At 34.1% G+C, this 72,089-nt stretch overlaps 1 pseudogene; it reads right to left on the bottom strand.

Moving 5' to 3' along the window:
• Nucleotides 1–2,265: 2,265 nt before the first annotated feature.
• LOC127546902 (ATP-binding cassette sub-family E member 1-like) lies at nucleotides 2,266–40,181 on the bottom strand (annotated as a pseudogene).
• Between the last annotated feature and the right edge of the window lie 31,908 nt (nucleotides 40,182–72,089).

Consider the following 72,089-nt stretch of genomic DNA (forward strand, 5'->3'; position numbering starts at 1 on the left):
AGTTGTTATATGCTTTTCCCATTTCATCATATCTATTTTATAGGGATTTATATGCTTTTTTCCTTCTTGCAAAGATCTCATTTCTTTCCCCCATTTTTTTTCTAACTCTCTTTTAAGATCCTTTGAAATCTTCCAAGAAAGCCTTGTGAAGTGGGGACCAGCTCATATCTCCTTTTGGGGCTTTATCTGGAGTTGATTTGCCTGTAAGAACCTAAGGATTTGAGGTCTGTTCTTTTCTCTCTTCATAAAAGCTGTCTGTGATGAGAGTTATTTTGTTTTTGTTTTTGTTCTTTGCTCATTTTTAAAGACTTGAGGTCTGCTCTTAATGAAAAGGAGCCTCAAGCTGCTTTAGTTTGCCCCGGAGCAGTTCTGCTGATTGACTTTTGGTGCTCAGTATTTGCGGCTAGGTCCCACATTTTTCCAGGGTTCAGCAGTTCACAATTTGCCTTTTGTAGGAAATCTGCTAGATCACCCATTTATAACAAGGACAAAGTCACCTAAGAGGCTCACAACATATTCTCAGGTATGTGGAAGCTGCCTTGTTCTGATTCCCCACCCCAGGTCCTTGCCCCAGTCTCACTGTGCTGTGGTCTGGGCTTCGCAGACTCTGTTTGAAACACACCTGTTCTGAAGTTCTTCCAAGATATCTTCTTCTGGAAATGTGATGTACTTCAAATTTTTGTTGGTTCTGTGACTCCACAACCAGTTTAGAGGCTTAATCTACTGTTTATTTGAGAGAATGTTAGAGGAGGTCACAGAAAGTTGTGATTACTCTCCACCCTCTTGGCTCTTCCCCCTCCCAATGATTATCATTAAGGGCAGATATTATATGCTGTCAAGTTTATCCTTAAGAAATTTGGTTCTATCAAGTTGTATCAAACTGAGAACCATCAATCTCAATTGTGTAGGCAGTCACATGCCTGGTGACAATGATATAGACCTGATGACTTCTCAAGTAGGGCCAGTCTTAAGAATCCTTAAAGTTGCTGGAAAGATATGTTGTACAATGAAAAGAACATTGAGAAAAGATTATTTCCTTTTCTTGTGAATGTACACTTCCCTTACCTGCTTCAGCCAAAGCCCCTAATTTCTATTGCTAGGATTTTCTTCCTTGATGTAATTTGTATTTTCTTTTTTAAAAAATGTAGCTCTCGTGAGAAATAATTTTTTGGTTATTAACAGTCCTTTAGACTTTAGTGTGTTTTATTAGATTAGATTGGTACAAGTTAAGTGAGAAAGGGAAGTAATATATAAATTTATTTTTAAAATTTAAATGTATTATTTGTATTATATTGCATATAATACATTCTATATAATATATACATATTATGTATACATTATGTGTATACATACATATATGTTATATACATACATACATGTATATAATACAATTCATTGTATTAAATATATTATTATAATCTGAAACCACTTGAGTAAGAAATACAAAATCACAGAATCTCAAATTGCAAGGGAATTTAGGAATCAAATATCCCAAAAATATGGGACCATAAAGATGGAATGAAATAAATCCAAACTTTGACATTAATTGTGAAACTGAAAGATGGTTTTTATTACTCATATTTCTACTTCACAATTTTTGTAAAAGCTTAGGATTTCACTGGTGTATCACAATAATGGAGAAATAAACAGTATTTCTTGAGTTAGTAATGGTTTATGATACAAGCCATCCTTTTTACTTAAATGGATTTCTCAGCATGTTACTATTCTAGAAGTACAGCTGATTACTTAAGAAACTGCAGATTATAATAATAAATATTATTTCTATACTTCTGATGGATGTTTATTTATCAAATCCTTACCTTAAAAGTTTTTTGACTGGCTTTTTAAAATAAGATCAGTTTCTATATCTTGACATATGTGGGTCAACCATATTGTATAGAAAACAGTTCTTAAAGATTTTTAAATTTAGAAACACTGACCAGCATTTATTACATAATTAAGTGACAATTATATTTAAAATTCCCCTACAAGTTTGGAAAATATGGAGATAATGCATATAACTTGAAATGTCTTCATCTTAGAACATTACATAAAGAATGGCTTTATGTGCGAGTACAGAAAAGTGGCAGTCTAATGTTTACAGTATAATATTATACCATGCTACATTTTCTTTCTGACATTAAAGTAAATCATATTTCAAACTACAGATTATATGGAGAATCTAAAAACTGATTAAAGTTTTATGCATCAAAAATTCTGATTATCTTTACTTATATAAATGTATTATCAATATTCTCAGCCTAATCATTCAGGAGAAAAAAAATTACCACTCTTCTTTTTTGCAACATTTTTTATTGAATTATTTATTTTTGGCCTGTAGTTGTTTGTATAAATTTTGGATGATTTCTAAAAGTAAATTCAAGCTGTGACAAAAATTTGTTTATGTCAGTCATAATCATATGAATACTGTTTGCAAGTGGGTTCTAAGATGATGTTCTAAATGTTGACCCCATCTGCTAGAGAGCCAGTCATTATAAAGTCATGTTCTAAGCACAAAGGCTGTCTTTTTTATACAGACAATGAAATGTTTGAAAATTCTGGCTGCCATTGCATGTTATTCATAATCCAAATATGCAAATGGTTCATCAATTAAATAGAAGACACAGGTTCAGCCAGACAAAACTAATTGTAACTCACCACCAGAAAATGTCTATTCCTCTTGATCTATGATGTTTTAAATCTGCAAAGATTTCATTACATCAGTGATAAATACTAGATGTATATAAGCATCTCATATCTTCTTATGTAGATATTGGCATACACTTTCTATTGATTTTGGAATGATTTTATATGGCTTTAAAATGACATTTACCTTTGCTACTTCCTCTCTTTCAGGTTTAAGCATCTTGATGAATGTGGTTTTGCCAGTACTATTTTCTCCTAGCATCATCCTAATTTTAGAGCCTGGGAATTCTCTGGCAATGATTAAATTCAAATTCTCCCATCTTTTCTTCATTTCAGGATATTTAAACATGCACATCTTTTTCACTTTTCTTCATTTACTGTCTCAGCCACTTTAAAAGCCACTGATGCATTTCTGAATCATAAGTTTCTATAGGCATGTAACCATCTAAGAAAACATGCTAAAAAGCTTAGTGACAACACCATAAGAATTTTGCACTCCATATAAAGTCAGAGCAAAAATCTAAAACATTTATGTCAAGCTCCAAAATAATGATATGTCTACCAAGATTTATTAGTGGTCATATAGTAATGATAGCCTTTAGCTGGCTGCTTAATATCTAGGTAAGTAGGCGGTTCACAAAAGATAGTAACACACTAGCTTGTGTCTATGTTTCATCCTTCTATCTAAAATAGAACCCACAGTGCCCTTGCAAATATGGGAATCTGAGGTATATATTGAAGTTTGATAGTCATTTTTAGCTAATTCTTTAGAATATTGGTGAAATAGCATTGCAACTTAGATCCTCAAAAATAAATCAAGAATTCTTGTCATCTGGTATGCTTTCATACTTTCCACCATTTAGTTCTTGCTTTCTTCTTGAAATTGTCAAGGCAGGTGATTCCCAAATGTTATTGGTTCCAATTAATTCTAAAACTTCACCTGGACAAGTGATAGGCAACCTGTGAAATTGGCACAATATTGATATTTTGTTTCATAAAAAATGAAACAAAACATGATTATTGTGCCAATTTCACAGGTTATGAGATAAGTTGACAATTCTCAAAGTGCCAAAAGCGCGTTTCTTAATACAAAGCCAACAACCAATGCAAAGTGTTTCAGAAATCCATAATCTGTAGTGTAACTTCGATGCATAGCCTTCCCATTTGTACTAGTAATTTTAACTGTAAATGTGAATGGGATGAACTTTCCCATAAAGTGGAAACAGATAGCAGACTGGATCAAAAATTAGAACCCTACAATATGTTGTTTACAGGAAACATATTTAAAGCAAGACATTACATACAGAGTAAACGTAAAAGGCTAGAGCAGAATCTATTATGCTTCAGGTGAAGTAAAAAAGCAGGGATAGCCATCCTTATCTCAGATCAAGCAAAAGCAAAACTTGATCTAATTAAAAGAGATAAGAATAGAAATTATATCTTGCTAAAGGGTAGCATAGACAATGAAGCAATGCCAATACTAAACAAATGGGCATGGAGTGGTATAGCATATAATTTCCTAAAGGAGAAGTTAATTGAGTTGCAAGAAGAAATAAACAGCAAAACTGTAATAGTAGGAGATCTCAACTTTGCACTCTCAGAATTAGATAAATCAAAGCACAAAACAAATAAGAAAGAAATTAATTAGGTATGCTAGATCTTTGGAGAAAACTGAAAGGGGACAGAAAGGAGTATACTTTCTTCTCAGCAGTGCATGGAACCTATACAAAAACTGGCCATATATTAGGACAAAAAAACCTCAAAATTAAATGCAGGGAGACAGAAATAGTAAATGCTTTATTTTCAGATCATGATGCAATAAAAACTATATTCAACAAAAAGTTAGGGGCAAATAGACCAAAAAGTAATTGGAAACTAAATAATCTCATCTTAAAGAATGATTGGGTGAAACAGCAAATTATAGACACAATTAATAATTTCACTGAAGATAATGACAATAATGAGACATCATACCAAAATTTGTGGGATGCAGCCAAAGTGGTAATAAGGGGAAATTTTATATCCTTAGAGGCTTACTTGAATAAAATAGAGAAAGAGAAGACCAATGAATTGGGCTTGTAACTTAAAAAGCTAGAAAAAGACCAAATTAAAAATCCCCAATCAATTACTAAATTTGAAATTCTAAAATTAAAAAGAGAAATTAATAATATTGAAAGTTAAAAAAAAAACTATTAAACTAATAAATAAAACTAAGAGTTGGTTTTATGAAAAAACCAATAAAATTGATAAACCTTTGGTAAATCTGATTAGAAAAAGGAAAGAGGAAAATCAAATTGTTAGTCTTAAAAATAAAAAGGGAGAACTTTCCACCAATGAAGAGGAAACTAGAGCAATAATAAGGAGTTACTTTGCCCAACTTTATGCCAACAAATTGATAATCTAAGTGAAATGGATGACTACCTCCAAAAATATAGGCTTCCCAGATTAACACAGTAAATAAATAGCTTAAATAATCCCATTTCTGAGAAAGAAATAGAACAAGCTATTAATCAAATCCCTAAGAAAGAAATCCCTAGGACCACATGGATTTACATGTGAATTCTACCAAACATTTAAAGAACAATTAGTCCCAATGCTATATAAACTATTTGAAAAAAAAAATAGGGAATGAAGGAGTTCTACCAAATTCCTTTTATGACACAGACATGGTACTGATACCACAATAGGTATCATCTATCATGATAGATAGGTTGGTTGAAAACAGAGAAAGAAAATTATAGACCAATCTCCCTAATGAATATTGATGCTAAAATCCTATATAAGATATTAGCAAAAAGACTACAGAACATCATCCCCAGGATAATACACCATGATCAAGTAAAATTTATACCAGGAATGCAGGGCTGATTCAATATTAGGAAAACTATGGTATAATTGACCATATTAATGCCAAATTAACAAAAACCACATGATCATCTCAATAGATACAGAAAAAGCATTTGATAAAATCCAACATCCATTCCTATTAAAAACACTTGAGAGTATGGGAATAAATGGAATTTTTCTTAAAATAATCAGTAGCATCTATTTAAAACCAACAGTAAGCATCATATGTAATGGGGACATATGATATGGTAATGGGGACAAACTGCGACCATTCCCAATAAGATCAGGAGGGAAACAAATTTGCCCACTATCACCATTACTATTCAATATTGTATTAGAAATGCTAGCTTTGGCAATAAGAGTTGAGAAAGAAATTAGAGTAGGCAATGAGGAAACCAAATTATCATTCTTTGCTGATGACATGATGGTATACTTAAAGAACCCCAGAGACTCTACTAAAAAGTTATTAGAAATAATCCACACCTTTAGTAAAGTTGCATGATACAAAATAAATCCACATAAGTTATCAGCATTCTTATATATCACTAACAAAACCCAACAGTTAGAGTTACAAAGAGAAATTCCATTTAAAGTAACTACTGATAATATTAAATATTTAGGAATCTATCTGCCAAGGGAAAATCAGAAACTTTATGAGCAAAACTACAAAACACTTTCCACACAAATTAAGTCTGATCTAATCAACTGGAAAAAATATTAAATGCTCTTGGATAGGGTGAGCAAATATAATAAAGATGACAAAACTACCTAAATTAATCTATTTATTTAATACTATACCAATCAGACTCCCAAAAACTATTTTAATGACCTAGAAAAAAATGACAACAAAGTTCATATGGAAAAACAAAAGATCAAGAATTTAAAGGAATTGATGAAGAAAAAATCAAATGAAAGTGGTTTAGCTATACCAGATCTAAAATTCTATTATAAAGCAGCAATTACCAAAACCATTTGGTATTGGTTAAGAAATAGACTAGTTTATCAGTGGAGTAGGTTAGGTTCAAAGGACAAAACAGTCAATAACTTTAACAAAATTTTGACAAACCCAAAGACCCCAGTTTCGGTGATAAGAACTTACTATTTGACAAAAATTGCTGGGAAAATTGGAAATTAGTATGGCAGAAACTAGCCATTGACCCACACTTAACACTATACACCAAGATAAAGTCAAAATGGGTTCATGACTTAGGCATAAAGAATGAGAGTATAAGTAAATTAGAGGAATACAGAATAGTTTACCTCTCAGATCTGTGAAAGAGGAAGGAATTTGTGACCAAAGAAGAACTAGAGATCATTATTGATCACAAAATAGAAAACTTTGATTATATCAAATTGAAAAAAATTTTTACAAACAAAAGTAATGCAGACAAGATTAGAAGGGAAGCAATAAACTGGGAAAACATTTTTACAGTCAAAGGTTCTGATAAAGGCCTCATTTCCAAAATATATTGAGAATTGACTCTAATTTATAAGAAATCAAGCCATTCTCCAGTTGATAAGTGGTCAAAAGATATGAACAGACAATTCTCAGATGAAGAAATTGAAACTATTTCTAGCCATATGAAAAGATTCTCCAAGTCATTATTAATCAGAGAAATGTAAATTAAGACAACTCTGAGAAAGCACTACACACCTCTCAGATTGGCTAGAATGACAGGGAAAGATAATGCGGAATGTTGGAGGCGATGTGGGAAAACTGGGACACTGATACATTGTTGGTGGAATTGTGAATACATCCAGCCATTCTGGAGAGCAATTTGGAACTATGCTCAAAAAGTTATCAAACTGTGCATACCCTTTGATCTAGCAGTGTTACTATTGGGCTTATATTCGTAAGAGATTTTAAAGAAGAGAAAAGGACCTGTATGTGCAAGAATGTTTGTGGCAGCGCTCTTTGTAGTGGCTAGAAACTGGAAACAGATTGGATGCCCATCAATAGGAGAATGGCTGAATAAATTATGGTACATGAATATTACGGAACATTATTGTTCTGTAAGAAATGACCAGCAGAATGATTTCATAAAGGCTTGGAGAGACTTATATGAACTGATACTGATTGAAATGAGCAGCATCAGGAGATCATTATATACTTCAACAACAATACTATATGATGATCTATTCTGATGGATACGGCCATCTCCAGCAATGAGATGAACCAAATCAGTTCCAATAGAGCAGTAATGAATTGAACCAGCTATATCCAGCAAAAGAACTCTGGGAGATGACTATCAACTATTACATAGAATTCCCAATCCTTATATTTTTGCCTGCATTTTTGATTTTCTTCACAGACTAATAGTACATGATTTAAAAATCCAGTTCTTTTTATACAACAAAATAATTGTTTGGACATATATACTTATATTGTATTTAATTTATACTTTAACATATTTAACATGTATTGGTCAACCTGCCATCTGGGGGAGGGGATGGGGGAAGGAGGGGAAAAATTGGAAGAAAAGGTTTGGCAATTGTCAATGTTGTAAAATTACCCATGCATATAACTTGTAAATAAAAAACTATTTTAAAAAATCTATTTGGTACTGGTTAAGAAATATACTAGTCATTCAGTCAAATACTTTATGTTCACAGGACAAAATATTCAATAACTATAGCAATCTAGTGTTTGACAAACCCAAAGAGCTCAGCTTTTGGGGTAAGAACTCACAATTTGACTAAAACCGCTGGGAAAATTGGAAACTAGTTTGCATAAACTAGGCATTGATCCACATCTAACACCATATAGCAAGATAAAGTTGATATGGATTGATGATTTAGACATAAAGAGTGATATTATAAGAAAAAATAGAAGATAGGATATTTTATGTCTCAGACCTGTGGAGAAGGAAAGAATTTGTGACCAAATTTAAACTGGAACTCATAATTGAACTCCAAATAGATAACCTTGATTATATTAAGCTAAATAGTTTTTTTTTTTTTTAAACAAACAAAAGTAATGCAGCCACGATCGAAATGGAATGAATAAATTGGGAAAACACTTTTACATTTAAGCATTCTGATAAAGGCCACATTTCTAGAGAATTGATTCAAATTTATGAGAATTCAAGTCATTTTCCAATTGATAAATGCTCAAAGGATATGATCAGACAATTTTCAGATGAAGAAATTAAAACCATTTGTGGTCATGTGAAAAGTGCTCTAAATCACTATTGATCAGAGAATTGTTAAATAAAACAATTCAGATTCTACTCTCAGATTGGCCAAGATAACAGGAAAAGATAATGATGAATGTTGGATGTAATAAGGGAAAACTGGGACACATACATTGTTGGTGGAACTCTGAATCAATTCAACCATTCTGGAGAGCCATTTGGAACTATATTAAAAAAACTATTAAACTGTGCATACCCTTTGATCCAGCAGTATTTCTATTGGACCTATATCTCAAAGAAATTACTGAGAATTGCTGAACTGAAATTATTTTAGTTCTTCCATCAAGTTTAACATCACATAAAACAAACATCTGAGGATTAGAAAAGGATATCTTTTCTAAGAAAATTCAAGTTTTACACTTTTGCCCTTCCCTTGGTAGAGAAAAAAAGGTCAATATCCCCATAAATTCAAGTTCTAGCCAGAAGGTATACCATCATCTCCCATCATCAGGGACATCAATAATTTCAAACCAACCACTGAGTTACATCCATCACATTCTCTGGCAATGCCATTTTAATCCTTCTGAAGGACAATATTATAGTAAAAATAATTCAGAAATGAGAGTTAGGGAAATATTACCAGGCAGAAATAAATAAATGTAAAACCAGAAGCACTCCAAACTGAACAAGATTGTCGCAAACAAAAAAAAAAAAAATTATGAAATATTGAATTTAGGATGTTAATAGAGATTTGAAATAAAGAATAGAAAAGTAAAGGAGGATCAAGAAAATAGAAAGGGGAGTACGAAATTGAGTGGTAAAACAATACTACAATATTTTGAAGATAGAGATCTGCTTCTACCCTGCTCTTTCTTCTCCCTACCCTTTTTATTCTCTGATAAGCATATGGTTGCCAGAATTGAAATAGAATTAAACTAGAACTGCAAATGAGTTCTGCTAGGAAAAAAGCTGTCTCTTGCAGTGTTATGAGAAGATATGGGAGTGATGCCAAGTGCTCATGAAACTGTTCTGGAGTATGCTAAATAGCCATGAATACTTGGCCTTCAGTTTCTAGAAGTCCTTGAAAGACCAACTTGGATGTAGTTATCAAGATCTTTTGGTGGGTTATCTTTCTATGTCTTTCCTCCCTTTCTTCCTTTCTCCCTCCCTCAGTTCCTTCCTTCCTTCATTTCTCCTTCCCTCCCTTCCTTCTTTCTTCTCTCCTTCCCTCTTTTCCTCCCTCCCTCCTTTTCTCCTTCCTTTCTTCCCTCCTTCCATCCTTTTCTTCTTCCTTTCCTCCATCCCTCCTTCCTTTCCTACTTCCTTCCTAACATCTTTTCTTCCTTCTTTCCTTTCTTTATTTTCCTTTTTGTTCTTCCCCCCATTTTTCTTTCATTCTATTCTTCCAACATTTATTAAATACTTCTAATGCAGTACTAACACCAGGTATCTCCCTTCTGAGGATCCACCTAAGCAGTGCTGAGTGGGCTAGGCACAGGGTAATACCAGAGGAGAGTAAATATTAATGGCCAGCTTTGCCATAGGTGAGAGAAGGATGCAGAGAGAAATAGAGAGGGGCAGAGATGTGAGAGATTCAGAGAAGCAGAGAGAGACACAGAGATATACATACACTTGCTCTTGCTTCCTGCTAACCTCTGCTGAGATTACCAATAAAGAAAGGCTGTTTGGCACCTTAACACCAGTCTTATCTTCATGTCTTGTTGTGATCTAGTTCAGATGTTAGGAGTTCAAATGTTGGAGTTCTCTCTGGGTGCCTTCCCTGGAATCAGGATTTTGTTGGTCCCTGTTCAGGCGCCAAAATGTGGTGAGCTTTTTCTTCTTAAGACGCAGCCAGGTGATAAAAGTTCAGATCTTTTATTATCTCCAATATAGCCCGGTTAGCTTAGAGGCCTATCTCTCTGCTTGGTTCCAAGAGCTCTCTCTGAATGTTGCCAAATCCAAAGGTCTGGTCCTTCAGCCTCTGCCTCTGCTTTCTTCAGCCTCCAGCCAGCTCCAACTCTTCATGTCATTCCGGTGAAATCTCAACTTGTAGCTTCTTCACTCTGAAGCACTTCCTTGACTGGCCATTGAAGCTCTATTTATGCTCCCAAAGAGCTTCAAGGGAGGTGTGAACTCATTGAACTCCAATGAGTAAAGGTGTGAACACAAGCCTTGTATTAATTAGTTCTACTTAGTACCTTGTTTCAGGTTCTGCCCAAAACATCTTCTTGTAAGATTAGATCAACTCTAATTAGTTAGCAGTTAGTAAGGATTCCAACAATGTCTATCCAGGGAAAATTGGTATATATGGCCCTGACAATCAGTAGCCTCAAAATGGAAAGTTACAAAATGACAGTTCCATCTACTATGCACCTATTAAATACATAATGGGACCATAAAGAAATATACTCAGTAATAAAAAACATATGGTTTTGATGAGGTTAATGGCATGTTCAGCATTCAGGGAACCAAATGCAGAGGTTTGGCTCCCCTAAATCAACCTAGGATTTGGCACAGGGTCGGAAGTTGTGAGAACTCCCTTCTGGAGGTACAGAGGTGCTTTGTAAAGGAATTTACAAACCTGAAAAGCCAGATTGGTAGAAGAAGTTTATTATTGATATTGGGAAGTTAGCCTTTGCTATGTGCGAATAGAAAAACTGAATTCCTTGGTGGCAAGGTCCTGACAGAGGATTATAAGGTTTCTAGCAGAGAAATCCTGACAGAGAGGTATAAAGTCTTGTTAGGGAAATAGGTGAGGAAGATAAAGAGGGGGTAACACTGAAAGAGAATATCATTTCAGCAGGCAGAGGGTTGCTGCTATGCCAGGGAGAAAGAAGTTACTTAGCATGTTATGTCCTCTGTAAGAACTGAGCCCTAGGTTGGCTCATTTTATAATTGAAGCCTTTGCTACAAGCTGGGGTTTGCTCTTGATGGGGGCTGGTGCAGCTTGAGCTGGAATTAGAACAGAGAATCTTAGAATTGAATCAGTATCTCTAGGCTGATCTTTAATTCAATAGGGAGCTTAATCAGTAGGGAGTGTTATCAATGGGGGTGGTGCCTGTCTCTCAGGATAACAGAATGAAGGTGTTTTTCCTGTTTGCCTTGGGCAAGGGTCCTTTACAGAGGCAGGGTTCAAGGAGAACCTCTCCTTCAAGGAGTTTCTCAAGTGCTTCACCTCACTGCTCACCCTGAAGTCAGAGAGAGAGAAAGAGAAAGAATTTCAGGACTCCCCTCCTTAGTTTGTCCAGGAGAACTGCAATGGGAATAATTCTGGGCTTGAAATAAGAAAATCTGATTTCAAATCTGAATGCAGACATTTACTAACTGTGTAGAATTAGGCACGTCACTCAACTTTTATCTTCTACAGATTCCTCAATTGTAAAATGGGGATAAAAGTAACATGTACTTTTGTACATGTACATGCACAAGGCTTTTTTAAGTTTTAAATGACATAATACTTGTAAGATGCTTAACATAGTGCTAAGCACAAAGAAGGTAATTAATGAATGTTGCTTTCCTTCTTATAAAAACTAACTGCAAATCACTGAACCTGTGTAGGACTTACTTTCTTTATCTATAAGATGATGTTCTGTATTACATGATGTCTAAAGTTCCTTTTAATTCTAATTCCTTTCATGATAATCTGGTTGAATTCAGTATTTCATTGATGTGGATACTGACAAATAAGTTTGAAGCCAGCTCATTAATACCCTCACAGAGTCACTGAATTCTATAAATGGGATATCCTCACATAAATCTGAAAGATAATTTTCTCTATGAAATGCTCAATAAGTGGTCGATTTTTGCCCAAAATCGCAAAAAGAAGTTCCAAAGCAGTTGCTTCATCTTTAAATAACATTAATTTGGGGGATTTTTTTTTCTTTATATCAATTTTATATCTTTATATCTTCAAATCATCTATATACTTTTTTAAAATTATGCTTCCTTGGTCAATGTTCTTTAAAAAAAATCTATCACCTATTTGACATAGCATCCCATCAGAAATTTTATGACTCTTACCTTGATTCCCCCAAGTATACCATCTTTTTGGCTAGAATCACTCCCTCACTCCAATTGGTCTTCATGTGACATGAATTTGAAGACCTTCAACTTTCTCTTTGCCATTCTCTTCTTTATATATTCTAGTTTATTAGAATGTCATTTGTGAAAAGTGTCATTTGGAATGAGAAAGATATTTTAGATATGGTATGACCAGGACAGAGAGGAATTAAATTATTTGCTTTATCCTGCCTATGTCTCTTAAAACAATGTTGTCTAACTATGTAATAGCAATGTTAGTTGTCATATTACACCATAAACTCAACTTCCCATCTTCTGCAATTCTTATTCTTCTAGTATTACTAAATTATCATAGAGTATCCATCGAAAATAATGAAATATCTGTGGAGAATAGATACAGTGAGGAACTTACAGGAATGTATGAATTCTTTTTCTGTACTTTATTTTTTCTGTGTTTCCCCTATGACCTGTATAATATGTGCAGGCTAATATCTACTTGAGCCGTGGCCAGCTAGAAACATATTAACTTAACCTGAGCTGATGACATTTATTGGTATTTGACATTTATCGATATTTAGTCTATTAGCTGAACCACTATCTGCTTGATTAAGCCTGAAGGCCTGATTTTCTGTTTCCTAGAAATCAGGAGATTTCAGAGAAACAGAAAGCTTCCATTCCAATCTCCCCAAATAGCAACAACCAATTAGATGCCTCCCTCTCCCCTTCTCAATGCTCTCTTACTTGTGGTGTAATTTCTTGTATGAAAGCTATGTATGTTTACTACTACTTTAGCCCTCCTACTGCAAGCTTTCTCTTTCTTATCTTGCGATGGGACGGCTCATCCTCCGGAAGTTTTCAATAAACAACTTTTCTGCCTTCAACTGAGTGATCTCTTGAAAAATAATTTTGGGTAAGGGTCTTCTACATCCCTCACATACCTGTTTGTTTGTTTGTTTGTTTGTTTGTTTTTAAATAATATTTACTGTATCAAAGTCTTAACACTTTGGTTGTTCATATGTTATCTTTCTTTGTTGCTTTTGTTTGGTTGTGTCTGACTGTGAACTCCTTTAGAGTTTTCTTAGCAAAAATATTGGAATGGTTTGCCATTTCATTCTCCAGCTCATTTTATAGATAAGGAAACTGAAGTAAATAGGGTTAAATATTGCATCCAGGATCAAACAACTAATAAGTGTCTGAGGCTGGATTTGAACTGAGGAAGATAATTCTTCCTTACTACAGACCTGGCACTTTATCTAGTCACCTCTAATTCCAAGCAAACATGTCCTTCATGCTAATTGACATATCACATATAGGTTATCATTTCAAATATGCTATAAAACATTTATATCCACTAAACATTTTCCAATTACCCTTTTGGGCAATCGATTTTTTTTTTCTGAGATTATAGTGTTACATGATATTATTACCACCTAAGTATCAGTTTTTTTTTTTAAAGTGGTCATTGGTATTATTGAAGTCTCCTCAATGTCACAAATGCAATTCTCATAAATCTTGTCTTTGAATTTTACAGAGAAGACAGTGGAAAATAAGGTGAACAATATTCCCTATTTTATGCCTCACTTGGTACTGATATTTGATTAAGTGTTAATCAAAATTATTTCCACATTCTCTTCTATTATGGAATCTTGAAGATTCAGAAATGGGTGAGTTAGACACCTTGTTTGTAGAGAATCTGTATTTAGACAAAGAGAAAGATACTAAATCTGTTTTGAATCAAATAAATTTCCCTTGAAAATGATACTATATCATCACAAATAAAAGATAGAAACATCCTAGAAATTACCTAAGTTGGAAATCACTTACTCTTTTTTCAAAGGGAAGAGATATCACAGTCAAAGACCACACTAACAACTATCACAGAGTGAGTGTTGACAATTGATTATGAATAGTATAATCTCACAAAACAAGAAAAAACAAATTAGGTAAAAAGAGTTTCAACTAATCCAGGTGAATCCCAACCATTTTCTACTGAATAATTCATGAACCTCTACTTATATTGTCCATTTGTTTTGCCTTACTCACTATATAACTTGTTCACTCCTCTTCCAATCATATATCTTTGATGATTTTTACATCATTATATAAATGGATAATAACAATAATAGCAACAACAACAACAATAATAATAATAATACGCATAATCATCAATTGCTTTATTATTATGCCATAAATCGCAAAAAATCATGTGTTTCCTAGTGAAGTGGGAGTAACCAATAGAAGGGAATATCAATCAAGGAAATGTTTAGCAGAGATTTTCTCAGTTCTAAAGACTAAGAAGAGAGATGGAGGGAATTCTAGCAGGGAGTCTGAAATTCTGACTAGCAAAGTTTTGATGATAATCCTGATTGGACAAGCACTTGGGGCAGTGTAATGAAAACAATCTAAGAAAAAAGTTGGAAAGCACAGAATTGCAGACTTGTCCTATTTAACATCATCAAAATGATCAATCAATCAATAAGCATGTATTAAGCAACTACTATGTGTCAGACACTTTACTAAAGATGCTCAACTTGACACAGAAAAGCAAGTGATAGTCTTTTGTTTCCTGGTAATGCATAAATACAAAATACATAATAAAAATGAATTGACTCTGATGTGATGACAACAAAGAAAAAGACATTAAGGGATGGAAAAAGATCTGTACTGGAAATAGAGAAAATAAGAGATATAATGGGACAATGAGTATGCATAAAAAGGAGCAAAAGATCTTATAACAATCAAGGGAAAGAAGGATGGGGCATAAGCATTGTCTGAGGCTTGATCTCATCAGTTTTGGCTTTAAGAGGGAACAACTTAATCATTCAGTTGGGTACAGAAATTTAAAAAACCCTATAAAATTAAAAAATACTTTGGTATGAATGGTGCTGATAACTAAAACAAGGAAACATGAGGGCACAAAAAATGAACTAAAGACATATCAATACTATATTGAATAGAAAAGTGGAAATAAACCTTCTTGATACAAGCAAGGACATCACACTGCTTTTTGTCAACAATATCCTCTGTCTGAAAAATAAAATATTACAGATCAGTGGAGAACAATGATAAGAACTGATTTAAATCCTCAGTTAAATAAAATAAGGATAGAAATTGAAAAGTTTCTTTCTAAAATATATTTTATCAAAATAGATATCTCTCAACTATCTGCAACATTTTTCAATCATTTTTTGTATAGAAATGAGGGAGATGCACAGTTAGAAATTATAACTACAAATGAGATTAATTAACTCATAAAAAATAAGCAGATAGCAGAATGACATAAAAACAAGAATACAACAGAGATTGCAGTTATGATTACTAACTCCAATTTCCTTCATTTGTATGTTTATGCTTTTCTCTCTATTTTTATTTTACCTAGATAATTTCTGAAAGATAATGTCTAGACATAAAACCTTAGGTACCAGACCTAAAACTGTATGAGAAAGTGACAGTCATCAAAAATATTTGGTATTGCTTAAGAAATAGGATAGTGGATCGATGGAATAGATTATGTACACAAGAAACAGTTGTCAATAACTGTAGTAGCCTACTGGTGTAGTAGCCTACATCAAAACTCTAAATTCTTGGATAAAAATTCACTATTTGTCAAAAAATTCTGGGGAAACTAAAAACATTATGGCAAAAACTAAACAGAGACCAACATCTCATACCCTATATACCAAGATAAGATCAAAATTTGTTAATGATATAGGAATAAAGGATGATACTATAAGGAAATTAGGAAAGGAAGGAATACTTTGGATGTCAAATCTTTGGAGAAAAGATTAATGACCAAACAAGAAATAAAAAAAAAATTATTAAATAAACAAGGGATAATTTTGGTTACATTAAATCAAAAAAAATTTTTTTAAACGAACAAAACCAATGCAGCCAAGATAGAAGGGAAGCAGAAAACTGGGAAACAAATTTTTTATAGCTATATTTCTGCTAAAGGCCTCATTTATAAAATATAGAGAGAACTGAGTCAAATTTATACGAATACAAGTCATTCCTAAGTTGCTAAATGGTCAATTGATATCAACAGGGAATTGTCAATTGAATAAATTAAAATCATTTCTAGTCATATGAAAAAATGCTCTAAATCATTATTGATTAGAGAAATGCAAATTTAAAAACTCTGAGGTACCAATTCATACCTACCAAATTGACTAAGATGACAAGAAAAGATAATGACAAATTTTGGAAGAGATGTGGGAAAACTGGGATCTTTTGTATTGTTGGAGTTGTGAACAGATGTAGAGCCCTTATGTAGAGAGCTATTTGGAATCATGCAGAAGAGTCTACAAAACTGAATACCCTTTGATCCAGCAGTATCACTCACAACTAGTTCTGTCTCTTAAACAGATCATAAAAAAGGAAAAAGGACTCACATGTGCAAAAATGTTCTTAGCAGCTTTTTGTGATGGTGAGGATTTGGAAATTGAGGGAATGCCCATCAGTTGGGGAATGGCTGAAAAAATTATGGTATATAAATGCAATGGAACACTATTGTTCTATAAGATATGATGAACAAGCTGATTTTGGAAAAGCCTGGAAAGACTTACATGAACTGATGCTCAGTAAAGTGAACAAAACTAAGAAAACTCTGTACACAGTAACAACAAGATTTTGTGATGAATAAAGTTGAAAGACTTAGCTCTTTATATGGAAATGTCCTCAATATCCAGAGAAAATTATTGAAACTAAATGTGTAACCAAATGGAAAAAGAGAAATAAAAGCTAACAAGAAAATCATACATTAAAAACTAGAACAGGCCAAATGCAAGGTAATGATTCTGTGAGACAGCAAGACAAAAATAATAAAAAGGAAGAAAATGTAAAATACCTCATTAGAAAAACAGCTGGCCTAGAAAATAGATTGAGAAGAGAAAATTTAAAAATTATTAGCCTATCTGAAAGCCATGATCAAAAAACCCCCAGCCTTGATAGCATTCTTTGAAAGATCATTAAGATCTTTCTGCCCCAATATTCTAGAAACAGAGGGGAAAATATTCATTAAAAAAAATCCATCAATCAACTTTGGAAAGAGAGCCCCAAAAGAAAGCCCTAAGGAACATTGTTGTGAAACTCCAGACCTATAACATTAATACTGCAATAAAATACTGCAAGCTGCCCGGCAAGAACAATTAAATATCGAGGAGCAACAGTGAGGATTATGAAGGATATGGTGGTAGCTTCTACAATATAGCATTGGTAGGCCTGAAATATCATATTCCAAAAGGCAAAGCACCTATTTTTACAATCAAGAATCAAATGCCCATTAGACTAAACATTATCTTTCAGAGAGGTGATGGAGCATTGATGAAATAAAAGACTTTCAATTATTTCTAGTAAAAAACCAGAACTAAACAGAAAATTTAACCTACAAAAATAAAACTCAAGAAAATGATAGAATGGTAAATAGAAAAAATATAATATATATACACATATATAATTTAAAGTTTAGATTGTTTATATCCCTAGATGGGAAAATGATATCTATAACTCTTGAGAACTGTATCTCTCACTGGGGCAGAGAGAGGGAGTCATTACATAGATTGAGGGTGTGGTTGTGAATTTGTGAATTGACTCTGATGTGATGACAACAAAGAAAAAGACATTAAGGGATGGAAAAAGATCTGTACTGGAAATAGAGAAAATAAGAGATATAATGGGACAATGAGTATGCATAAAAAGGAGCAAAAGATCTTATAACAATCAAGGGAAAGAAGGGTGGGGCATAAGCATTGTCTGAGGCTTGATCTCATCAGTTTTGGCTTTAAGAGGGAACAACTTAATCATTCAGTTGGGTACAGAAATTTATCTAACCCTATAAAGAAGTAGAAGGAGAAAGAGGAAAGAAAAGAGGAACAAATAGAAAGGAGGGCAGAAACACAAGAAACAATAGTCAATGACTATGGTAATTTGTTTTGTGTTTGAGAAACTCAAAGACACTAGCTTCTGAAATAAGAACTTACTATTGACAAAAATATCTGGGAAAATTGGAAAACAATGGCAGAAACTAGTCACTGATCAACTGTTAAGGGCCAGAACTCTGTACTTAAAACAAGATTTCTTACAAGATGTTGTCAGTGGAATTGATAGGACAGTAGTTTAGCATGATGATTAATAGTTCTCTAGTTCAGTACATGTACTTAGTACTTAATATAGTTCTACAAGATCCACACCTACAATGATGTAAGTACAAGAGAATATATAACAGCCAGCAGAGACTGAGAGACAGATTCATTCACTTTATCTCACACCAGGGCAGTGGCTGGACTCCTGCACTTCCCCCACTGAGACCAAGGCTGGTCTGAGAGGCTCTCAAGAAAGCTTAACCCAGGACCCAGGCAAGAAGACAATATAGGACTTGGACTTTAGGCTTTAACACCTGGCTATTGTTCTGGTGATTACTGAACAAAGGCGGCTACCAAAATCTCCAGAAAACCAAATAAGAACTTTACAATTAACACCTAACATCAAGATAAGGTTGAAATGGATTCATGATTTAGTCATAAAGAGTGATGCTATAAGCAAATTAGAAGAAGAAAAGATAATTTATCTCTCAGATCTGTGGAAAAGGAAGGAATTTATGACCAAAGAAGAACTAGAGTACAGTATGAAATCCAAAATGAATAAATTTGATTATATTAAATTAAAAAGGTTTTGTACAAACAAAACAAATGCAGACAATATTATAACAAAAGCAGAAAACTGGGAAAAAATCTTTATGTCCAAGAATTGTGATAAAGCCTCATTTCTAAAATACATAGAGAATTGGCTCAAATTTATGAGTACAAGTCCATTTTTCAATTGATAAATGACCAAAGGATATGAACAGACAATTTTCAGATGAAGAAATGAAAACCCTTTCCTAATCATATGCAAAAATGTTCTAAAAAACTATTGATCAGAAAAATGCAAATTAAGACAACTTTGATGTATTACTAAGCCACTAAGATTGGCTAAGATGATAGGAAAAGATAATGAAAAATGTTGAGGGGGTGTGGGAAAATTGGGATACTAACATATTATTGGTGGAATTGTGAAGTGATCCAACCATTCTGAAGAGTAATATGCCCAAAGGACTATCAGATTGGCATTGATCAAAATCCTTTCATCCAGCAGTGTCTCTACTGAGCCTCTAGGCCAAAGAAATCACAAAATAATGGAAAAGGATCCACGTGTGCAAAAATGTTTGTACCAACCCTTTTTGTAGTGTCAAGGACCTGGAAACTGAGTGGATGCCCATCACTTGGGGGATGCCTGAAAAGTTATGCTATGTGAACATTATGAAATATTATTGTTCTATAAGAAATGATCAGCAGGATGATTTCAGAAGGGCCTGGAGAGACTTACATGCATTGATGCTAAGTAAAGTAGCATCTCTGGAGTAGAATCTAGAGAATATTGTACACAGCAACAACAAAATTATGAGATGATCAATTCCGATGGACATGGCTCTTTTCAACAAAGAGGTGACCCAGGCCAATTTCTGTAGATTTGTGATGGAGAGGATTATAGGGACAAAATATGGACTACAACATAGTCTTTTTTTACTTTTTTGTTTTGTTTTATTACTTTTTTGTTTTTTTTCTCACTTTTCGCCCTTTTCATCGGATTTTTCTTGTGCAGCATGACAAATGTGGAATTTTATATAGAAAAATTGTATATGTTTAATTTATATTGGATTATTTGCTCTCTAGAAGAGGAGATGGGGGAAGGAAGGGAGAAATTTTTGTAATATAAGGTTTTGCAAGGAAGATAATTGGAAACTATCTTTGCATATATTTTGAAAATAAAAAGCTATTATTTTTTAAATTGGAAAAATAATGTATCATTAAAATAAACACATAAAATGTCTAAACTATTTTTCTCCAATTTAATTTATTTCATTAAATATTTACTAATTAATTATATATAATTTTAACTTACTAAAAAAATTGAGTTCAAAATTATCTCCCTCCATCTCCTTCATTCTCCTTGAGAAAAGTAAGCATTTTGATGTATAATACATGTGCAATATCATGCAAAATATATTTCTATGGAAAGAAAACATTGACCAAAAAAGACAATTTTTTTTGCTTCATTTTATTTTATTTTGTTTTTTATTAAGTTTGCTTTAATGTGAGGTCACACTCATTCATTTCCTTTAATGGAATTGGATAACATTTTTCAAAAATTGCTTAGATTATTGTATGACTCAGGACAATTAATTTCTTCACCATTGAATTTCCCAATGGTACACAATATACTCTTATTTATCCTAACTTCACTTTGCATCAGTTCATTTAACTCTTTTTAGATTTTTCTGAAACTGTGCTATGCATCATTTCTTACACTGAAGTAGTATTCGATCCTAATCATAGATATATATGTATATATATATATATATATATATATATATATATATATATATATATAGAAAGAGAGAGAGAGAGAGAGAGAGAGAGATACACACATGCATATATATATATATATATATTATATATGTGTGTATATGTATGTGTGTATATATATATATATATATATATATATATATATATATATCTCCAAAACTTGTTTAATCATTCCCCAATAAAAGGAGAATTTCATTTTCCATTTTTTCCACCATAATATGCTATAACTATTTAAATAATAATTTAATGACATAATTTTAATATATTTTTTTCATATTTCATCCCAAATCCCCTCTATACTATAATATTTGAATTGTTTCTTTCTGGCTTCTTGCAATATTTTCTCCTTAACCTTGGAGCTCTGGAATTTGGCTATAATATTTCGGGAAGTTTCTATTTTTCACTTGTTTCAGGAGATGATGGGTGAATGTTTTTAATCTGTTTGTAGACTATTAGAACATTTTTCTTTCATAATTCCTTGAAATATGTTATCTAGGCTCTGGGTTTTTTGATCATTGCTTTCAGGTAGTCTAATAATTATTCAATTATCTCTCATCTACTTTCAAGTTAGTAGTTTATCCAATGAGATTTTTCAAATATTCTACTTTTTTTTTCAGTTTTTTGATTCTGTCTTATAATGTCTTGATTTCTTGTGGCATCATTAGTTTCTTTTATATCCAATTCTAATTTTTAAGGAATTATTTTCTTTATTGAGCTTTTGTATGATATTTTCCATTTGACCAATTCTATATTTTAAAGAGGTATTTTCTTCAGTTAATTTTTTAAAGTAATTAATTAATTCATCTTAATGCATATTGCTTTATGAATCATGTTTGGAAAGAAAAATCAGGAAAAAGGAAAAATCATAGGAGAGAAAAAAAAAAAAAGAAGTGAACATAGCATGTGTTGATTTGTATTCAATCTCCACAGTTCTCTTTCTGAACGAAGATAGAGTTTTCTATCCAAAGTCTATTGAAATTGCCTTCTATTGAAATTGAACCACTGAGGAAAACTGTCTTTCATGGTAGATCATCACACATTCTTGCTATTATTGTGTACAATATATTTCAAGTTATACTTGTTTCTCTCAGCATCGGTTCATGTAAATCTTTACAGGACTTTCTCAAATCAGCTTGTTGATCATTTTATAGAAAATAATATTCCAGATGGCAAAGAGGACACACACATCTATCAAAGCTCTTTCTTGCCCTCAAAATACTTTTTTTTTCATGATATGGCCTCAGAATTAGTGCTTGACTAAAAAAAATGAATACATTACCAACAGAAAATATCCTCAAAATTCACCAGAAAAGGTCTGTTTTTGCTCACAGGTGGGGACAGTTAGACAAGGGGCAGACTGCAGGCAGGCAGCAAGAGCATGGAAGGCAGCTCACACTGAGCAGACTGGAGGAGGTGAGGTGCAGTCACAGCCTTTGGAAAACTTGCAGGGAGAAATTTACCCAGTGTGAACTTCTTTGCCCTGGCAACAAGCCAGTAGATCAGCAGAGAAGATCAAACATAGGGGGTAAAAACTTCAATCCCAAAACACTGGGGTCTCTCAGGACATGGCTACACCCACCCAGCACCCAGAGTGACAGCATGCTCTCAGAGTCCCAGAGAGTGGCTGTTGTGAAGGCAGCGCAGCCATTGCTCTTCCACTGCTGCTTAATTGCTACCTCTGGTAGTCAAGCAGACTTTATTTGCTTTTTGTTGTTTGTTTGTTTTCTTTGATTCTTTTTTTGTCAAAATGAGCAAAAAATTAAAGTGTGCTCTAATTATAGCTTCTACACAGATAGAGAGCAGACTTCAAAACCTGAGGAGTCTAAAAAGAGATTGTCTCCAGATGAATTCACAAAGGGGAATATGTTCTGATCCCTATCACACAAAGCTCTCATACAAGAAATATAAAAAGCTTTTACAAAAGAGCTAGAAGAAAAATGGGGAAAGGAAAGGAAGCTTAGGAAGAGGGTCTGGATAAGTCATCCCACTCATTTAAATATAGAGTGGATAAAGAAATCAAATCCTTGGAAAATAGAATTAGTGAACTGGAAAAAGAAAATAGCTCTCTAAAAAATAAAATCAGAAAAATGAAAAAAAGTTCCATAGAACAAAGCAACTCACTTAAAAACTCATTTGGACATTTACAAAAAGAAATTAAAAAGTAAATGAAGAAAATAATTCATTAAAAATCAGAATTGAACAAATGGAAATGAATGACTTGAGGAGACACCAAGAATCAATCAAGCAAAACAAATAAAATGAAACAATGGGGAAAAAATGCCACCTACTTGGGAAACAACAAACGTATAAAATAGATCTAGGAGAGATAATCTGATAATTATTAGACTTCCTGAAAAGTATGATTGGAAAAAAAAAAGAGTCTAGACACTATTTTCCAGGAAAATCATCAAAGAGAAATACCCAGATGTTATAGAAACAAGGGGAAAATAGACACTGAAAGAATTCATCAATCACCTACTGAAAGAGACCCAAAGTCAAAACTCCAAGAAATATTGTGGCTAAATTCCAGAACTATCACAACAAGGAAAAAAATATTACAAGCAGCTAGAAAAAAATTCAAATATCAAGGAGCCACAATAAGGATTACTCAGGATCTAGCAGCATCTACATTAAAGGATCAAAGGTCCTGGAATCTGATATTCCAAAAGGCTAAGAAACTTGGTATGCAACCAAGAATAACTTACCCAGCCAAAATGAGCAATTTTTTTTCCCCAGGGAAGAAGATGGACATTCAATGAAATAGGTGAATTTCATCTATTTCTGATGAAGAAAGCTGAACTAAACAAAAAGTTTCATCTCCAAATATACAACTCAAGAGAAACATGAAAAGGTAAAAAGAAATCTTGGGAATTATATTTCTGTTATGAATATACATACAGAACACATGTATAATTTGGTTTTACAGTTATAATATAAAAATAAATGAGATGGAAGGGAAATTGTACCAAAAAAGGGCAAATTGGGAATAGTATATTTCATGAAGAGGCAAAGGAAACCTATTATATCTGATCTCAGATCAAGCAAAAGCAAAATTTGACCTAATTAAAAAAGATAAGGAAGGATGCTATTATCTTGTGAAAGGTTAGTATAGACAATGAAGCAATATCAATACTAAACATATATGCACCAAGTAATGTAGCATCTAAATCCCTAAAGTAGAAGTTAAGAGAGCTGTAAGAAGAAATAGACATCAAAACTATAATAGTGGGAGATCTCAAACTTGCACTCTCAGAATTAGATAAATCAAACCACAAAACAAATAAAAAAATTAAAGAGGTAAATAGAATACTAGAAAAATTAGGTATGATAGATCTTTGGAGAAAACTGAATGGTGATAGAAAGGAGTATACTTTCTTCTCAGCAGTTCATGGAACCTATACAAACATTGACCATATATTAGGACATAAAGACCTCAAAATTAAATGCAGAAGGCAGAAAGAGTAAATGCTTTTTTTTCAGATTATGATGCAACAAAAACATTCAACAAAAAGTTAGGGGTAAATAGACCAAAAAGTAATTGGAAACTAAATAATCTCATCTTTAAAATGATTGGGTGAATTGGCAAATTATGACATAATTAATAATTTCACCCAAGAAAATGATAATAATGAGAGGTCATACCAAAATGTGTGGGATGCGGCCAAAGCAGTAAAAAGGGGAAATTTTATATTTGTAGAGACCTACTTGCATAAAGTAGAGAAAGTGAAGGTCAATGAATTGGGCTTACAACTAAAAAAGCTAGAAAAGGAGCAAATTAAAAACTCCCAGTGAAACACTAAACTTGAAATTCTAAAAATAAAAGGAGATATTAATTGAAAGTAAAAAAAAGAAAAACAAAACTATTCAAATAGTAAATAAAAGTAAGAGTTTGTTTTATGAAAAAACTAACAAAATAGATAAACCCTTAGTAAATTTGATTTAAAAAAGTAAAGAGGAAAATCAAATTGTTAGTCTTGAAAATGAAAAGAGAACTCGCCACTAATGAAGAGGAAATTAGAGCAATAATTAGGAGTTATTTCACCCAACTTTATGCCAATAAATTTGATAAATTAAGTGAAATGGATGACTACCTTCAAAAATACAGGTTTACCAAATTAACAGAGAAGGAAGTAAATTGCTTAAACAGTCCCATTTCAGGAAAAAAAGAAATAGAACAAACTATTAATCAACTCCCTAAGAAAAAATCCTGAGGACCAGATGGATTTACGTGTAAATTCTATCAAAGATTTAAAGAACAATTAATTTCAATGTTATATAAACTATTTGAAAAAATAGGGATTGAAAGAGTCCTACCAAATTCCTTTTATGACACAGACATTGTACTGATTCCTAAACCAGGTAGGTTGAAAACAGAAAAAGAAAATTGTAGCACAATCTCTCTAATGAATATTGATGCTTAAAATCTTAAATAAAATATTAGCAAAAAGATTACAGAATATCATCCCCAGGATAATATATCATGACCAAGTAGGATTTATACCAGCAGGACTGGTTCAATACTAGGAAAACTATTAGCATAATTGACAATTTCAATATCCAAATTAGCCAAAAACCATATGATCATCTCAATAAATGCACAAAAAGCATTTGATAAAATCCAACATCCATCCCTAATAAAAACACTTGAGAGGATAGAAATAAATAGACTTTTCCTTAAAATAGTCAGGAGCATCTATTTAAAACTGTCAGTAAGCATCATATGTAATGGGAATAAACTGGAACCATTCCAAATAAAATCAGGAGTGAAAAAAGGTTGTCCACTATCATCATTTCTATTCAATATTGTATTAGAAATGCTAGCTTGGCAATAAGAGTTGGGAAGAAATTAAAGGAATTATAGTAAGTAATGAGGAAACCAAATTGTCAGTCTTTGAAGATGATATGATGGTATACTTAGAGAACCCCAGAGATTCTACTAAAAAGCTATTAGAAATAATCCACAACTTTAGCAAAGTTGCAGAATACAAAATAAATCCCCAAAAATCCTCAGCATTTTTATACATCACCAACAAAATCCAGCACCAAGAGGTACAAAGAGAAATTCCATTCAAAACCACTGTCAATAGCATAAAATAATTGGAAATCTATCTGCCAAAGGAAAGTCAGGAAATATATGAGCAAAATTACAAAACACTTTCCACACAAAATAAAGTCCAATTTAAACAATTGGAAAAATTAGTATCTGCTTTTGGATAGGGCGAGAGAATATAATAAAGATGACAATATTACCCAAACTAATCTATTTATTTAATGCTATACCATCAGGCTCCCAAGAAATTATTTTAATGATCTAGAAAAAATAATAACAAAATTCACATGGAACAACAAAAGGTCAAGAATTTCAAGGGAACTAATGAAAAAAAAAAAAATCAAATGAAGGCGGCCTAGCTGTACCTGATCTAAAACTATATTATAAAGCAGCGGTCACCAAAAACATTTGGTATTGGCTAAAAAATAGACTATGTGATCAGTGGAATAGGTTAGGTTCACAGGACAAAATAATCAGTAACTATAGAAATCTAGTGTTTGCCAAACCTAAAGATCCCAACTTTGGGGATAAGAACTCACTATTTGACAAAAACTGCTGGGAAAACTGGAAATTAGTATGGCAAAAACTAGACATGGACCCACACAACACCATACACCAAGACAAGATCAAAATGGGTTCATTATTTAGGCATGAAGAATAGATTATAAATAAATTAGAGGAACATTGGATAATTTACCTCTCAGACCTGTGGAGGAGAAAGGAATTTGTCACCCAAGAAGAACTAGAGATCATTATTGATCACAAAATAGAAAATTTTGATTATATCAAATTAAAAAGCTTTTGTACAAACAAAACTAATGCAAACAAGATTAGAAAAGAAGCAATAAATTGGGAAAAAAACATTTTTCAATTAAAGGTTCTGATAAAGGCCTCATTTCCAAAATATAGAGAGAAATGACTCCAATTTATAAGAAATTAAGCCATTGTCCAATTGATAAATGGTTAAAGAATATGAACAGACAATTTTCAGATGATGAAATTAAAACTATTTCTACTCATATGAAAGGGTGTTCCAAACCACTATTGATAAGAGAAATGCAAATCAAGGCAATTCTGTGATCCCACTACACACCTGTCAGATTGGCTAAGATAACAGGAAAAGATAATGACAAATGTTGGAGGGGATGTAGGAAAACTGGGACATTGATGCATTGTTGGTGGAGTTGTGAACAGATCCAGCCATTCTGGAGAGCAATTTGGAACTATGCCCAAAAAGTTATCAAACTGTGAATTTCCTTGACCCAGCAATGTTACTACTGGGCATATATCCCAAAGAGATATTAAAGCAGGGAAAGGGACTTGTATGTCCCAAATTTTTTGTGGTAGCCCTTTTTGTAATGGTTAGAAACTGGAAATTGAATGGATGCCAATCAATTGGAGAATGATTGGGTAAAATTGCAGTATATGAATATTATGGAATATTATTGTTCTGTAAGAAATGACCAGCAGGATGAATACAGAGAGGCTCAGAGAGACTTACATGAACTGATGCTAAGTGAAATGAGCAGAATCAGGAGATCATTATACACTGCAACAACAATACTGTATGAGGATGTACTCTGATGGAAGTGGATATCTTTGACAAAGAGAAGATCCAATTCATATCCAATTGATCAGTGATGGACAGAATCAGCCACACCCAGAAAAGGAACACTGGGAAATGAATGTGGACTGTTTGCATTTTTGTTTTTCTTCCCAAATTATTTTTACTTTCTGAATCCAATTTTTCTTGTGCAACAAGAGAACTGTATGGATCTGCACACATATATTGTATCTAAGATATACTTTAACATGTTTAATATGTATGAGACTGCCTGCCAGCTAGGGGAGGGGGTGGAGGGAAGGAACGGAAAAGTTGGAACAGAAGTGAGTGCAAGGGACAATGCTGTAAAAATTACACATGTATATGTTCTGTCAATAAAAAAGATATAATAAAAAAATTTAAAAAGAAAATAATATTCCGTTACCTTCATGTACCACAACTTATTCAGTCATTCTTCAATTGATGGGCATCTTGTCATTTTCCAATTCTTTGCTAGCACAAAAAAGAGCTGCTACAAACATTTTTGCACATGTGCATTCTTTTCCTTCCTTTATCATTTCCTTGGTATACAGACTCAGTAATGGTATTGTTGAGTCAAAGGGAATGCAGTTTTATAGCCTTTGGAGCATATTTCCAAATTGTTGTCCAGAATGGATAGATCCATTCACAATTCTACCAACAACGCATCCCCTCCAAAATTTATCATTATCTTTTCATCTTAGCCAATCTGAGAGATATGAAAAATTTTCATTTTTCTAGTCAATTGTGAGTTAGAGCATTTTGACATGATTATAGCTTGTTTTAGTTTAATTCTTCAGTAAGTTTTTGAATACTTTTCTTTCTTTTTATATTATTGTTTTTATTTTACCCAGTTACAAGTTAAAACATTTTTACACATGTACATTTCTTTACATATGTCCATATGAATTATGTTGGGAGAGAAAAATCAGAACAAAAGGGAAACACTATTAAAAAATTGAGGGGAGCAGTGTGTGTTGATCTAATTTCTGTTTCCATAATTCTCTTTCTGGATGCACATGGCATTTTCCTTCCAAAGTTTACTGCCTTGGAAAATTGAATTGCTGAGAAGAACCAAGTCTATCAAAGGTGATGATCACAAAATCCTGTTTTTGCTCAATACAATATTTTCCCTGATTCTGTTCGCTTCACTCAACATCAGTTTATGTAAACCTACCCAGGCCTTTCTAAAATCAGCCTGTTGATGATTTTTATACATAAATAATATCCCGTTATGTTCATATATCATGACTTTTTAGCAATTCTCCAATTGATGGGCATCTACTCATTTTCCAATTCATTGCTACAACAAAAAAAAGCTGCTACAAACATTTTTGCATATGTGGGTTCTTTTTCTTCCTTTGTAGTTTAATGTTAAACTTGGGCTTTCCTCCTGGATTGAAGGATGAAGGGTTAATTGTCCCAAATTTCTTGTGCTAGGGGTGTAAGAATTCATTACCGGCCTACCTTGCCAGGTTGATGAGTCCTTGTTATTTACCTGTACCAGGGCTCAGGCTCTTGCTGCTGCTTTGTTCATTACTGGAATGAGAAAGATCTTTTTTATTAAAGCTTTTTTTTATTTTTCAAAACATATGCATGGACAATTCTTTAACATTAGCCCCTGAAAAACTCTGTGTTCTAATTTCCCCATTCCCCCACACTCTCCCCCAGATGGCAAGTAGTCCAATATATATTAAACATGGTACAAATTTATGTTAAATCCAATTTATGTGTAAATATTTATATAATTATTGTGCTGCACCAAGAAAAATAAAATCAAACCAATAAAAAAAAAGAACAAGAGGAAGCAGCAGCAGCAGCAGCAGCAGCAGAAGAAGAAGAAGAAGAAGAAGAAGAAGAATTAGAAGAAGAACAAGAAGAAGAACAAGAAAATGCAAGCAAGCAACAACAAAAAGAGAGAATGATACATCGTAGTCCACACTCAGTTCCCATGATTCTCTTTTTGGGTGTATATGGCTCTCTTCATCACTGAACAATTGGAACTGGTTTGAGTCATCTCATTGTTGAAGAGAGCCATGTCCATCAGAATTGATCATAATCTTCTTGTTGTCTTGTATAATGATCTCCTGGTTCTGCTCACTTCACAGCATCAGTTCATGTAAGTCTCTCCAGGCCTCTCTGAAATCATCCTGCTTATTGTTTCTTTTAGAACAATAATATTCCATAACATTCATATACCATAACTTTTTCAGCCATTCTCTAATTGATGGGTATCCACTCAGTTTCCAGTTTCTTGCCACTACAAAAAGGACTGACACAAACATTTTTGCACATGTGGATCCCTTTCCCTTCTTTAAGATCTCATTGAGCTATAAGTCCAGTAGAAACACTGCTGGGACAAAGGATTTGCAAAGTAAGAATTTTTTGAGCATAGTTCCAAATTGCTCTTCAGAGTGGTTGCTCCATTCACAGTTCCACCAGCAATGTATCAGTGAGACAGATTTTTTTTGTTGACCTTTTAACTTAAAAATTCTTTCATTCTTTCTTTTTATTGTTTCTGCCCCTTCAAAATTTATTTTGAGATATTATTTTATAGTTATTTGGAGATGATTTGGTGAGAAATCAGGCAATTTCCTGCCTTTCTTCACTATCTTGGATCTGCCTTCTCTTTACTGAATTTTTGCACATCTTTTAATTTACATTTTTTTGCTTCCTTTACCAAATGATTAATTTTCTTTCATGATTCTCTTGATATATTTCCTTTTATGATTTTTCCCTCTTCTTTTTTTATTTGATTTTGAAAATCATTTTTTAAGATCTTCCCTGAAGCCTTTTTTGGCCTTCACACCAATTATTTTTCTTTGAGGCTGTGCATTATAAGCATTTTGACATTATCTTCCATTAGGTTTTTGTTTTGATGTTTGATATCACCATAAAAACATTGTATACACTGTTTTTTTTTTGGACATTTTTTCAAATCTATTTCTTGATTTTTAACTTTATGTTAAAATTTTTCTCTCTTCTGAGAGTAGAGGATAAGTCCCGAACTTCTGTTTTTTTTTTTTTTTTTTTTTTCATTCTGTTGCTTTTATAGCTAGCAGGAGGGGGCCTATGAGTTTTTAGTTTTCCCAAGGAAGCATGATCTAAGAATACGTGTGGTCAGTGTTCTTATAGACTATGCTCTCATTTATGAGCAATGAAAAGACTCTTTCCCAACCTGAAACTGCAATCAAGGCCTTTGCTTCTCAGAAACTGTAAACTTTACTGCACTCGTTTTTTCTTGTCTTGAGACAGTCACCAGAATCCTTTATAATTTCCTTCTGACAGTTGTGTGATTCTTTTACTTTCTCTGGGTTGAGGACTCTGGGATTCACTACAAAGGATTCAGTTGCCTGCAACCTAGCTTGGCTTTGCTGGGACACTGCAAAAGATTCTCTTCTCTTAACCCAAACAGTTTCTATCATACTTCTAATTTGTCTTGGACTAGAAAATTCTTGGAGTGTTCTGCTGCTCTAAAAGTAATTTCAAGACATAATTTTAAAGCTGTTTGGGGTTTTTTGGGAAGAAATTATAAAGACCACAGTTAATTCCTGATTTTTCTCTGCCATCTTAGCCTCACTTCTTTCTGCCTTTTTTTACCAACATATTAATCTAATTGAATAATTTTTATTTCATGCATTTATTTTTTCTTCCAATTTTGCCTAAACTTCTTTTAGGTTATTATTTAAAAAAAAAATTTTTTTGAACTCTCCCATGGGTTTTTGTTGGGCTTGTTTCCAATTCAGTTTTCTCTCCCTTTGATGTTTTGCTTTTAGCTTTTTTGACATTTTTGTCTTCTGAGTCTGGGACTTTATCTTCCCTGTCTCCATAGTAAAATTTTTATGGCCAGAGGTTTTAATTGTTGTTTTTTTTTTCAATTTTTATTTAATAATTACTTTATATTGACACTCGTTTCTGTTCCGATTTTTTTTCCCTCCCTCCCTCCACCCACTCCCCTAGATGGCAAGCAGTCCTTTATATGTTGGATATGTTGCAGTATATCCTAGATACAATATATGTTTGCAGAACCGAACAGTTCTCTTGTTGCATAGGGAGAATTGGATTCAGAAGGTATAAATAACCCAGGAAGAAAAACAAAAATGCAGATAGTTCACATTCATTTCCCAGTGTTCTTTCTTTGGGTGTAGCTGCTTTTGTCCGTCATTTATCAATTGAAACTCAGGCCTCTTTGTCAAAGAAATCCACTTCCATCAAAATATGTCCTCAAACAATATCGTTGTCGAAGTGTATAATGATCTCCTGGTTCTGCTCATTTCACTTAGCATCAGTTCATGTAAGTCTCGCCAGTCCTCTCTGTATTCATCCTGCTGGTCATTTCTTACAGAACAATAATATTCCATAACATTCATATACCACAATTTACCCAGCCATTCTCCAATTGATGGGCATCCATTCATTTTCCAGTTTCTAGCCACTACAAACAGGGCTGCTACAAACATTTTGGCACATACAGGTCCCTTTCCCTTCTTTAGTGTTTCTTTGGGATATAAGCCCAATAGAAACACTGCTGGATCAAAGGGTATGCACAATTTGATAATTTTTTGGGCATAATTCCAGATTGCTCTCCAGAATGGTTGGATTCGTTCACAACTCCACCAACAATGCATTAGTGTCCCCGTTTTCCCACATCCCCTCCAACATTCATCATTATTTTTTCCTGTCATCTTAGCCAATCTGACAGGTGTGTAGTGGTATCTCAGAGTTGTCTTAATTTGCATTTCTCTGATCAATAATGATTTGGAACACTCTTTCATATGAGTGGTAATAGTTTCAATTTCATCCTCTGAAAATTGTCTGTTCATATCCTTTGACCATTTATCAATTGGAGAATGGCTTGATTTCTTATAAATTTGAGTCAGTTCTCTATATATTTTGGAAATGAGGCCTTTATCAGAACCTTTAACTGTGAAGATGTTTTCCCAGTTTGTTGCTTCCCTTCTAATCTTGTTTGCATTAGTTTTATTTGTACAAAGGCTTTTTAATTTGATGTAATCAAAATTTTCTATTTTGGGATCAGTAATGGTCTCTAGTTCATCTTTGGTCACAAATTTCTTTCTCCTCCACAAGTCTGAGAGATAAATTATTCTATGTTCCTCTAATTTATTTATAATCTCGTTCTTTATGACTAGGTCATGGACCCATTTTGATCTTATCTTGGTATATGGTGTTAAGTGTGGGTCCATGCCTAATTTCTGCCATACTAATTTCCAATTATCCCAGCAGTTTTTATCAAATAATGAATTATTTTCCCAGAAGTTAGGGGCTTTGGGTTTGTCAAACACTAGATTGCTATAGTTGACTATTCTGTCTTGTGAACCTAACCTTTTCCACTGATCCACTAATCTATTTCTTAGCCAATACCAAATGGTTTTGGTGACTGCTGCTTTATAATATAATTTTAGATCAGGTACAGCTAGGCCACCTTCATTTGATTTTTTTTCATTAATTCCCTTGAGATTCTCGACTTTTTATTGTTCCATATGAATTTTGTTGTTATTTTTTCTAGATCATTAAAATATTTTCTTGGCAGTCTGATTGGTATAGCACTAAATAAATAGATTAGTTTAGGGAGTATTGTCATCTTTATTATGTTCGCTCAGCCGATCCAAGAGCACTTAATATTTTTCTAATTATTTAAGTCTGACTTTATTTGTGTGGAGACTTTTTTATAATTTTGCTCATATAATTCCTGACTTTCCTTTGGTAGATAGATTCCCAAATATTTTATGGTATCAACAGTTATTCTGAATGGAATTTCTCTTTGTATCTCTTGCTGTTGGGTTTTGTTGGTGATGTATAAAAATGCTGAGGATTTATGGGGATTTATTTTGTAGCCAGCTACTTTGCTAAAATTATGAATTATTTCCAATAGCTTTTTAGTAGAATCTCTGGGGTTCTCTAGGTATACCATCATATCATCTGCAAAGAATGATAGTTTGCTTTCCTCATTGCCTACTCTAATTCCTTTAATATCTTTCTTGACTCTTATTGCTGAGGCTAGTGTTTCTAATACGATATTAAATAATAATGGTGATAGTGGGCAACCTTGCTTCACTCCAGATCTTACTGGGAAAGGTTCCAGTTTTTCCCCATTGCATATGATGCTTACTGATGGTTTTAAATATATGCTCCTGACTATTTTAAGGAAAAGTCCATTTATTCCTATGCTCTCAAGTGTTTTTATTAGGAATGGATGTTGGATTTTATCAAATGCTTTTTCTGCATCTATTGAGATGATCATGTGGTTTTTGTTTGTTTGGTTATTGATATAGTCAATTATGCTAATAGTTTTCCTAATATTGAACCAGCCCTGCATTCCTGGTATAAATCCTACTTGGTCATAGTGTATTATCCTGGGAATGATTTTCTGTAATCTTTTTGCTAATATTTTATTTAAGATTTTAGCATCAATATTCATTAGGGAGATTGGTCTATAATTTTCTTTCTCTGTTTTCAGCCTACCTGGTTTAGGTATCAGTACCATGTCTGTGTCATAAAAGGAGTTTGGTAGGACTCCTTCAATCCCTATTTTTTCAAATAGTTTATATAACATTGGAGTTAATTGTTCTTTAAATGTTTGGTAGAATTCACATGTAAATCCATCTGGTCCTGGGGATTTTTTCTTAGGGAGTTGATTGATAGTTTGTTCTATTTCTTTTTCTGAGATGGGACTGTTTAGGATCTTTACTTCTTCCTCTGTTAGTTTGGGCAAGCTATATTTTTGGAGGTATTTTTCTATTTCATTTAAGTTGTCGAATTTATTGGCATAAAGTTGGGCAAAGTAACTCCTAATTATTGCTCTAATTTCCTCTTCATTAGTGGTGAGTTCTCCCTTTTCATTTTTAAGACTAACAATTTGATTTTCCTCTTTCCTTTTTTAAATCAGATTTACTAAGGGTTTGTCTATTTTGTTGGTTTTTTCATAGAACCAACTCTTAGTTTTATTAATCAATTCAATAGTTTTTTTTACTTTCAATTTTATTTATCTCACCTTTTATTTTTAGAATTTCAAGTTTAGTGTTTGACTGGGGGTTTTTAATTTGTTCCTTTTCTAGCATTTTTAGTTGCAAACTCAATTCATTGACCTTCTCTTTCTCTATTTTATACAAATAGGCCTCTAGAGATATGAAATTTCCCCTTATTACCGCTTTGGCTGCATCCCATACATTTTGGTATGATGTCTCATTATTATCGTTTTCTTGGGTGAAGTTATTAATTATGTCTATGATTTGCTGTTTCACCCAATCATTCTTTAGTATGAAATTATTTAGTTTCCAATTATTTTTTGGTCTACTTCCCCTGGTTTTTTGTTGAATGTAATTTTCATTGCATCGTGGTCTGAAAAGGATGCATTTACTATTTCTGCCTTACTGCATTTGAGTTTGAGGTTTTTATGTCCTAATATATGGTCAATTTTTGTATAGGTTCCATGAACTGCTGAAAAGAAAGTGTATTCCTTTCTGTCTCCATTACATTTTCTCCAGAGATCTATCATATCTAACTTTTCTAGTATTCTATTTACCTCTTTGACTTCTTTCTTATTTATTTTGTGGTTTGATTTATCTAATTCTGAGAGTGCAAGGTTAAGATCTCCCACTATTATAGTTTTGCTGTCTATTTCTTCTTGCAGCTCTCTTAGTTTCTCTTTTAAGAATTTAGATGCTACCCCACTTGGTGCATATATGTTTAATATAGATAGTGCTTCATTATCCATGCTACCCTTTAGCAAGATATAGTGCCCTTCCTTATCTCTTTTAATTAGATCAATTTTTGCTTTAGCTTGATCTGAGATCAGGATGGCTACCCCTGCTTTTTTGACTTCACCTGAAGCATAGTAGATTTTGTTCCAACCTTTTACCTTTAACCTGCATGTATCTCCCCGTTTCAGGTGTGTTTCCTGTAAACAACATATTGTAGGATTCTGGCTTTTAATCCATTCTGCTAACCGCTTCCTCTTTATGCGGGAGTTTACCCTGTTCACATTTATGGTTAGAATGACCAATTCTGTATTACTTGCCATCTTGTTAACCCCGGTTTATGCTTTTTTCCCTTCTTTCCCCTTTCCCCCCCTTCCCAGTATTAAGCATGTGAGCACCACTTGCTTCTCACAGCCTTCCCTTTTTAGTATCCCTCCCCCCGCCTTAGAATTCCTCCCCCTATCTTACCCCTTTCCCTCCCAGTTCCCGTATTCCCTTCCGCTTAGCTTATTCCTTCCCTTTTCACTTTTCCCTTCTCACTTTTCAATGAGGTGGGTTAAGTTTCACCATAGATTGAATATGTCTTAAGATTTTTCACTTAAAGCCAATTCTGAAGGCAGTAAGATACCCACTATATTCATCCCCCTCCATTCTTTCTCTCAGATATAATAGTTTTCCTATGCCTCTTCATGAGATGTACTACCCCCACTTTACCCTTTTTCTGGTACAATGTCCTTTCCACATCAATTTCTAGAACAAGGTATACATGTATTCTTTATACATCTATATAGTCAAAATATAATTCCCAAGATTAATCTTTACCTTTTTAGATTTCTCTTGAGTTCTATATTTGTAGATCAAACTTTTTGTTAAGTTCTGGTTTTTTCATCAGAAATAGATGAAATTCGCTTACTTCGTTGAATGTCCATCTTCTTCCCTGGATAAAGATGCTCATTCTCGCTGGGTACGTTATTTTTGGTTGCATACCAAGTTCCTTAGCCTTTCGGAATATCATATTCCAGGCCCTTCAATCCTTTAATGTGGATGCTGCCAGATCCTGGGTGATCCTTATTGTGGCTCCTTGATACTTGAATTGGGTTTTTCTAGCCGCTTGCAATATTTTTTCCTTCATCTGAGGGTTCTGGCATTTGGCCACTATATTCCTTGGTGTTTTGATTTTAGGATCCCTTTCAGTGGGTGATTGATGAATCCTTTCAATGTTTATTTTTTCCTCTGTTCCTATAACTTCTGGGCAGTTCTCTTTGATAATTTCCTGGAAAATAGTGTCCAGGCTCTTTTTTTCATCATGTTTTTCTGGAAGTCCAATGATTCTCAGATTGTCTCTCCTGGATCTGTCTTCCAGGTCTCTTGTCTTCCCCAAAAGGTATTTCACATTCTTTTCCATTGTTTGATTTTTTGGGATTTGCTTGACTGATTCTTCTTGTCTCCTTGAGTCATTCAATTCCAATTGTTCAATTCTGATTTTCAGTGAAGTATTTTCTTCACTCACTTTTTAAAAATCTTTTTCTAATTGTCCCATTGAGTTCTTTTGTTCTGTGGAATTTTTTTCCATTTCGCCAATTTTGTTTTCCAGTTCACCAATACTATTTTTCAAGGATTTTACTTCTTTATCCACTCTCTCTTTAACTGACTTCTCCAGGCTCTTTTGCCAAGCCTCCCTCTCCTTTTCCCAAGCCTCACTCTGCTTTCCCCATTTTTCTTCTAGCTCCCTTGTGAGAGCCTTTTTAATCACTTCTATGAGGTTCATCTGTGCTGAGGAACAGATGATCTCCTCCTTTGGGGATTCACCTGGAGACTGTCTGTTTTTAGTCTCCTCAGGATTTAGAGTCTTTTCTCTATCTGTATAGAAGCTGTCAAGGGTTAAAGTCCTCTTCAGTTTCTTGCTCATTCTGTCTAATAATCAAAGACAAACTACCAAAGAAAAACAGAAAAAACTGGAGTCTTTTTTTTTGGGGGGGAGGGAGGGGCTGGGTGTGTTATCAAGCTTCCTCTACAGACTGCAGGGGGCAGCAGTGAGGCACTAGCAGGACTGTGCTGCGCCTGCGCTCTGAGATCCCAGAGCGTGCTGAGTCACTGTGGGGGGGGAAAGGGAGAGGCCAGGTCCCGAGAGACTCCAGCTGTTTGGGGTTGTATTCTTCACCCCCGGTGTTTTTAGCTTCTCTGCTGGGCTGCTGACTTGCTGCCAGGGCAAAGTATCCAAACCTGTAGCGAAGCTCTCCCCGCAGAGACAGCTGCGATCACTCCCCACCCCCTCTCCAGTCTGCTCCCGTGCTCTCACTGCCGCTGCCCGCTGCCTGCGCCTGATCTAAAACCGTCCCAGCCCTCCAGTAAAGACAGACCTTTCTTGGCGAATCTCAAGGATGGCTTCTCTTGGTAACTATTTGTGGGTTTTTTTCAGTCAAGCATAAATTCAGAGGCTTGTAATGAAATGGATAGTGAGAGAAAGTGTGGAGCTTATGTAGCTGTGTGCCTCCTTTCCGCCATCTTAACCAGAAGTCTAATTGTTGTTGTTTGCTAATTTTTCAAGCCTATTTTTTGGCTTTTAAACCTTATCTTCCAATTTTTCTTCCCCTCTCCTAACCTCTCCTTGTTAAATAGCAAGTTGTTATCCCAGAAGCTGAAATATTTGGGTTTATCAAACACTAGATTATTATTGGCATTAACTATTGTGTCCTGTGTACCTAACCTCTTTCACTGACCCATTACTCTATTTCCAAACTACCAATGATTTTGATGATTGCTCTTTATAATAGAGTTTTAGTTCTGCTACAGCTAGGGCACCTTCATTTGCAATTTTTTTTTCATTATTTCCTTTGTTATTTTTAAGCTTTTGTCTTCTAGATGAATTTGCTATTATTTGTTCTAGCTCTAAAATTAATTTGATTGACATGGAACTAAATAAGTAGATTGATTTAGGTAGGATTTTCATTTTTATTATATTAGTTCAGCCTATCCATGAGCACTTAATATTCTTCCAGATATTTAGATTTAACTTTATCTATATGAAAAGTGTTTTGTATTTGTCCACATATAGTTACAGGCCTTTTTTTTTTGTCTTGGCAGATAGACTCCCAAATGTTTTATTTTATCTACAGTTATTTTAAATGGGATTTCTCTTTCTATCTCTTGCTATTACATTTTGTTGGTAACATATGTAAATGGGAATAATTAATATGGGTTTGGTTTATATCCTGTAACTTTGCTAAAGTTAATTGTTTCTAGTAGTTTTTAGTTGATTCTTCAGATTTTTGAAGTATACCATTATACCAATTATATGAAAAAGAGTGATAACTTTGATTTTTCAATATCTACTCTAATTCCTTTAATTTAGTTTTCTTTTCTTATTGCTAAAGCTAACATTTGCAGTATAATATTGAATAGTTATGGTGATAGTGGACAACTTTCTTTCATCCGTGATATTATTGGAAATGTTCAAATTTATCTCCATTGAATATAATACTTTCTGATGGTTTTTGATAGATGTTACTTATTGTTTTAAGAAAAACTTCACTTACTCCTATGCTATATAGTGTTTTTAATAGAAATGAGAGTTGTGTTTTGCCAAATAACTTTTCTGCTTCTGTTGATATAATCACATGATTTGTTAGATTAACTATTGATATAGTCAATTATTCTAGTAGTTTTTCTGATATTGCACCAGCTCTGTATTCCTGGTATAAGTCCTACTTGTTCACAGTTATCCTATTTTGTTTATATTATTGTTTCATTCTTTTAAGTTAATTTTACTGTTTTTCAGTGTCTTAGGTAATCATTAACTTATATTTTTGTATTGTCCAGTTATAATTTTAAAGAGTTCTTTTTTTCATTGAATTTTGTGGCTTTTTTAACCATTATTCCAATTCTTTCTTAAGATATTGCTTTCTTCAATATTTCTCTTATTATTTTGTTATTCTTTAACAAATTGTTAGTTGTCTTTGTATAATTTTCTTGCATTGTTCTCATTTTCCCCATTTCTCTCTTACTGGTCTTACTCTTACTTCTTTCACTAATTGTTAGACTTAACCTTTTTTTTTTTTTCTGAAACTTTGATTGTACTTGTTTTTACATTGTTGTTTTCTAAATTTGTGTCTTGGTCTCCCCCTGCTACCATCATAGCCATTTATGTCAGGTTCTTTAGTTGGTGTTTCCTCTTTTTTCCATCCTAATTCTTGACTTTCAACTTTATGTTAGCTTTAGGTTTTACTAACCTAGGGTTGGGAGCAACTGTCTTATGTTATGTTTCAAGCTTTTTCATTGTGTTGATTTTTTTTTTTTGGGGGGGGGGGGTTCTTATTCTAGAGATTTGCAAATCTTCAGTGTTTGGGGTGGTATGATATAGTGAGACATGTGATCACTTTTCTGGTCAGTGATCCAGTTTTTACTTAGGAGGGTTCCTGCTTACCTAGAATCACATGTACTTGCAATTTCCTATACCCTGGAACTGTGACCAGCTCCCCTGTTACCCTGCTGTTGTAAGCATTATCACTACTCTTGACCCTAACTGGGAACCATGTCCCTCCTTTCCACCCATGAATGGTGACCCAGAATTGTGAATAAGGGATAGAGATGCCATTCAGTGCCAGTAATATCCAGTGCCAGCATTGGATTACTCATAATCTCTTCCCTTACCATCTCTGGTCTGAGATTTCCCAAGCTATTGCTGCTGGAGCCACTATTGCTGCTGCCATCTGTAGTCAGACTTCCATCCCAAACCTCTTCTATGGACATTCTAAGCTTTTTAAAGCCAGACAAATGTTTCATCTTGATTTTTGCTTGGCTTTATTTCAAAATTTGACATGGGACATTGTTTTAAAGGTTTTTGAAGAGGAACCTTCAACTTTTAAATCAAAACATGTCATAATATACCAAAACATATTAATAATTTGATTAACTTGGATTAAGTTCTGTAACTTCATTAAAAAGCACATTAATCATTTATTTTACTTCATTAGGATCTCTTCAACTTGTTTAACATATCATTTGCACATAAAAGGTGTAAAAGTCTTATAATTCTACAGAAGAATTGAAACTGATGGTTTCAAATAGAAATCTAGATATATAATTGAACCGATGGATGAAGTTAATATTTATGAATCCCCATATCTACTCCAGAAAAAACAAATCTATCAACAACCAAGGAAAAAGTTGTTAAAAGATGCAGTGGCATTCTGAAGCCAAATGTACTGGGGCAAACACATAATTAGAGCAAATACACACACACATACACACACACACATATACACACACACACATACATTGGTACACTTACAATATAATTTTGGCATGATTAAATGAATGGGAATGGATAGGAATGTGTCAAAGTAACCTCTCAAATGTCAATAAATGATAGGATACATCATTCATAATATCCTTAATAATATTATATAGTCAAAATTGAGGAATAACATATATATATATATATAAAGAGCTTCAAAATAGATCACAATAAGCTGTAAAATGAATAAAACATAAGTAGACTAAATACATAAAACCTTTCATTATAAACTGATAATGAAAAATACATTTAACTTGAATGTTATGTGATAGATCGTCTGTCCATATGAAATTACATTCACTGTTTAAAACAAGCCAACAACACAGTAATATCAAGAACAACTAATATTCAAGAAACAGTTTGGCTTCCAAATTTAAAAAAAAGAAGGGAGAAAATTATTAATTATGTCATATATATGGATGAATTCTAAGCATAATTATAGAAAAGAGAAAATTATAATTAACTATTTCTAAAGTCAGATTGGCACAGTGAAATAAAAGCAAATAAGGAAAAAAAAATATTTAAAGAAATCAACATCCATGAAATGTCAGTCTTAATATATGTTATCACAAATTTAAATAAAAAATTAACTGTAACAGATTTGAAGAGTATCCTTCCTAAAGTTTAATATAAACAAGTCAGAGAATCCATTACCTTAAGATAACTAGAAAAAGATTAACAGTTTATTTTTTTAAAAAATACCTATAGTTGTTAGAAATTCTGAAAATACACAAAAATGGGCAAAAATTTTAAAGGTATACTTTGGAACAATAAATCAGAACTTCACAATGGAATAATAAATAATTTTTTGCATGCCACTAATTCAGTTGGATATAACATGGAACATTTTCCCTTTGGATGAAACCTTTGACATGACTAAAATCCAGCAATTAAATCCAAGGATTACATGCTCATGAACTCTTCCAATAAGATGTTGACAAAGCAGCACTGAACAAATGTAGATTTGTTTTTGGAAACAAAGGGGGTTTTGATGGCAATCTAGGATCATTTCAGTGATATAAATTACATAAATTACAGAACTGTCTGTTAGGAGACTCAACTTATATAACTCAAATAGGATTTAATGAATATGTATGGTGTGCCAGGAACTGGATAAAATATTGGGAATAAAAATAAAGTTAAGAAGCTGTTCCTGTTTTCAAGGAGCTCCTATTATAATGGGGAAGACAACATGCATGCTATTATGAACATGTGAGTTATATTCAAGATAATTTGGAGTTGGTTGTTGTTCATCCTTCATTTTTTTAATTTTAATAACTTTTTTTTGGACAGTACATATGCATGGGTAATTTTTTACAACATTATTCCTTGCACTCACTTCTGTTCCAACTTTTCCCTTCCCTCCCTCCACCCCTCTCCCCTAGAGGGCAGGCAGTCTTATACATGTTAAATATGTTATATCCAAGATAATATATATCCTAGATATGTGTGCAGAACCTAACCGTTCTCTTGTTGCACAGGAAGAATTGGATTTAAAAGATAAAAATAACCTGAGAAGAAAAACAAAAATGCAAACAGTCCACATTCATTTCCCACTGTTCTTTCTCTGGGTGGAACTGATTCTGTTCATCATTGATCAATTGGATATGAATTGGATCTTCTCTTGATTGAAGATATCCACTTCCATCAGGGTACATCTTTATACAGTATTGTTCTTGAAGTGTATAATGATCTCCTGGTTCTGCTCATTTCACTCAGCATCAGTTCATGTAAGTCTTTCCAAGTCTTCTGGATCAAAGTATATGCACAGATTGACAACTTTAGGGGCATAATTCCAGATTGTTCTCCAGAATGGTTGGATTCATTCACAACTCCACCAACAATGCATCAGTGTCCCAATTTTCCCGCATCCCCCTCAAAATTCATCATTATTTTTTTTTCCTGTCATCTTAGCCAATCTGACAGGTGTGTAGTGGTAGATCAGAATTCTTTTAATTTGCATTTCTCTTATCAATAATGATTTGGAACACTTTTTCATATGAGTGGAAATAGTTTCAATTTCATCATCTAAAAATTGTTCATATTCTTTGACCATTTGTCATCTGGAGCATGGCTTGATTTCTTATAAATTAGAGTCAATTCTCTACATATTTTGGAAATGAGGCCTTTATTGGAATTTTTAACTGCAAAAATGCTTCCGCAGTTTGTTGCTTCCCTTCTAATCTTGTTTGCATTAGTTTTGTTTGGACAAAGGCTTTTTAATGTGATATAATCAAAATTTTCTATTTTGTGATCAATAACAATCTCTAGTTTGTCTTTGGTCACAAATTCCTTCCTCTCTCACAAGTCTGAGAGGTAAACTCTTCCTCTAATTTATTTATAATCTTATTCTTTATGCCTAAATCATGGACTCATTTTGATCTTATCTTGGTGTACAGTGTTCAGCGTGGGTCCATGCCTAATTTCTGCCATAGTAATTTCCATTATCCCAGCAGTTTTTGTCAAATAATCAATTCTTATCCCAAAAGTTGGAATCTTTGGGTTTGTCAAACACTAGATGTCTATAGTTATTGACGATTTTGTCCTGTTAACCTAACCTATTCCACTGATAAACTAATCTATTTCTTAGCCAGTACCAAATGGTTTTGGTGACTGCTACTTTATAATGTAGTTTTAGATCAGGTACAGCTAGGTCACCTTAATTTGATTTTTTTTTCATTAATTCCGTTGAAATTCTAGACCTCTTGTTCTTCCATATGAGTTTTGTTATTTTTTCTAGGTCATTAAAATAGTTTCTTGTGAGTCTAATTGTTATGGCACTAAATAGATAGATTAGTTCAGGGAGTATTGTCATCTTTATTATATTTGCTTGGCCCTATCCAAGAGCATTTAGTATTTTTCCATTATTTAAATCTGACTTTATTTGTGTGCAAAGTGTTTTATAATTTTGCTCATATAATTCCTGACTTTCCTTTAGCAAATGGATTCCAAATTATTTTATGCTATTGACAGTTATTTTGAATGGAATTTCTCTTTGTATTTCTTGCTGTTGGATTTTGTTGGTGATGTATAAAAATGCTAATGATTTATGTGGATTTATTTAGTATCCTGCAACTTTGCTAAAGTTGCGAATTATTTTAAATAAATTTTTAGTAGAATCTCTGGGGTTCTCTAAGTATACCATCCTATTATCTGCAAAGAGTGATAATTTGGTTTCCTCATTACCTACTCTAATTCTTTTAATCTTTTTCTCAATTCTTATTGCCAAGGCTAGTGTTTCTAATACAATATTGAATAATAATGGTTTGTTTCACTCCTGATCTTACTGGGAATGGTTCCAATTTATCCCCATTACATACGATGCTGACTGACAGTTTTAAATATATGCTCCTGACTATTTTAAGGAAAAGTCTGTTTATTCCTATACTCTCAAGTGTTTTTATTAGAAATTGATGTTGGATTTTATCAAATGCTTTTTCTGCATCTATTGAGATGATCATATGGTTTTAGCTAATTTGGTTATTGATATAGTCAATTATGCTAATAGTTTTCCTAATGTTGAATCAGCCCTGCATTCCTGGTATAAATCCTACTTGATCATGATGTATTATCCTGGTGGATGATTTTCTGTAATCTTTTTGCTAGTATTTTATTTAAGATTTTAGCATCAATATTCATTAGGGAGATCAGTCTATAATTTTCTTTCTCTGTTTTCAACCTATCTGGTTTAGGTACCAGTGCCATGTCTGTGTCATAAAAGGAATTTTGTAGGACTCCTTCAATCCCTATTTTTTCAAATAGTTTATATAGCATTGGAGCTAATTGTTCTTTAACTGTTTGGTAGAATTCACATGTAAATCCATCTGTTCCTGGGGATTTTTTCTTAGGGAGTTGGTTAAAAGCTTGTTCTATTTCTTTTTCAAAAATGGGACTGTTTAGGATATTTACTTCTTCCTCTGTTAATGTGGGCAAGCTATATTTTTGAAGGTATTCTTCCATTTCATTTAAGTTGTCAAATTTATTGGCATAAAGGTGGACAAAATAACTCCTAATTATTGCTCTAATTTCTTCTTCATTAGTGGCGAGTTCTCCGTTTTCATTTTTAAGACTAACAATTTGATTTTCCTATTTCCTTTTTTAAATCAGGTTTACTAAGGTTTATCTATTTTGTTGGTTTTTTCATAGAACCAACTCTTAGTTTTATTAATTAATTCAGTAGTTTTTTTCTTACTTTCAATTTTATTAATCTCTCCTTTTATTTTTAGAATGTCAAGTTTATTGTTTGACAGAGAGTTTTTGATGTTTTCCTTTTCTAGCATTTTTAGTTGCAAGCCCAATTCATTGACCTTCTCTTTCTCTATTTTATGCAAGTGGCCTGTAGAGATACAAAAATTTCCCCTTATTACCACTTTGGTTGCATCCCACACATTTTGGTATGATGTCTCATTATTGTCATTTTCTTGGGTGAAGTTAATAATTATGTCTATGATTTGCTGTTTCACCCAATCCACTTATGTTTTGGTCTCTTTTGCCCTGGCTTTTTATTGAATTTAATTTTCATTACATCATGATCTGAAAAGGATGCATTTATTATTTCTGCCTTACCACATTTGAGTTTGATCATCACAATTATCCTAATATATGATCAGTTTTTGCTTAGGTTCCATGAACTGCTGAGAAGAAAGTATACTCCTTTCTATTTCCATTTAGTTTTCTCCAAAGATCTATCATATCTAACTTTTTCTAGTATTCTATTTACCAGTTTGACTTCTTTCTCATTTATTTTGTGATTTGATTTATCTAATTCTAAGAGTGCAAGGTTGAGATCTATTATAGTTTTCCTGTCTATTTCGCAGCTCTCTTAATTTCTCTTTTAAGAATTTAGATGCTACAGCACTTGGTGCATATATGCTTAATATTGATATTGCTTCATTATCTATACCTCTTTTAATTAGATACACTTTTACTTTTGCTTGATCTGAGATCAGGATGGCCACCCCTGCTTCTTTGACTTCACCTGAAGCATACTAGTTTCTGCTCCAACCTTTTACTTTTACTCAGTATGTATTGCCCTGATTCAAATGTGTTTCCTGTAAATAACATATTGTAGGATTTTGGCTTTTAATCCAGTCTGCTAACTACTTCTTTATGGGGGAGTTTACCCCATTCATATTATGGTTAAAATTATCAATTCTGTATTAGTTGCCATCTTGTTAATCCCCTTATGCTTTTCTCCTTTCCTTCTCTTTTACCCTCCTCCCCAATATTAAACTTGTGAGCACCACTTGCTTCTCACAGCCCTCCCTTTTTAGCATCCCTCCCCCCACCTTAAAATTCCTCCCCCTATCTTTCCTCTTTTCCTCACAATTTCTGTATTCCCTTCCACTTAGCTTATTCATTCCCTTTTCACTTTTCTCCTCCCACTTTTCAATGAGGTGGGAGAAGTTTCACCATAAATCGAATATGTCAAATATTTTTCTCTTTAAGCCAATTCTGATGGCAGTAAGATACACACTATGTTCATCCCCCTCCATTCTTTCTCTCAGATATAGTAGGTTTTTTTTTGTCTCTTCGTGAGATGTAGTACTCCCACTTTACCTTTTTCTGGGTACAATTTCCTTTCCACCTTTAATTTCTAGAACAAAGTATACATGTGTTCTTTATATATCTTTATAGCAGAAATTTAGTTCCCAAGTTTTCTTTTTATCTTTTTAGGTTTCTCTTGAGTTCTATATTTGTAGATCAAACTTTTTGTTTAGTTCTGGTTTTTTCATCAAAAATAGATGAAATTCACTTATTTTGTTGAATGTCTATGTTCTTCCCTGGAAAAAGATGCTCATTTTGGCTGAGTAAGTTATTTTTGGCTGCATGCCAAGTTCCTTAGTCTTTTGGAATATCGTATTCCAGGACCTTTGATTTTAATGTGGACCCTGCTAGATCCTGAGTAATCCTTATTGTGGCTCCTCTATATTTGAATTGATTTTTTTCTAGCAGCTTGCATTATTTTTTCCTTCATTTGATAATTCTGGAATTTAGCCACTATATTTCTTGAAGTTTAGTTTGTGCCTGATGTATCTCTCTCCACCCACAAGCAAAAACAAACCTTTTCTGGTGAATTTTGAGGATATAATCTCTTGGTAATTATTGGTGTTTTTTTTTTTTTTCAGTCAAGCACTGATTCTGAGGCTTGTCATGAGATAAATTATTCTGAGAGAAAAGACAGAGCTTAAGTAGATGTATGTGTCCTCTCCCCTATCTTGGCCAGAAGTCCATCCTTCATTTTTAAAGAAGACCTATACTCACAGGTGAGAGTTGGGTGACATATGAACAGCAAAAGTAGGGGCCTAACTCTGCCAATGACTCCAGCAAGCCCTTCTGCCATATGTGTAAGTCCTCTATGAACATCTTGTGTACCTTCTATGTAGGTAATATGAGGGGGGGAAAAGGCTCTAACAAGGGAAAGGCAACCAGGAAAAGTATTTTTCAGAAGTAGGTTATTGGCTGAGTCTTGAAGGAAGCCAGGAAAGATAGGAGGCTCACAGAAAGAGGGAGGGAATTCTAGAAATGATGAAAATACATATAGTCAAATATAGGGAGATAAAGTGTTGTATAAGAGAAATTACGAGAAGACCAGTATCACTGGATCTTAGAACACTTAGAGAATAAAAAGATATAAGAAAAGTGAAAAGGTAGGAAAGATGCCAGATTATCAAGGACTTTAAACAACACAAAGGATTTATATATATATGTATATATAAAATTATTAAAGCTTTTTATTTACAAAAACATATGCATGGATAATTTTTCAACATTGACCCTTGCAAAACATTCTGTTCCAAATTTTCCCCTCCTTTCCCCATCCCCTCCCCTAAATGGCTGGTTGTCCAATACATGTTAAATATGCTAAAATATATGTTAAATCCAATATAGCTATATAGTTATCTTTCTGCACAAGAAAAAAATGGATCAAAAAGAGAAAAACAACTGAGAAAGAAAACTAAATGCAAGCAAACAACAATAGAAAGTGAGAGAATCCTATGTTGTGAACCATGGCTTCATTAATCTGACACCTGTGTGAATGTTGGACTAGAGTGGGGAAAGGCCTGAGACAGAAGACTAAAGAGGCTATTGCCATTGCATAAGTGTGAGGAAATAAGAATCTGTATCCAGCTAGTGGCTGTGTGAATGAAGAGAAAGGACTATATAGATGAAATGCTATAAAGTTTGAAATGTGAAGACTGGGCAACAGATTGTATCTGTCTGATGAATAAGGAGAAAAGTATGAGACTGTTTGAAATTTGGATGAGCAAGAAGATTGTGAAACCCTCAGCAATAATAAAGAAGTTAGGAAGAGAGAAACATTTTGGATAAAAATAACATGTAAAAATTTCATGCTGGAAAAATTAATATCTACTAAATAATCAGCAAGATATATCTAAATTATCTATCAGAAGATCATTATTCTTCAGGGATGATGTATGATAAATCTTTATATTACAAATACAGAGAAATTAACCTAGATAATTCAGTTAGCAAACTGACTGGTACAAGAGTATTATTATAGATCAATTTGTGACTTACGATGACCCAAACATAACATTGATACACAAAAATTGAAGAAAAATGTTTTTTTCTAATGTCATTGGTCATCATACCAAATATTCATGATCCCTTATGTAAATGGAACAGAAAATTGTCAAAATATGGAGATTTACTAAAGGAGATTAAAATCATGTGAGAGTGGAATGAATTTCTATTTCCTGATTATTTCTATTGTCCTGACTGATAGTGAAATTTTACTGATGATGTTTTCAGTGACCCAATAGCAGATAACTTTATATTTTAATACCCTTGTTTTTGTACAATCATTTCTGTCATGTCTGATTCTTTGTGATATCATCTGGGTTTTCTTGGCAAAATATTAGATAGGATTACTATTTTTTAATCCTGTTTACTTGACAAATGAAGAAACTGAGGAAACCAGGGTCAAGTGACTTTCCAAAGGTCACATAGTTAATTAGTGTCTGATTCTGATTTTAACTCAGTTCTTCCCCCCTCTGGATCAGGCACCATCTACTGTACTACTCACAGTCAATACATTTATTCAACTGCAAAAGCTAGTTTTTTTTTTTTTTTTCTAATTCACTCATGAAATTGTAGGTCGACTACTGCATGTAAAAAAAAAAAAATAGTAGGTTAGTGATTTCTCATGAGATTGCTTCTATCTGAATTCCATTAAAAGATAAAAATAATGACTTCCGGCCAAGATGGCGGAGAGGAAATACACTGCTGTGTAACCTCCGTGTTTTTCTCTCACTATCCATTTCATTTCATGCCTCTGAATTAATGCTTGACTGAAAAAAAAACATACAATTACTTACCAAGAGAAACCATTCTTGAGACTCGTCAAGAAAGGTCTGTTTTTGCGCGAGGGCGGGGACGGTGTTTAAATCGGAAGCAGTCTGCGGGCAGCAGCTGCAGCGAGAGCACAGAAAGCAGCTCAGAGCCGAGCAGAGCGGAGAGGGGGTGGGGCGTGATCGCAGCCATCTCTGAGGGGAGAGCTTTGCTACAGGATTAGATACTTTGCTCTGGCAGCAAGTCAGCAGCCCAGCAGAGAAGCTAAAAACACCGAGGGTGAAGAATACAACCCCAAACAGCTGGAGTCTCTCGGGACCTGGCCACCCCTCCCCCACAGTGTCTCAGAGCGCAGGCACCATAGCACAGTAGGACCCGTGCCTCACGAATACCCTGCCCCTCCCCCAAAGAAAGCAGCCTCCATTCAAGGGTTTTTTTCTTCTGTTTCTTTGATAGTTTGTCTTTGATTATTAGACAGAATGAGCAAGAAGCTGAAAAAGAATTTAACCCTTGACAGCTTCTATACAGATAAAGAGCAGACTCCAAATCCTGAGGAGACTAAAAACAAACAGTCCCCAGGTGAATCCCCACAGGAGATCATATGTTCCTCAGCACAGATGAATCTCATGGAGGAAATTAAAAAGGCTCTCACAAGGGAGCTAGAAGAAAAATGGGGAAAGGAGAGGGAGGCTTTGCAAAAGGAGAGGGAGGCTTTGCAAAAGGAGAGGGAGGCTTGGCAAAAGAGCCTGGAGAAGTCAGTTAAAGAGAGAGTGGATAAAGAAACCAAATCCTTGAAAAATAGGATTGGTGAACTGGAAAACAAAATTGGCGAAATGGAAAAAAATTCCACAGAACAAAAGAACTCAATTGGACAATTAGAAAAAGATCATTAAAAAGTGAGTGAAGAAAATACCTCATTGAAAATCAGGGTCGAACAATTGGAATTGAATGACTCGAGGAGACAAGAAGAATCAGTCAAGCAAATCCAAAAAAATCAAACAATGGAAAAGAATATGAAATACCTTCTGGGGAAGACAACAGACCTGGAAAACAGATCCAGGAGAGACAACCTGAGAATCATCGGACTTCCAGAAAAGTATGATGAAAAAAAGAGCCTGGACACTATTTTCCAGGAAATTATCAAAGAGAACTGCCCAGAAGTCATAGAAACAGAAGGTAAAATAGACATTGAAAGAATTCATCAATCCCCTACTGAAAAGGATCCTAAAATCAAAACACCAAGGAATATAGTGGCCGAATGCCAGAACCCTCAGGCGAAGGAAAAAATACTGCAAGCGGCTAGAAAAACCCAATTCAAGTATCAAGGAGCCACAATAAGGATCACCCAGGATCTGGCAGCATCCACATTAAAGGATCGAAGGGCCTGGAATATGATATTCCGAAAGGCTAAGGAACTTGGTATGCAACCAAAAATAACTTACCCAGCGAGATTGAGCATCTTTTTCCAGGGAAGAAGATGGACATTCAACGAAATAAGCGAATTTCATCTATTTCTGATGAAAAAGCCAGAACTTAACAAAAAATTTGATCTACAAGCACAGAACTCAAGAGAAATCTAAAAAGGTAAAGATTAATCTTGGGAACTATATTTCGGCTATAAAGATGTATAAAGAATATATGTATATCTTGTTCTAGAAACTAGATGTGGAAAGGACATTGTACCAGAAAAAGGGTAAAGTGGGGGTAGTACATCTCATGAAGAGGCAAAGAAAACCTAGTATATCTGAGAGAAAGAATGGAGAGGGATGAATATAGTGAGTATTTTGCTGCTTTCAGAATTGGCATTAAGAGAAGAATTTTAGACATATTCAATCTATGGTGAAACTTAACCCACCTCATTGAAAAAGTGAGAAGGGAAAAGTGAAAAGGGAAGGAATAAGCTAAGTGGAAGGGAATACGGTAACTGGGAGGGAAAGGGGTAAGTTGGGGGGGGAACTCTAAGGGGGGGAGGGATACTAAAAAAGGGAGGGCTGTGAGAAGCAAGTGGTGCTCACAAGCTTAATACTGGGAAGGGGGGTAAGGGAGTAAGAAGGGAGAAAAGCATAAACCGGGGTTAACAAGATGGCAAGTAATACAGAATTGGTCATTTTAACCATAAATGTGAATGGGGTAAACTCCTCTATAAAGAGGAAGCGGTTAGCAGAATGGATTAAAAGCCAGAATCCTACAATATGTTGTTTACAGGAAACACACCTGAAGTGGGGTGATACATGCAGGTTAAAGGTAAAAGGTTGGAGCAAAACCTACTATGCTTCAGGTGAAGCCAAAAAAGCAGGGGTAGCCATCCTGATCTCAGATCAAGCTAAAGCAAAAATTGATCTAATCAAAAGAGATAAGGAAGGGCACTATATCTTGCTAAAGGGTAGAATGAATAATGAAGAAGTATCTATATTAAACATATATGCACCAAGTAGTGTAGCATCTAAATTCTTAAAAGAGAAATTAAGAGAGCTGCAAGAAGAAATAGACAGTAAAACTATAATAGTGGGAGATCTCAACCTTGCACTCTCAGAATTAGATAAATCAAACCACAAAATAAATAAGAAAGAAGTCAAAGAGATAAATAGAATACTAGAAAAATTAGATATGATAGATCTCTGGAGAAAATGTAATGGGGACAGAAAGGAGTACACCTTCTTTTCAGCAGTTCATGGAACTTATACAAAAATTGACCATATATTAGGACATAAAAACCTCAAACTCAAATGCAGTAAGGCAGAAATAGTGAATGCATCCTTTTCAGACCATGATGCATTGAAAATTACATTCAATAAAAAGCCACAGGAAAGTAGACCAAAAAATAATTGGAAACTAAATAATCTCATACTAAAGAATGATTGGGTGAAACAGCAAATTATAGACATAATTAATAACTTCATCCAAGAAAACGATAATAGTGAGACATCATACCAAAATGTATGGGATGCAGCCAAAGCGGTAATAAGGGGAAAAATCCTATCTCTAGAGGCCTATTTGTATAAAATAGAGAAAGAGAAGGTCAATGAATTGGGCTTGCAACTAAAAATGCTAGAAAAGGAACAAATTAAAAACCTCCAATCAAACACTAAACTTGAAATTCAAAAAATAAAAGGAGAGATCAATAAAATTGAAAGTAAAAAAACTATTGAATTAATTAATAAAACTAAGAGTTGGTTCTATGAAAAAACCAACAAAATAGACAAACCCTTAGTAAATCTGATTAAAAAAAGGAAAGAGGAAAATCAAATTGTTAGTCTTAAAAATGAAAAGGGAGAACTCACCACTAACAAAGAGGAAATTAGAGCAATAATTAGGAGTTACTTTGCCCAACTTTACGCCAATAAATTCGACAACTTAAATGAAATAGAAGAATACCTTCAAAAATATAACTTGCCTAAACTAACAGAGGAAGAAGTAAATATCCTAAACACTCCTATCTCAGAAAAAGAAATAGAACAAACTATCAATCAACTCCCTAAGAAAAAAACCCCAGGACCAGATGGATTTACATCTGAATTCTATCAAACATTTAAAGATCAATTAACTCCAATGCTAAATAAACTATTTGAAGAAGTAGGGATTGAAGGAGTCCTACCAAACTCCTTTTATGACACAGATATGGTACTGATACCTAAACCAGGCAGGTTGAAAACAGAGAAAGAAAATTATAGACCAATCTCCCTAATGAATATTGATGCTAAAATCTTAAATAAAATATTAGCAAAAAGATTACAGAAAATCATCCCCAGGATAATACACTATGACCAAGTAGGATTTATACCAGGAATGCAGGGCTGGTTCAATATTAGGAAAACTATTAACATAATTGACTATATCAACAACCAACCAAACAAAAACCATATGATCATCTCAATAGATGCAGAAAAAGCATTTGATAAAATCCAACAGCCATTCCTAATAAAAACACTTGAGAGCATAGGAATAAAAGGACTTTTCCTTAAAATAGTTAGGAGCATATATTTTAAACCTTCAGTAAGCATCATATTCAATGGGGAAAAACTGGAACCTTTCCCAGTAAGATCTGGAGTAAAACAAGGATGCCCACTATCACCATTATTATTCAATATTGTATTAGAAACACTAGCCTCTGCAATAAGAGTCGAGAAAGAGATTAAAGGAATTAGAGTAGGCAATGAGGAAACCAAACTATCACTCTTTGCAGATGATATGATGGTATACCTAGAAAACCCCAGAGATTCTACTAAAAAGCTATTAGAAATAATTCATAATTTTAGCAAAGTAGCAGGATACAAAATAAATCCCCATAAATCCTCAGCATTCTTATACACCACCAACAAAATCCAAGAGCAAGAGATACAAAGAGAAATTCCATTCAAAATAACTGTTGATAGCATAAAATATTTGGGAATCTATCTATCAAAGGAAAGTCAGGAATTATATGAGCAAAATTACAAAAAAGTTTTCACACAAATAAAGTCAGACTTAAATAATTGGAAAAATATTAAGTGCTCTTGGATAGGCCGAGCGAATATAATAAAGATGACAATACTCCCTAAACTAATTTATTTATTTAGTGCTATCCCAATCAGACTTCCAAGAAAATATTTTAATGATTTAGAAAAAATAACAACAAAATTCATATGGAACAATAAAAAGTCGAGAATCTCAAGGGAATTAATGAAAAAAAAAATCAAATGAAGGTGGTCTAGCTGTACCTGATCTAAAATTATATTATAAAGCAGCAGTCACCAAAACCATTTGGTATTGGCTTAGAAATAGATTGGTTGATCAGTGGAAAAGGTTAGGTTCACAAGACAGAATAGTCAACTATAGCAATCTAGTGTTTGACAAACCCAAAGATTCTAAATTTTGGGATAAGATTTCATTATTTGATAAAAACTGCTGGGATAACTGGAAATTAGTATGGCAGAAATTAGGCAAGGACCCACACTTAACACCACATACCAAGATAAGATCAAAATGGGTCCATGATCTAGGCATAAAGAATGAGATTATAAATAAATTAGAGGAACATAGGATAGTTTATCTCTCAGACTTGTGGAGGAGAAAGAAATTTGTGACCAAAGATGAACTAGAGACCATTACCAATCACAAAATAGAAAATTTTGATTATATCAAATTAAAAAGCCTTTGTACAAACAGAACAAATGCAAACAATATTAGTAGGGAAGCAACAAACTGGGAAAACATCTTTACAATTAAAGGTTCTGATAAAGGCCTCATTTCCAAAATATATAGAGAACTGACTCAAATTTATAAAAAATCAAGCCATTCTCCAATTGATAAATGGTCAAAGGATATGAACAGACAATTTTCAGATGAAGAAATTGAAACTATTACCACTCACATGAAAGAGTGTTCCAAATCACTATTGATCAGAGAAATGCAAATTAAGACAACTCTGAGATATCACTACACACCTGTCAGATTGGCTAAGATGACAGGAAAAAATAATGATGAATGTTGGAGGGGATGCGGGAAAACGGGGACACTGATGCATTGTTGGTGGAGTTGTGAACGAATCCAGCCATTCTGGAGAGCAATCTGGAATTATGCCCAAAAAGTTATCAAACTGTGCATACCCTTTGATCCAGCAGTGTTTCTATTGGGCTTATACCCCAAAGAGATACTAAAAAAGGGAAAGGGACCTGTATGTGCCAAAATGTTTGTGGCAGCCCTGTTTGTAGTGGCTAGAAACTGGAAAATGAAAGGATGCCCATCAATTGGAGAATGGCTGGGTAAATTGTGGTATATGAATGTTATGGAATATTATTGCTCTGTAAGGAATGACCAGCAGGATGAATATAGAGAGGCTTGGAGAGACCTACATGGACTGATGCTAAGTGAGATGAGCAGAACCAGGAGATCATTATACACTTCGACAACGATATTGTATGAGGATGTAGTCTGATGGAAGTGGATTTCTCTGACAAAGAGACTTAACTGAGTTTCATTGGATAAATGATGGACAGAAACAGCTACACCCAAAGGAATACTGGGAAATGAATGTGAACTATTTGATTTTTGATTTTCTTCCCGAGTTACTTTTACCTTCTGAATCCAATTCTCCCTGTGCAGTGGGAGAACTGTTCGGTTCTGCAAATATGTATTGTATGTAGGATATACTGCAACATATTTAACATATATTGGACTGCTTGCCATCTTGTGGGGGGGAGGAGGGAGGGAGGGGAAAAAAACGAAACATAAGTGATTGCAAGGGATAATGCTGTGTAAAAATTATCCTGGCATGGATTCTGTCAATACAAAGTTATTATTAAATAAAATTAAATAAAAAAAAGATAAAAATAATGAAATAAATATATTATTTTATGTTAGTTTTATATAAATATGTTAAATATAACAGTTTAATGGTAAGCTAGTGACTTGCCTCAGAACTAATTCTATTTGAGAATAACTGAACATAAAAATGACAAAAATGCTAAAAAATTAATATTTACATAGTACATGGGATTTACAAAACACTTCATATATATTGTCTCATTTAAACCTTAGTACAAATGTATGTACTTGATAAAACAGGAAGAAGGAATATAAATAGAGATGAAATAGGAAATATCCATTGGTATTTCCATAGTGATATGTTTTCCTTAGTAATTATAGTGAAATTTGGAATACACTAGTACAAAATGTACTATGTGAGAAGAGAGTAAAATGAAATCAGAAACATGAGAGTCAGGTCCAAAATTACATGGAAAAATTCAAGCTGATGATGATACCACTAGTAAATTTAGTAAAGTTACAAAGGGTGCTAAAGGTATATCTTAAAGAGAGCAAGATTCACAAAGAATGTAAAAGAATAGCCAAAGAGGCAATTGAAAAGATATCAGCAACTTCTGATAAATATCTTTTTTGTATTACCTTAGTGCTTACTACAGTGCCTGATAACAGTATAGGAGTTTAATAAATGCTATTTGACAAATGGCTTTCGGAGTAGACAATGTCTACACCAAGACATAAAGATGACATGAATCCTTACAAGGTCTATTGTTTGTGGATCAAAACATCACCATTATCATCAACATTATCATTGTCATAAAATAATAATAATATTGTTTCCTTTTAGGGATGTATCAAACACACTTTAATAAAAGCAAATAAAACATCAGGCTTGTTCATATAAATATATGTGGTAGAAATGTTTTATTTATTTATTCAGAGCACAATTTGACCCAAAGGAATTTAATCAAAAGGGACTACCCCAAAATTGAATTATATGAGGGTTCAGATGATTTTTGCCTTCAACATTTTGAATTTTCTTACATGATGTATAATTAAACTACAAACATTAAATCTTACAGTTTACAGTGTACAGATTACAAATCTTAAAGGCAATAGCTTTGACAGTTGTGGTAATCATATAGATCTTACAACCCAGAACTATCCCAGTAAATAGCTGTAGTTACCAGCTATTGGCAGTTTATGTCCACTTCAACTAATCCATACCTACCTAGCTTCATTTTCACAAATGAATAACAAAAACATCAATAATGATTATTATACCAAGCATTTATAAAGCACCTATTATGTGTCAGATATTGTACAAAAAATTTACAATTATTATCTCATTTGAGCCTCATAAAACTCCAAAGAGATAGGTGCTATCATCATCTCCATTTTAGAGATGTAGAAACTACTACAGAGGGATATCCTATCCAGTTAAGCCCCAATTATAGAAACTTCTTTGATTATATATATTTGACAATCAAATTATATCTTTTGATAGGTCTGCTGAATTTCTCTGTCCATATATGATATGTTTTGAATCACATCTAATTTGTAATCATATTGAGGAATATGTTTTCTGTATCACCTTTGAATCACAATGGTAAAACATTTATTTTTTAATATTTTAGTTATCCTTTATTTCAGAGCTAGAAATAAAATGTTGGCTATTATCCAAAATAGAGAGTAATAATAAATCCATGTATCAATTTTAAAATTCAATGATTACTTTCATTGTCACTACTTAAATCCAACTTCTATTTTGTTCCTTCATCAGAAGCATTTCTGATTGTTGGAATCCTTACTAACTGCTAACTAATCAGAGTTGATCTAATCTTACAAGAAGATGTTTTGGCCAGAACCTGAAACAAGGTACTAAGTAGAACTAGTCAAGACAAGGCTTGTGTTCACACCTTTACTCATTGGAGTTCAATGAGTTCATACCTCCCTTGAAGCTCTTTGGGCCAGAGAGCACTATGGGAGAAAACCTATAATCCCTCTCTCTGGAAGGAGCATAAATAGGCCAATGGGCCAGTCGAAGAGGTTCGAGAGAGGAAGACGCTACAAGTGGAGATTTCACCGGAATGACATGAAGAGTTGAAGCTGGCTGGAGGCTGAAGAAAGCAGAGGCAGAGGCTGAAGGACCAGACCTTTGGATTTAAAGACATTTGGAGAGAGCTCTTGGAACCAAGCAGAGAGATAGGCCTCTAAGCTAACCGGGCTATATTGGGATAATAAAAGATCTGAACTTTTATCACCTGGCAGTGTTTTGAGAAGAAAAAGCTCACCAACATCTCACTAAAGAAAAGAGCAAGCAGCCAGAAAGAAACAATTTAAATACTGAGGAACCACAATTAGGATGACCCAGGACCTTTGATCTTTTAATGTTGAAGCTGCTAGGTCCTGGGTCATCCTAATTGTGGTTCCTCAGTATTTAAATTGTTTCTTTCTGGCTGCTTGCTCTTTTCTTTAGTGAGATGTTGGTGAGCTTTTTCTTCTCAAAACACTGCCAGGTGATAAAAGTTCAGATCTTTTATTATCCCAATATAGCCCGGTTAGCTTAGAGGCCTATCTCTCTGCTTGGTTCCAAGAGCTCTCTCCAAATGTCTTTAAATCCAAAGGTCTGGTCCTTCAGCCTCTGCCTCTGCTTTCTTCAGCCTCCAGCCAGCTTCAACTCTTCATGTCATTCCGGTGAAATCTCCACTTGTAGCGTCTTCCTCTCTCGAACCTCTTCGACTGGCCCATTGGCCTATTTATGCTCCTTCCAGAGAGAGGGATTATGGGTTTTCTCCCATAGTGCTCTCTGGCCCAAAGAGCTTCAAGGGAGGTATGAACTCATTGAACTCCAATGAGTAAAGGTGTGAACACAAGCCTTGTCTTGACTAGTTCTACTTAGTACCTTGTTTCAGGTTCTGGCCAAAACATCTTCTTGTAAGATTAGATCAACTCTGATTAGTTAGCAGTTAGTAAGGATTCCAACATCTGATAGCAAAGTATAGAATGATGTTGGCTTCCTAGTGTAATATATAAGCTCTTTGACTGTCAAATATACTTTGAAATGCAAACAATATTTCATTTACTAATGGTCAAAAGGCCCTATAATTCAGTCATAGCTTCTGGATAAAAAAAAATCATGAGATTATTTGAAGTGTAAATAAAGGATAATTCATTAAACTTATCCTTTTTCTTCCCTGCTGGGGACATTACTGTGAAGTAATGCTACCATTTCTTTCTGAATCTCAATAAAGAGCAGGATTCACATGCATGCAAGCCTCTGACCTCCTTCTGGCTACAATTAACATCTTCAGGGCTGCCCTCCCCAGTAGGCAAAACAGAGCACCAAAAAGCCTCTATTCTCTGATAAAAGAGTTTAAACCTTATGTTCTTAATGACTTTCTAAAGAGCTTCCAAATGTTGATCCTGCTTGCCCTTTCTAATAACATGGTATTCCCTAAATGATTCTATTGGCCTTCCCTTTTTGAATACTTGCTTGAACATCTAAAGCACCCATTTGTTTCTCTCTGTCTTAGAGAATTCTCCTAAAGGTGACATCCTGATCATTTAAAAATATATATTTTATTTTTTAGGTTTTATATGAACATTCATTTTTTACATATTTCTATGAGTCATATTGAGAGAGAGAAAATCAGAACAAAAAGGAAAAACCAAAAGAAAAAAAAAATAATAGAAGGAAAAAAATGATAAAAACAGTACGCTGTGATCTGCATTCAATCTCCATAGCTCTCTCTGAAAGTGGATGATTTTCCATTTAAAGTTTATTGGAATTCCAGTGGATCTCTGAATTGCTGATAAGAGCCAAGTTTACAATAATTGAGCATCAAATAATCTTGTTGTGGTTGTGTACAATGTTTTCTTGGTTCTGCTTCCTTCACTCAGCATTACTTCATGTAAATACTTCCAGGCTTTTCTAAAAGCAACCTGTTCATCATTTTTAGAGAATAAGACTATTTTATTACTTTCATATATCATAATATATTTAGCCATTTTTCAATTGATGGACATTTTCCAATTCTTTGTCACCACAAAAAGAGCTGCTAAGAACATTTTTGCCCCGGCGGGTGTTTTCTTTTCTTTCATGATCTCTTTGGAATATAGATCCAGGGATAATATTGCTAGATCAAAAGATATACACAGTTTAATAGTCCTTTGGCCATAGTTCCAAATTGTTCTCCAGAGTGGTTATATGATTTCTCTACTCCACCAACAATACATTAATGTTTCAGTTTTCTCACCACTCCTCCAACATTTACCATTATCTTTTCCTGGCATCTTAACCAGTCTGAGAGGTGTGAGGTGGTACCTCAGAGCTGTTTTAACTTGAATTACTGTATTCAATAGCAATTTAGCGCATTTGTTCATATGACTACAAATGAAAATTGTTCATAACCTTTGTTTATTTAGCAACTGGAGAATTTGACTCAGTTCCTTATATATTTACGATATGAAGCTTTTGTCAGAAACACTGATGATAAAAATTGTTTCACAGCTTTCTGCTTTCCTTCTTATCTCGACTGCATTGCATTTATTTATGCAAAATCTTTTTTAATATAATGTAATTAAAATTATCCATATTGCATTTCAAAATATTTTTCATGTCTTGTTTGGTCATAAATTGCTACCTTCTCCAAAGATCTGATAGGTAAATTATCCTTTTCTCTTCTAATTTGCTTATGATACAACTCTTTATACCTAAATAGTATAGCCATTTTCAAGCTTATTTTGGTATGGGATTTTAGATGTTGGTCTATGGTTAATTTCTGATTTGCTATTTTCCAATGTTCCCAGCAATTTTTGCCAAATAGTGAGTTCTTATTCCACAATCTGAAGTCTCTGGATTGATCAAAATATAGATTAAAAAAGTCATTTATTATTGTATTTTGTATACATAGACTTATTCCACTGATCCACCACTCTATTTCTTAGCCAATACCAGTGCTTTTAATGACTTCTATTTTATAATGGAACATTATGTCTGATACTTGCAAATCATCTTCCTTTGCATTTTTTTTCATGAATTCCCTTGGTATTGTTGACCTTTTATTCTTCCAGATGAATTTTTTAAATTTTTTTTCTAGCTCTTTAAAGTAGTTTTTCATAATTTCTTTCATATGGCATTGAATAAGTAGATCAATTTAGATAGAACTTATTATATTATTATAATTTATTATATTAGCTTGGTCTGCTTATGAACAATTGATATTTTTCCACTTCTTTGGATCTAACTTTGTTTGTATGAAAAGTGTTTGTAACTGTGTTCCTGAGTTTTTCTTGGCAGATAAACTCCCAAATACTTTATTTTCTGCAGTTATTTTAAATGGAATTTCCCTTTTTATCTCTGCCTGCTGGAATTTGATGGTGACATATAGAAATGCTAATGATTTATGAAAAGGTGCTCCAAATCATTATTGATCAGAGAAATGCAAATTAAGACAACTCTGAGATACCACTACACACCTGTCAGATTGGCTAAGATGACAGGAAAAGATAATGACAAATGTTGGAGGGGATGTGGGAAAACTGGGACACTGATACATTGCTGGTGGAATTGTGAACAAATCCAACCATTCTGGAGAGCAAGTTGGAACTATGCTCAAAAAGTTATCAAACTCTGCATACCCTTTGATTCAGCAGTGTTACTACTGGGCTTCTATCCCAAAAATATATTAAAGAAGTGCAAAAATGTTTGTGGCAGCCCTTTTTGTAGTCGCTAGAAACTGGAAATTGAATGGATATTCATCATTGGAAAATGGTTAAATAAATTATGGTATATGAATGTTATAGAATATTATTGTTCTATAAGAAATGACAAGCAGGATGATTTCAGAAAGGCCTGGAGAGACTTATATGAATTGACGCTAAGTGAAGTAAGCAGAAACAGGAGATCATTATACATGGAAAATCAATATTATATGATGATCAATTCTGATAGAAGTGGCTTCCTTCAACAATCAGATGATTCAGACCAGTTCCAATTGTTCCGTAAAGAAGAGAATCAGTACTCCCAGAGAACAGGCCAGTGGAAAATGAGTGTGGATCACAACAGCATTTCCACTCTTTCTGTTATTGTTTGTTTGCATTCCTGTTTTCCTTCTCAGATTTCTTTTTAGATCTGATTTTTCTTGTATAGCAAAATAACTGTATAAATACGTATACATATATTGGATTTAACATATGCTTTAACATATTTAATGAGTATTGGACTACCTGCCATCTAGGAGAGGGGGGAAGTGAAAGAGGGGAAAAGTTGGAACAGAAGATTTTGCAAGGGTCAATGTTGAAAAATTAGCCACACATGTTTTGTCAATAAAAAGCTATAATAATGATAATAATAATAAAGAAATACTAATGATTTATGTGTATTTATTGCATATCCTATAACTTTGCTAAAGTTTCAAGTACTTTAAAGTTGATTTTTTAGGATTCTCTAAGACTATCATATCATCTACAGCTTTATTCCTCATTACCTATTCAAATTCCTCTATTTCCTTTTCTTTTCTTATTGCTAAAGCTAACATCTACAGTAAAATATTGACTGATAATAGTGATAATGGGCATTTGTGGTTCACCCCCAATCTTATTGGGAATGCTTCTAAATTCTCCTCATTACAAATAGCATTCAATGATTGTTTTTTGATGAATAATGCTTATCATTTTAAGGAAAACCATTTATTCTTTGCTGTTTAGTGTTTTTAATAGGAATGGGTGCTGTATTTTATCAAAGCTTTTTCTCCAACATTAACATTATCATATGATTTCTGTTGATATGGTCAATTATGCCAATAGTTTTCCTTTTACTGAACTAGTCCTGTCTTCCTGGTATAAATCCCACTTGGTCATTATCCTAGTAACAAATTGTTGTAATCTCTTTGCTAGTATTTACTTAAAATTTTTGTATCAATATTCATTAGGGAGATTGGTCTGTATTTTTTTTTCCTCTTTTGACTCTTCCTGATTTAGGTAGGTATCAGTGTCATATTTGTGTCATAGAAAGAATTTGACAGAACTTATTTGCCTATTTTCCCCTAATAATTTATGTAATATTGGAATTAATTGTTCATTAAATGTTTGGTACAATTCATTTGTAAATCAACCTGACCCTGGGGATTTTTTTAGGGCATTCATTGATGCCTTGTTCAATTTCTTTTTCTAAAATGGGGTTATACATATATCGAATTGCTTGACATCTAGGGGAAGGGGTATAGAAAAGGAGAAAATGTGAAACACAAGGCCATGCAAGAGTCAATGTTGTCAAATTATCCGTGCTTGTGTTTTGAAAATAAAAAAGTTTTTTTTAATTTAAAAATTAAATGAGGTTATGCACATATTTTATTTCCTTTTTTGTTAATCTGGTTAATTAATATTTCTATCAATATTCATCCATTTCCACTAGTTGCCAGAATTTTGCCATACAGTTGGGCAAAATAGCTGCTAATTATTGCTTTGATTTCTTCTTCATAGGTGGTAAATTCAAGTTCATTTTTTATGCTGGTTATTTAGTTTTTTTCTTTTCCTTTTCTAACCAACTTAGCCAAAGGTTTATCTATTTTGTAACTTTTTCATAAAACTAACTCTTAGTCATTTATTAGTTTTGTAATTTTCTTACATTAAATTTTATTAATTTCCCTTTCAATTTTCAGAATTTCTAGTTTGGTTTTTAATTCCTTTTCTTGATTTTTTAGTTCCATACCCAATTCATTGATCTTCTCTTTTTCTATTTTATTTAGATAAACATTTAGAGATATAAATTTGTCCCTAAGAACTCCTTTAGCTGCATCTCATAAGTTTTATTATATTGTCTAATTATATGTCTAATTCTTCTCTTGGATGAAATTATTGTTTGTTTCTATGATTTGTTGCTGAATTAGTCAATCATTAGGATTAGATTGTTTAATTTCCAATTAATTTAAGTCAATTTTTCCCTGGTCATTTATTGTATATAATTTCTATTGCATTGTGATCTGAAAAGAATGCATTTACTATCTCCCTTTTTGCATTTAATTCTGAGGCTTTTACACCTTAATACATAGCCAATTTGGGGATAAGTTTCATGTACCATTCAGAAAAATGTATATTCCTTTTTATTCTCATTCATTTTTTACCAGAGGTTTATCATATCTAAGTTTTCTAAGATTCTATTAACCTCCCTAATTTTCTGTTTATTCTGTGATTAGATTTATATGATTCCGTGAGGGGGAGGTTAAAGTTCCACACTAGTATATTTTTGCTGTCTATTTTTTTTTCCTTTAACTGTCCTAACTTCTCTAAAATCTGGATGCTGTTCCACTTGGTGCAAAAATGTTTAGTATTGTTATTACTTTATTGTCTGTGGTACCTTTTAGCAAGATGTAGTTCCTTCCTTCTCTCTCTCTCTCTCTCTCTCTTTTTTTTTTTTTTGTAAGTATTATTATTTTTTTTATTTTTTTGCTGAGGCAATTAAGTCACTTGCCCAGGGTCACACAGTTAGGAAGTGTTACATGCTTAAGACCAGATTTGAACTCAGGTTGTCCTGACTCTAGGGCTGATGTTCTATCCACAGTACCACCTAGCTGCCACCCTTATCTCTTTTAATTATTATTATTATTATTTTTTGCTTTTGCTTTATCTGAGATCAGAATTGCTATCCCTGGTTTTTCTTTTCTTCTTCTTCTTCTTCTTCTTCTTCTTCTTCTTCTTCTTCTTCTTCTTCTTCTTCTTCCTTCTTCTTCCTTCTTCTTCTTCTTCTTCTTCTTCTTCCTTCTTCTTCCTTCTTCTTCTTCTTCTTCTTCTTCTTCTTCCTTCTTCTTCTTCTTCTTCTTCCTTCTTTTTCTTCTTCTTCTTTGTCTTCTTCTTCTTCCTTTTTCTTCTTCCTTCTTTTTCTTCTTCTTCTTCCTTCTTTTTCTTCTTCTTCTTTGTCTTCTTCTTCTTCCTTTTTCTTCTTCCTTCTTTTTCTTCTTCTTCTTCCTTCTTTTTCTTCTTCTTCTTTGTCTTCTTCTTCTTCCTTTTTCTTCTTCTTCTTCTTCTTCTTCTTCTTCTTCTTCTTCTTCTTCTTCTTCTTCTTCTTCTTCTTTTGCTTCAACTGAAGCATAATATAGTCTGCTTCAGTCTTTTATCCTTATTCTGTGTGTATCTTTGTTTCAATTGTGTTTCTTTCAGAAAACATATTGTAAGTTCTGTTTTTTAATCCATTCTGCTATTTGCTTCTGTATTCTGTGAATGGGAGTGTATCCCAATCACATTTCCAGTTTCCTTCCATCATACTGGTTTCCCTGTGTATACTTTTTCACATTTTCCATCCTGTCCCTTCTCACCATTGTTTTGTTTCTGACCAATCCCTTCCTCAATCTTCCTTCCCTTCTATCACTCCTCCTCCTTTTTCTTATTGTTTTTTTCTACTGTTTCTTCCCTCCCTTCTATATAGTTCCTCCCTTTTCTTTCCCTTTTTCCCTTCTACTTCCCTATAGAGCAAGATAAGTTTCTATGCACAACTGTGTGTGAATGTTATTCCCCCTTTAAGTCAAAACTGATAAGAGTAAGCTTTAGATAATGCTCATTATTCTTCTTACCTTCATTTTATTCTGATAAGATTTCTGTGCTTCTTCATGTGATTTAATTTATCCCATTTTACCTCCCTTTTCCTTTTTTATCAGTATGATCTTTTTCCCAACCATCAATGTCTTTTTTTTTTCCAAAATCATCACATCAAAGTCAAGTTATCCTTGCACCTTCTGTTTATATATATACTTCTAATTGCCCTAATAAAAAGCACAGTTCTCAAGAGTTGCAAATTTCATCTTCCCATGTAGGTATATAAACAGTTTAAACTCAACTTCCAGTTAAGATGGCGGAGAGGAGGCACACAGCTGTGTAGCTCCATGCTTTCTCTCACTATCCATTTCATTACAAGCTTCTGAATTAATGCTTGACTGAAAAAAACCCCACAAATAGTTACCAAGAGAAGCCATCCTTGAGATTCGCCAAGAAAGATCTGTCTTTACTGGAGGGTTGGGATGGTTTTAGATTGGGTGCAGATGGCGGGCAGTGGCAGTGAGAGCAGGGGAGCAGACTGGAGAGGGGATGGGGAGTGATCACAGCAGTCTGTGCCGGGAGAGCTTCGCTACAAGATTAGATACTTTGCTCTGGCAGCAAGTCAGCAGCCCAGAAGAGAAGCTAAAAACACCGGGGGTGAAGAATACAACCCCAAACAGCTGGAGTCTCTCGGGACCTGGCTGCCTCCCCTTCCCCCACCACAGTGACTCAGCACGCTCTGGGATCTCAGAGTGCAGGTGCAGCACAGTAGGGCTAGTGCCTCACTGCTGCCCCCCGCAGTCTGTAGAGGAAGCTCGGTAACACACCCAGACCCTCCCCCAAAGAAAGACTCCAGTTTTTTCTGTTTTTCTTTGCTAGTTTGTCTTTGATTATTAGACAGAATGAGCAAGAAACTGAAGAGGACTTTAACCCTTGACAGCTTCTATACAGATAGAGAGCAGACTCTAAATCCTGAGGAGACTAAAAACAGACAGTCCCCAGGTGAATCCCCAAAGGAGGCGATCATCTGTTCCTCAGCACAGATGAACCTCATAGAAGTAATTAAAAAGGCTCTCACAAGGGAGCTAGAAGAAAAATGGGAAAAGCAGAGTGAGGCTTAGCAAAAGGAGAGGGAAGCTTGGGAAAAGGAGAGGGAGGCTTGGCAAAAGAGCCTGGAGAAGTCAGTTAAAGAGAGAGTGGATAAAGAAGTAAAATCCTTGAAAAATAGGATTGGTGAACTGGAAAACAAAATTGGCAAAATGGAAAAAAATTCCACAGAACAAAAGAACTCAATGGGACAATTTTAAAAAAATTGGATTTTAAAAAAGTGAGTGAAGAAAATACTTCACTGAAAATCGAATTGAACAATTGGAATTGAATGACTCGAGGAGACAAGAAGAATCAGTAAAGCAAATCCAAAAAAATCAAACAATGGAAAAGAATGTGAAATACCTTCTGGGGAAGACAACAGACCTGGAAAACAGATCCAGGAGAGACAATCTGAGAATCATTGGACTTCCAGAAAAGCATGATGAAAAAAAGAGCCTGGACACTATCTTCCAGGAAATTATCAAAGAGAACTGCCCAGAAGTCATAGGGACAGAGGAAAAAATAAACATTGAAAGGATTCATCGATCACCCACTGAAAGGGATCCTAAAATCAAAACACCAAGGAATATAGTGGTCAAATGCCAGAACCCTCAGACGAAGGAAAAAATATTGCAAGCAGCTAGAAAAACCCAATTCAAGTATCAAGGAGCCACAATAAGGATCACCCAGGATCTGGCAGCATCCACATTAAAAGATTGAAGGGCCTGGAATATGATATTCCGAAAGGCTAAGGGACTTGGTATGCAACCAAAAATAACGTACCCAGCGAGAATGAGCATCTTTTTCCAGGGAAGGAGATGGACATTCAACAAAGTAAGCAAATTTCATCTATTTCTGATGAAAAAGCCAGACCTTAACAAAAAGTTTGATCTACAAATATAGAACTCAAGAGAAATCTAAAAAGGTAAAGATTAATCTTGGGAATTATATTTTGACTATATAGATGTATAAAGAATACATGTATACCTTGTTCTAGAAATTGATGTGGAAAGGACATTGTACCAGAAAAAGGGTAAAGTGGGGGTAATACATCTCATGAAGAGGCATAGGAAACCTATTATATCTGAGAGAAAGAATGGAGGGGGATGAATATAGTGGGTATCTTACTGCCTTCAGAATTGGCTTTAAGTGAAAAATCTTAAGACATATTCAATCTATGGTGAAACTTCTCCCACCTCATTGAAAAGTGAGAAGGGAAAAGTGAAAAGGGAAGGAATAAGCTAAGAGGAAGGGAATACAGAAACTGGGAGGGAAAGGGGTAAGATAGGAGGAGGAACTCTAAGGTGGGGGGAGGGATACTAAAAAGGGAAGGCTGTGAAAAGCAAATGGTGCTCACAAGCTTAATACTGGAAAGGGGGGAAAGGGGAAAGAAGGGAGAAAAACATAAACCAGGGTTAACAAGATGACAAGTAATACAGAATTGGTCATTCTAACCATAAATGTGAATGGGGTAAACTCCCCCATAAAGAGGAAGCGGTTAGCAGAATGGATTAAAAGCCAGAATCCTACAATATGTTGTTTACAGAAAACACACCTGAAGTGGGGAGATACATGCAGGTTAAAGGTAAAAGGTTGGAGCAAAATCTACTATGCTTCAGGTGAAGTCAAAAAAGCAGGGGTAGCCATCCTGATCTCAGAGCAAGCTAAAGCAAAAATTGATCTAATTAAAAGAGATAAGGAAGGACACTATATCTTGCTAAAGGGTAGCATGGATAATGAAGCACTATCTATATTAAACATATATGCACCAAGTGGTGTAGCATCTAAATTCTTAAAAGAGAAATTAAGAGAGCTGCAAGAAGAAATAGACAGCAAAACTATAGTAGTGGGAGATCTTAACCTTGCACTCTCAGAATTAGATAAATCAAACCACAAAATAAATAAGAAAGAAGTCAAAGAGGTAAATAGAATACTAGAAAAGTTAGATATGATAGATCTCTGGAGAAAATGTAATGGAGACAGAAAGGAATACACTTTCTTCTCAGCAGTTCATGGAACCTATACAAAAATTGACCATATATTAGGACATAAAAACCTCAAACTCAAATGCAGTAAGGCAGAAATAATAAATGCATCCTTTTCAGACCACGATGCAATGAAAATTACATTCAACAAAAAACCAGGGAGAAGTAGACCAAAAAATAATTGGAAACTAAATAATCTCATACTAAAGAATGATTGGGTGAAACAGCAAATCATAGACATAATTAATAACTTCACCCAAGAAAATGATAATAATGAGACATCATACCAAAATGTATGGGATGCAGCCAAAGTGGTAATAAGGGGAAATTGCATATATCTAGAGGCCTATTTGTATAAAATAGAGAAAGAGAAGGTCAATGAATTGGGCTTGCAACTAAAAATGCTAGAAAAGGAACAAATTAAAAACCCCCAGTCAAACACTAAACTTGAAATTCTAAAAATCAAAGGAGAGATCAATAAAATTGAAAGTAAAAAAACTATGGAGTTAATTAATAAAACTAAGAGTTGGTTCTATGAAAAACCAACAAAATAGACAAACCCTTAGTAAATCTGATTAAAAAAGGAAAGAGGAAAATCAAATTGTTAGTCTTAAAAATGAAAAGGGAGAACTCGCCACTAATGAAGAGGAAATTAGAGCAATAATTAGGAGTTACTTTGCCCAACTTTATGCCAATAAATTTGACAACTTAAATGAAATAGAAAAATACCTCCAAAAATATAGCTTGCCCAAACTAACAGAGGAAGAAGTAAATATCCTAAACAGTCCCATCTCAGAAAAAGAAATAGAACAAACTATCAATCAACTCCCTAAGAAAAAATCCCCAGGACCAGATGGATTTACATGTGAATTCTACCAAACATTTAAAGAACAATTAACTCCAATGCTAAATAAACTATTTGAAAAAATAGGGATTGAAGGAGTCCTACCAAACTCCTTTTATGATACAGACATGGTACTGATACCTAAACCAGATAGGCTGAAAACAGAGAAAGAAAATTATACACCAATCTCCGTAATGAATATTGATGCTAAAATCTTAAATAAAATATTAGTAAAAAGATTACAGAAAATCATTCCCAGGATAATACACTATGACCAAGTAGGATTTATACCAGGAATGCAGGGCTGGTTCAATATTAAGAAAACTATTAGCATAATTGACTATATCAATAAACAAACAAACAAAAACCATATAATCATCTCAATAGATGCAGAAAAAGCATTTGATAAAATCCAACATCCATTCCTAATAAAAACACTTGAGAGCATAGGAATAAATGGACTTTTCCTTAAAATAGTCAGGAGCATATATTTAAAACCATCAGTAAGCATCATATGCAATGGGGAAAACACTGAAAAGGAGGTGATCATGCCCTCCCTGACTTCTCAGGAAAGGAGGTGAAAACACTGAAAAGGAGGTGATCATGCCCTCCCTGACTTCTCAGGAAAGGAGGTGAAAACACTGAAAAGGAGGTGATCATGCCCTCCCTGACTTCTCAGGAAAGGAGGTGAAAACACTGAAAAGGAGGTGATCATGCCCTCCCTGACTTCTCAGGAAAGGAGGTGAAAACACTGAAAAGGAGGTGATCATGCCCTCCCTGACTTCTCAGGAAAGGAGGTGAAAACACTGAAAAGGAGGTGATCATGCCCTCCCTGACTTCTCAGGAAAGGAGGTGAAAACACTGAAAAGGAGGTGATCATGCCCTCCCTGACTTCTCAGGAAAGGAGGTGAAAACACTGAAAAGGAGGTGATCATGCCCTCCCTGACTTCTCAGGAAAGGAGGTGAAAACACTGAAAAGGAGGTGATCATGCCCTCCCTGACTTCTCAGGAAAGGAGGTGAAAACACTGAAAAGGAGGTGATCATGCCCTCCCTGACTTCTCAGGAAAGGAGGTGAAAACACTGAAAAGGAGGTGATCATGCCCTCCCTGACTTCTCAGGAAAGGAGGTGAAAACACTGAAAAGGAGGTGATCATGCCCTCCCTGACTTCTCAGGAAAGGAGGTGAAAACACTGAAAAGGAGGTGATCATGCCCTCCCTGACTTCTCAGGAAAGGAGGTGAAAACACTGAAAAGGAGGTGATCATGCCCTCCCTGACTTCTCAGGAAAGGAGGTGAAAACACTGAAAAGGAGGTGATCATGCCCTCCCTGACTTCTCAGGAAAGGAGGTGAAAACACTGAAAAGGAGGTGATCATGCCCTCCCTGACTTCTCAGGAAAGGAGGTGAAAACACTGAAAAGGAGGTGATCATGCCCTCCCTGACTTCTCAGGAAAGGAGGTGAAAACACTGAAAAGGAGGTGATCATGCCCTCCCTGACTTCTCAGGAAAGGAGGTGAAAACACTGAAAAGGAGGTGATCATGCCCTCCCTGACTTCTCAGGAAAGGAGGTGAAAACACTGAAAAGGAGGTGATCATGCCCTCCCTGACTTCTCAGGAAAGGAGGTGAAAACACTGAAAAGGAGGTGATCATGCCCTCCCTGACTTCTCAGGAAAGGAGGTGAAAACACTGAAAAGGAGGTGATCATGCCCTCCCTGACTTCTCAGGAAAGGAGGTGAAAACACTGAAAAGGAGGTGATCATGCCCTCCCTGACTTCTCAGGAAAGGAGGTGAAAACACTGAAAAGGAGGTGATCACCCACCCCCACCCCGATTTATTAGGAAGGGAGTTGAAAGCACTAAAAAGGAGATGATCCCACTCTCCCTGATATTTCAGGAAGGGAGATAAAAAGCACCAAATGGAAGTGGGGATTGCTAGTGGGTTTGTGGGCTGAACAGTCTTATTAGAAACACTAGCCTCGGCAATAAGAGTCGAGAAAGATATTAAAGGAATTAGAGTAGGCAATGAGGAAACCAAACTATCACTCTTTGCAGATGATATGATGGTATACCTAGAGAACCCCAGAGATTCTACTAAAAAAGCTATTAGAAATAATTCATAATTTTAGCAAAGTAGCTGGCTATAAAATAAATCCTCATAAATCCTCAGCATTTTTATACATCACCAACAAAACCCAACAGCAAGAGATACAAAGAGAAATTCCATTCAGAATAACTGTTGATACCATAAAATATTTGGGAATCTATCTACCAAAGGAAAGTCAGTAATTATATGAGCAAAATTATAAAAAAGTCTCCACACAAATCAAGTCAGACTTAAATAATTGGAAAAATATTAAGTGCTCTTGGATCGGCCGAGCGAACATAATAAAGATGACAATACTCCCTAAACTAGTCTGTTTATTTAGTGCTATACCAATCAGACTTCCAAGAAAATATTTTAATGATCTAGAAAAAATAACAACAAAATTCATATGGAACAATAAAAAGTCGAAAATTTCAAGGGAATTAATGAAAAAAAAAATCACATGAAGGTGGCCTAGCTGTACCTGATCTAAAATTATATTATAAAGCAGCAGTCACCAAAACCATTTGGTATTGGCTAAGAAATAGATTAGTGGATCAGTGGAAAAGGTTAGGTTCGCAAGACAGAATAGTCAACTATAGCAATCTAGTGTTTGACAAACCCAAAGCCCCTAACTTCTGGGAAAAGAATTCATTATTTGATAAAAACTGCTGGGATAATTGGAAATTAGTATGGCAGAAATTAGGCATGGACCCACACTTAACACCATATACCAAGATATGATCAAAATGGGTCCATGACCTAGGCATAAAGAATGAGATTATAAATAAATTAGAGGAACATAGAATAGTTTATCTCTCAGACTTGTGGAGGAGAAAGAAATTTGTGACCAAAGATGAACTAGAGACCATTACTGATCACAAAATAGAAAAATTTGATTACATTAAATTAAAAAGCCTTTGTACAAACAAAACTAATGCAAACAAGATTAGAAGGGAAGCAACAAACTGGGAAAGCATCTTCACAGTTAAAGGTTCTGATAAAGGCCTCATTTCCAAAATATATAGAGAACTGACTCAAATTTATAAGAAATCAAGCCATTCTCCAATTGATAAATGGTCAAAGGATATGAACAGACAATTTTCAGAGGATGAAATTGAAACTATTACCACTCATATGAAAGAGTGTTCCAAATCATTATTGATCAGAGAAATGCAAATTAAGACAACTCTGAGATACCACCACACACCTGTCAGATTGGCTAAGATGACAGGAAAAAATAATGATGAATGTTGGAGGGGATGTGAGAAAACTAAGACACTAATGCATTGTTGGTGGAGTTGTGA

Source organism: Antechinus flavipes, chromosome 2 (assembly GCF_016432865.1).
Source record: "Antechinus flavipes isolate AdamAnt ecotype Samford, QLD, Australia chromosome 2, AdamAnt_v2, whole genome shotgun sequence".
NCBI classification, from domain to species: domain Eukaryota; kingdom Metazoa; phylum Chordata; class Mammalia; order Dasyuromorphia; family Dasyuridae; genus Antechinus; species Antechinus flavipes.